The sequence below is a fragment of the Medicago sativa genome, chromosome 2, assembly GCF_051527215.1.
Source record: "Medicago sativa cultivar Bolivia chromosome 2, Bolivia_mono, whole genome shotgun sequence".
NCBI classification, from domain to species: domain Eukaryota; kingdom Viridiplantae; phylum Streptophyta; class Magnoliopsida; order Fabales; family Fabaceae; genus Medicago; species Medicago sativa.
The window spans coordinates 82086397-82157294 of record NC_140750.1 but is presented as its reverse complement, the minus strand read 5'-3'; the positions used below and the strand labels follow the sequence as shown (position 1 = coordinate 82157294).

Here is a 70898-nt window from a genome sequence, read left to right as displayed (position 1 = left end):
ATACAAAAAAAATATTTTTGGAGAAGGGTGTTGTGTTCATCTTAGAATTTTCATCCCACCAATTTTCCCCAGTTCAGTAATTCTTTTGTCCAAGACAATGGAACCTTTTCAGAACAATGTAATCTCTTATGTTCATATGTAATAGATAAATCAAGCATAGGCCCCACAGCACACACTCTTTCAACATAACAGAACCAGAGTCATGCAGAACAGGATGGAGGAAATTTGTAGATGACCAGTGAGCAGAAAATTCCTACCCTCAATTGAAAGACTAATGATTGATCATAGATAATGGATTTACTACCAAGACTTAACCACATGGGAAGAACATGTAGCAGCTAATACAAATCCCTTGGATTCACTTCCATGTATAGGGTATCTTAGCAAAATTATGCCTTGTGTATTAACCATCAATCTCCATGATCATCGTCATTAACATTAAGTCGTTTCTATTTAACATTATTTCCTCTATTTCTCTACCATTTCACAAGGGAAAGGAATTCAAAGTATGTATAAAAACTAGATAGCAGCTAAATTTCCAGATCAAACCAAATATGTGAATAATTGAAGTGCTTTTGATCAAATACAGAAGAGGAATAAAGTTGATCGCTAACCTCAAGTGTTCTGATCTGTTCCTGGTATTGAGACACCAACTGCTTCAACTGTTGCAACTCTCGGTCTTTCTCCTCATAATCAGAAAGGCGTTCAAGCTGGATTCTAAAAGCACTTTTAAAACAATTTCTCTCCTTAGTCAAGACTTCAATCTGATATTTCAACATCAAATTTTCCTGAAAATAAAAACCATTATACAAGTTCAACAATTATAATCCATAATCATTTTTCGCAACAAACAAGTCCACTCCATAATTGTATTCCAAACTCCCAATGTCAAATTATAGCAAGACAATTATTGTACCGTTAAGAAAGGCAATTACATCCCAAACACATACCTTTTGAAGATCAGTTATTTCCCCAGAACTCGCACGTGCGCTGATCGATTTATCCAAAACCTCGAGCAGTTTAGCAGCACGGGCTCTAGCATCATCAACACTAGTGGCACACGACATTTCACTAACAAACAAGTCGATCCATCCAGGTCCATCAGCAGGAAGATTGTTTTCAGCAGGCTGATTCCCATAAGCAGAAGCATCCCCATTGTTTTCAAAACCACCTACAAGTTATTCCAAAACTAATCCATTAAAAACCCCTTTTAAATTGTTATCGAAACACAGAATGCCATTAGAGAAATTGTATTGCACAACAAAAACACTGTCACTACATGAACATCCAATTGAAATATTGCCACAGATAAAACATCCTATTAGAGAATATGTTTCAGCTATAAATCAAGAGTTTGTGACAGCTTTTTCCTGTGAAAAAAAAATCACTTTTTTAAACAAAACAATCACTTATAGAGGTTTTCATTGTCTGTTACAAATTTTAAAAAAAAAATGAGAATCTGGACAATAACAACAACAACCAAGCCTTGTCATATACAAAGCAGAAATGCTCTATCATATACCATATTTCTAAAAACCTGGTTCAAATGAGAAAGCTGTTTTGAGTAGCTTCTCCATAAAATCATTTTTATATAATCGGCAATTTTAAAGAAATAATGATTTTTACAATGATAAACAAACACAACACAACTTCTGCTTTTTCAAAAATCTCTAAAAAATCTCTGAATCATGGAATATCAAAACCACTTTTACATAATCAATAACAAACAGGCTCTAAAATTGATGATCTCTAATTCATTGACGAACATTTAAAACAATCCTATCAAAATCCAACCTGTTTCAACTGCAGCATCAGGTTCTGGAACAATTACAGAATTTTCATCAGCCGATCCTAAGCAAAGCCCGTGCAAGCTCTTAATAGCAGCATCTAAATCATTGCCACATTCCTGCAACGCTCTTTCAATGATCTAAAACAAAAAAGCAACATTCCATTAATCAATTTATCATTGAGAAATAAATAAATAGTTGAAAAAATCTAGAAAAATTGAAAAAACATACCTGATCATCCATGTTGGGAAAGAGATTACGAAGATGATCAATTAAGGTAGGAAGAGAGAGACGAACTGGAGAAGAGGAACAACGAAGCCTCTTGGTTGAAACTGGTGGTGAAGGAGGAAGGTCTTCAAAGAAAGATCTCTTGCTTCCACACACCGCAGCAGACATCGTTCAAAACTGCGTCCTCGTCTTTTCTATTTTCTTATTCTTCTTCTTTTTCTGTATTTCCTTGTTCTGCAACAAAATAACAATTCAATCGAAAAAATTGAGAGACAGGGTTCTGAGATAGTTTTTATTTGAAAACTCTGAATCCGGTCCAAGAACGATCGCGGAATTAGATTCGTCTCTTCAGAGGATGATGGAATGTTAGAAAATCATCAATCCAGGCTTATCTATCGTCTGCCCTACGTTCAAAGCTTCCTTCTCTATTGTTTATGTCGCCACATTCTCTTATTTAATATACAAGAATTTTCATGTCTTTTCATTCAAGCCACACTATTTAAATTTTAAAGATTTTATTTGTTTATTTATTTTGCCAATTTTAAATTCCAAATATTCTTTCTTTCTTTCTTTTACTTTTTTTACAAGAGAAAAATGAAATTCCATTCATTTCATATTGGTATGGTATATTGAATATAATTATACAATTAAAAATTCAATATTGTTAAAAAAATTCAAATGTTGAATTTGCTAACAAACTCGTAACATCAAATATGATGAAATTAAAGTGTGTTTGAAATATCATGTTTTTGGGTATGTAATTTTGAGGGCGTTAAAGTCATTGATTGAATCGACATTAGATCGGTTATAGTTTCTCATTTTTAATCGAAAGAACATTGCAACAAGATGGAAAAGCAAAATAATGTTGCACTGTAACGACGAAACAAGACAACCTCGCACTAATACGATGAAATAATGAAAGAGACACCTAAAAATAAGTGAAAATCAATATTTTAAGTGAACGTGAAAAAAAAACAGCTTATGTGGATGATTTCAAATCAAAAGTTGACTATAAATCATTCCTCCTTTGTGAATGAAAGAGAGGAAGAAACTAAGATTAAAGAACTGATGGTGACTGTTGATTGGGAGGGAGGTAGGTTGATATAGAAGCATTCTTATTTAATATTCAATTTTAAATTTGATCATGGTGTGAGGTTTAAAAAAGGGGGGAGAAAAGTTACAACGCATAAGAAAATAATTTTGTCAACGAACATATCATTTTGTAGAGATTTGACTATAATGATCATCATATGGCTCGTATGTATCTAATCGAGTTACATTTTTCCCCCTCAATATCTAGTCTTAATTATATAAGAATTGAATAAGTTTTTGGTTCTTGTAGATATAACAAATTTCGATTCTAGTTCCTGTCAAATTTATCAACAAACAATGGTCTTTCAAATATTTTATATCAACATTTTTTGTTTATGTCTTTAAGTGAACTCGTGTGTGCCCTTTAAAATTTTGAATTATTTTTTGTAGTCATGTGTAATACATTATTGAAATATCTCTTGCAAGAGTTTATAATTTTTCAATAATAAACTAATTAAATATAAATTTTTACGTTTTTAGTGTTTAACGACTAAATTTAAAATAAAATAGTCGTTTATGAACTAAATTGATGATTTATTGCTGCATAATCCAAATGAAAACAAGGAATACTCTTATGCAAAATACAAACCAAAGAAAGTATCCAAGAGCGAGGAATATTATCTTTGTGTAGTGTCTTGTGAATATTACAATAAGATATGTATTTAAATTATAAACATGGTCGGCGTAAATAATTTTTGCCCTACGAGTTAATCGTAATCACCAAATCATTATGTTTAATTTTTTATCACAGTCTCCTTTAAAGTCACGCGTGTAATTGATTGAAACGCGTCCGTAATGTAAAATATTTTACACTAAAAGGAATGAAAATTAAACTCGCGTCGGTAATTGATTAAGGTTTCAGATCCTTCAAAGTTGGATCCTTCAAAATCTTATTCAGTTAAAGAGATTAAGAAACTGAAATTAATTATTAACGAGGAAGTTAACTTGGTGATCAAATTTTTCTCATAACCAACAATATGAAAAGTTTTTTGGAAGTTGTAAGATCATAAAAGAATGTCTTTTGTGAGGAAGGTTATAAGAGTGTGACCGATGATTAGAATTTGAAAATGATATTTAAATAAGTTATTAGACACTTCATATTTATAATTTATGTTTCAATTAAGTTTAATTTTGAATCCCGTCGATATTAGACTTCAATAACTTATATATTTGTCCTATATTTCGGATTTTCATTTTTATGCATTTGAGATGATTTGGTTTTAATTATTTTAAATATTATGAATATATGTAGTTTTTTGTCTGACATATATACAATACAATGTATATTAACATATATAAATATGATCAATAAATTTAAATTTCTTAAATAATATTCAAGTGTGTTAATAATATTGGAATAACAAATAAAATAGTATAAAAGTTTAACAATTTTTTCATGTGTGTTTACATGGTGCAAAATCAAACATTGTACGTCACAAAGAAATTATAGAATATTTTATATTATTTTATCTAGTACATTAACATATCAAACAAGGTGCATTACAAAATTGTTTGTCTTGTGCACTGAACATCAAAAAATACAATAAGTTGTCATTTAACTCAATCGCTTGTCCAGTATTGTTTTGTATGGTTTCCATCCTTTTGCAGATCAAACACATCCTTAACTCAAATACTCACGTGATTACCTGCACAATAACAACTTTTTGGTTTGGTTACTTATGATAATGTGACCTTGCTTACAGCTGAACCTCGTTAACATAAGTCTTATTGTTCAATTTACTCCTAAGGTTCATACCACTGTTTTTGTTGCTGATAGTGGTAAATTTGCTCTGTTTAGTGTTCTTGAGGAACAAATGGTGTGTAGCTCTATCACACATCATATGGTTTCATACAAAATCTCTGTAATTATATATCTCAATGAGCTTGAAAAAACAAGGGTTTGTCCCTGAGAGGTGTGTTTAAGATTAATCAGGTTTTAAACACTTTTAGTTTAGATTTAGAATGTAACTTTCAATTAAGTCAATTCCATTATTGTAATGTTTAACGTTGTATATTTTTGTATAAGTTATACTATCCGGAAATCCTTCATGTCCACTTGTTGCTCTGGCTTTAACTGAGGAAATAAATTATGGCAAACCATCTTTCACATTATTATACTATTTGTGTATGGATTGTTCTTAATTCAGGATGATGTGGTTAGTTTTTAGATTTTTAGTGGATCTCCTTTGAAGTTATTTGTTTTAGTGTTTGCGATATATTGTATAAATTTTATTATCTATATTGGAGTGTAAAGGAATGCATACTTATATTTAAAAAAATATGTAATATTATCATTTGATTGTAACTCGTATTAAGACAACATGGACAATAATTATATATTTTCTGTTATAATGATGATTTAAAGCATGTTTGTCACGTAATTTCATCGGTTAAACACACTTTCTATCAAACGTTTCTCTTGATGTTTTTTTTTTAATTATTTGTGTTTAATTGTTATATTTTTTAAAGGAATTTATTAGTTTTTGATTTAGTTTTTTTTGGGTTAAAGAACACAATAAATAAATAAATAAAAACACAACTATAAAGAACAAAAAAGATGAGTAATGATATCTAATATTGCATATGGTGGAAAAGGAATCCATCTTTGCTCCATTTGCTCAAAATTCGAAGGAGCAAAGATCTGTGTATTAAAAAGGAGTAAATGGAGTTAAGACAAATGGAGCAAAGACGGACTCGTAGAAAGGAGGTGTGAGTTAATGTTGATTGTAAGCTATGCATATTAGAGTCCATCACCTGTTGTAACGATTATCATAACTAAGTTTACAACATCCCTTTGTGGAATTAAAGGCTTGTTCATTAAAAACTTTAATAAACTAACATATAGGAAAACTTCTAAACACTTCTTCAGATTTACTCTCTCCTAAGGACAACTCCTCTGAGACCATGAATGTGATGAAACAAATCCTTGGCAATGTAGCCATAGCCTTCATCGCACCATCTGGTGCCATAGGAATTCTGGATCTGTAGGAATGGTATCCCATCATCCAAACATCCCACACCAGTTATCAGTACCTTACCCAATGAAGCTCTATGACATATTGACTTTCTACAATGTAATATACTTTGGGCGGTCTAGGATAATCTTCAAAAGTATCACCGTATTAAAAGCCTCAAACTAAACATCCATAATCTTCCATGGCTGCTCTAATAACATATACCGACGAATCCACATCAATAAAAAATTGATCTTCTTGGATGTCTACAATCCTTAAAAATGGTGTGTCATCTGCGACAAAAGGAATATTAGCCTTTAAATCACATCCCCTTTTTTGAACAAATTTCAGTGCAACACATTGACTTGCTTCATAGGCCCAACAGAACGACAATGTTAATTGGCTTATGACATCCGGAAGCCATGGAAATCCCCAGTAAGTGAAAGCTTAACCATCTAGAATCATATCATTCTCATCCGCAACGCTTAGAGGTATGAGAATCTGCTTACAAAACCTATATCAGCTGACAAGAAAAAGGGGTTAGCAAAAATTGGAAGTGGGGCTTGTAGCTGCACCTTGTCTTAAAGTCAATTATCAACGTAATCACACACATCTAAGACCTAATTACTCTCAATTACTTCAGGTTAAAGGGTCTCATTTTAGCAAAATCATAAATTAATATTACCAACTAAGATTTTCAACTCATTCAAAACAATAATATCTTCTAACTAGGATCGAAAACAATAATAGTGTGTGATTGAGAGAAAAGATACATAATAAATATAAATGTGACACTATAATTATCCTTTGATTTAATAAAATAAACGATTGAGATTTGGTGTCAACGGATCCTAACTCTCCCTTTGATTTAATAGTAAATGATTCATAAAAAAAGTGGATTAATTTGTTATATGTATAACATAAAAATTGTATGATTAAAGTAAAACAAAAAACCTATAAAAGTGGATGCGTGGATAACCGGTATTATTAAAAAAAAAAGTTTAATTAAGTAAATGGTTCCCTCAAAAAAAAAAGTAAATGGTTCCTATAAATATTCAAACTTTATTTTTTAGTCCCTACAAAATAAAATCGCACTTTTTAGTGAGAGTTTGATATGTTCGCCGAAAGTGAATGGTAAATGTTTACGATTTATTTATTTTTAAGAGACATATTCATTTGAAGTGAGTTCAAAAACTTTTACATGTTTGATTAAGTTTAGTAACATGTGAAATACTCAATTTGTATGCAAATTCAAAATGTGTTACAATGTGTTTTAATACCTCTGTAACCTCAATCATAAGGTTATAAGTTGAAAATATTTATGGGGACCAACTTATATCGGAATTTACTGTAACAACTTTCGATAGGCGAAGTTGATCGTAATTTCACACATTGTTTGGTTGATGGACTTACGAACTTACCGTTCAACTCTAATTGTTGTGGTTTTTGACGATGAAACTTAATGAATTGATTATAAGATGCATCTACTATTGGGTTTGATTATCGGTGAACAGTTGGTCAAATCTAGTATTTATTGACCTGTTCAAATCTAGTACAAGAAAGTAAAAATCATTTGTGAAAATGGAAAGTGAAACATGATATAATTCTTTTAATAAAAACACCACATTAATGTTGATATTTTATATGTAGTTATGAGTTTTCAGAATTTATCATATCGGTACATAATTTTTTTGCTTCCAAAATATAAACATATAAAATCCGCAATGAGTGCATTGCATGTATTTAAGAGCATCTTGCACAATAAAGTAAATGAAATATATTTAATAGAAACTTTACATCAATATTGATATTTTAAAAATAGTCATGAGTTTTCAAAAATTTATCATACCAATTTTTTATGTCAGTACCTATAAATATATTTCATTGATGTAAACACGTAAATCTACAACGAGTGGATGCAACTATTCAATGATGGTCTACAAAAAAAACAAAATTTGAGTCGAATATTTGGTTGTTAGTATAGTCACGAGTATGTTTGAAAATATTATCTCAATAGTAATAATTTAATATTGATTCATAATTCTTAAATGTTAAACTTTATATATCATTGAAATATACATCATAATTTACATGATGGTTAATTGTAATGTACCAATTTCTTAGATAATTTTGTAAAATAATTCATTTAAATGTTTATAAGGTTATTTAAAAGTAAGAAATCGTAGGTTTTATCGACATTTTAGTGAACTTGAACAGTCACATAAACGTTGATCCAACCATTAGTAACATCTTAAAATAATATTTAAATCAATAATTTAGTAATAACGACTCAATTGTTTGCAAATTGTTTGAAAAAAATATATTTTTCAAATTTTGTGTTGTTCGTTGTGAAAATCAAAGTGTGGTTGTCATGCCCACTACAATATGAATCAATGAATCACCTCTCATCGTAATTCTCACCATTTCATTCAATTTATTTAACACATCTATGACTATGTGTGATGGAATAAAATGATACTAAAATCAAAACAAATATTTGACAAGATTGTTACATTTGTCTCCAGATTAAACCAATAACAGTCCCAAAAAACTTTTTTAAATAGAAAACAATCTTATAACATATTAAACAAAACATTATTAGATGATTTGTCAGAGGGTGGAAAAAGTAATAGTCTTTTTATTTTTGGTGGGCTTACCCATAAACCCACTAACCCAACTTGGGGAGAAAATTAGGGTTAGTGGGGTTGCTTTAAGTGAGGATAGGGGAAAGTTAAAACATATCACAGCCGAAAAAGAAGAAAAGTGTAAGATTAGGAAAGATGATGATTCGTCAGTTGGCACAGAAATTAGCAAAATGCTGCTCAGTGGAAATCAAAAAGGAGGTTGATTCCATCTACCAAACAATGATCTATAAAAGCGAAAACCAAAAACATACTCTATTCATGGGTATAGACTCTTCCTCAAGTCCTTATGCTGCATACAAGTATTACCCTGAATGGATGGGTGAGGTCTTCCACACTATTAAGCAAAACATCATCCATGTTCATTATATGCATAAGCTATTATAAACAACAATACATGATGAGTTACTGTAAGAGTTGTTCAACAGACAACTGAATTTTGTTCACAACAATACGTGAGTATTTTTGGATATCATAACCTGACAGAATCTCACCATCTTTCTCACTTTCCACTCCACACTCCTCCAAAAACACACTTATTCTAGCGAAAACATGGTTTCATACCACAATCCAAACATCGATGGACTTTACACACACTCTTTTCATCTGAATGCAACTGTAATGTGACTATAAAACATTCATAATTCGTTTTTAAGCATTTTTCATTTGATTCACATCACCAAAATTGTATTGCGGTGTTCATATTATATGATTTGAAAATTTGAAAAATTCAGTTCAGATTATACAATTTGAACCCTGCTAACACATAAACATAATAGCTTTTCTAACTATATTTTACCCTATTTCATATATGGATGCTCCCAATTATACCCCATCTAGTTTGACACCTCGCATTATAACTAACACGGTTGAAACCTTTAATTGATAGTCATATCAAAAATGCCAAGGATGAGGTTCCTATACCTTTTGTTAATAATCATTATATTGACCATTAAATACAATTTATTACTGACAAAAAAGTTTACTCAATGAGACGAGTTGTTGATGCGGGTTGAGATAAAGCAATAATGTCATGCTTTTCTATTCTCATTGAAAAACCATGTAATGGAGGAAATAACATAAAACAATTTGTTACGTTGAGAGGTGAAATATAAGGTTCATATACTGAGTACAATAAGTTTTCCAAACGTTAACTTTTTTTTCCTATTTTTTAGTTTACATTTAACGTTATCGTTGCTTACGTGTAGCTGTCACAAATTATATTATAGGTATATCTAAACCATGAGTGACCGATTCCTCCAACGTTTATACCTTGAGCACAACGTCGTCAAGACTATGCAAAGTCATGAGATCCTAAACACATTCATAAGATGATAAGTTATAATAGTTATGATGAACTCAGTTGTGTGGCGGGTAATGAGATAATTGAAGATGATAATGCGGTGATTGTTAAAAATATTGAGAAAAAAGATAATGTTGTTGATGATAATAAGATTGAAGATGGAGAAAAGGTTAAATGCGATAGTCTTGGAATCGATGACTGTAGCACAAACATTGGCGCGAATTGGTTCAAATGTATATCATTAATGATCTAAACACATTTATGTACATATTGATTTATATATTTTTTTATATAACTATATATGTTTATGTTAGCAAGCCTGCCAATAATGACGTTACTTCTTTGGATTTTTTTTTTTTTTGACATTCTGAAGGAGTTGTAAGTTCTATATGTTGAAGAGGTTTTGGTTGATGAGGAGTTTGACAGTTTGGCTAAGGGGGTGGATGGCATCGTTGCTTAAGCTTTGGTTGCAAGCCCTATCACAACTAGACTCGTCTAGGAGGCGGTCATTCCCCAAAGCCTATGTGGTTTCTCCATCCATTATTGTGGACCCACCTGATCATGTCCCGTTGAGTTCTTTGACGAAGCTTCCCCAACCTGTTACCACCCATGCAACTGATTTGACTATGGACAAGCTACCTATGTTGCTTATATTAGAACCCCACATTGCGCCGTCTAAGGCAGCACTACGTTGCTTATATTAGAACCCCACATTGCGCCGTCTAAGGCAGCACAAAAGAGTGTTAAGATACTCCAGAAGTTTTGGGGCGATGCAATAGATGAGGATTATGATCCTGAGGGGCTACCCGATACTTCCCATAGCCCATTAGGAAACAAATCCGTTTCTACCAAAGCTCATAAGAAGAATACCAAGCAGCAATATCTAAAGGGGCCCCCTCCCAAGGCATCAATACACGCTCCAAAAAGGGGAAAACTCAAAACATTCAATCTTGCTCAGCTTGTAAATAAGGGCGTTGCTATGAGCGTGACACTTATAATAGTTTCTGATTCCCATTTATGAATGGACTCTAAAAGGAGGAAGTGCATTTGATACTGTTCAGGTCCCTAAAGTTGGCTATTGTGTTTCTTCTTGTAGTTGAGTATTTAGAGGACTTGATTTTTGCTTTGTTTACTAGGCGTGGTTACTACTCTTTGTAATGTTCTATCTTTTCTTATGATTGTCCACTTGTTTGATTGGGTTTTGGTCTAGCCATGGGGGGCTTGCCTTTTTTTTTTTTTTTATTTTTTTATATATATACATTTCCTTGCCTCTATAAAAAAATGTTTATGTTGGTCAAGTCTTTTGGTTTACGAAAGTTTCTTAAATCTGCAAATGTACAAATGCATTTTACGTGACTCGTTGGATTCTCGATGGTTTCAAGTTGTACAATCAATGATAAAACTTTCTTCGATTATATAATTCAACTGGGGTAAAAACGATATTTTGAAGGGGTGTGAAAAGCCCAAATAATGGGAAAAGAAAATCCGAAAATGACTTGACTATTACTTTTTCCACCCTATTTATTTATTGCACGCCCTAATTTTTATTTTTATTTTTTACAAAAAATGCCCATGAGGTTTTCGGATTCTATAATCCGAAATGAGTTTCCCCCTGATTTGGGTTAAAAAAGAGTTGTTGACCAATTTGGATTATAAAATTTGAACACTCCTAAGTAGAGTGCATTTTTTTCTTTTCGGATTACAAAATCCGAACACCCCTTAAACATCCCTCTTGTGTCAAGAATTAAGGGGAAAACCGTTTGAAATATATGATTCAAATCGTAACAGCACAAAGACTGCGCGTGTTTGCAACAACAATAGTCGGTTTAAGAACCAAACTAATCATCCTAACCCCATCCTTATGTTTTAGGTCATTGTTAGCTATTTCCGTCGTGTTCCAGTAAAAAATCCGGTTTACGGGCTACTTGATCATATTACTCCAAAACTTTTCCAGAAAATTAAAAAGTAATGATAAAGGATTAGAACTTTCTTATAAGGGAGTTCATACATGACTCCACTCCTCTATATCCAAAATTTTATATTTTAGATCCATTGTTTATTTTAATTTTTTCATATTCTCAGAAAAATCCGAAAAAATTTGCATTAGTTTTATTTGATTCTTAATTTTTTTTATTTGTATATTTTTTTGATTTTATGTAACAAGTTTTTATAATTTTTTATTGTTTTTAAAAGCGAAATTCACGACTGCTAAATTATGACAAATATTGATTGTTGCTTATATATAAACATATTTTAGATCCTATAATTCAAACACATCCAAAAAGCGTTCAAATTATACAATCTAAAACTCACAAAAAAAAAAAACAAAGCGCGTTAGAAATTGACGGGTTAACAAAATAATAGTCCAATGATTTTAAGAGAATTGGGCTTAACCACAACAGCCCAATTTTGAAAGGCGGCAAGTGCGTTACCGTCATTTCCTTCGTTTCGATATATCTAAATAAGCGATTCTCCAAACGCTATTTCTATTTCTCAATTTTCGTCTTTTTTTTCCCTTTCTCTTTCTCTTCTCTCACTCACTCATAAACCCTAGAACCTGCTATTACTGAGTGAGACCTTCAAAATCTCTCTGCTCAATTGCGAAAACGAAGAACATGCTCTGAAACCGTTTCAAAATCACAATCACAATCACTTACACCTAATTAGTTAATCGATTTTTCAAACCTTGAAGCTTCGATAAGAGTGTTTCAAGATGTGGAACAACGGTCAGATTGCGCCACCTGGAACTACAGTTCCGTCGATTCCACCGCCTCAAGCTTCACAACCGTCATACACGGTGCTTCCACCGCCTCCTCCTCCGCCGGTTGAGACTGAAGCCGATGCGGAAGCAAGGCTTGAAGAGAAGGCGAGGAAATGGCAGCAGCTTAACTCAAAGCGGTATAGCGATAAGAGGAAGTTTGGATTTGTTGAAACTCAGAAAGAGGATATGCCTCCTGAACATGTCAGGAAAATCATCAGGCAAGTGATTTTCCTCAGTTTCTGATTATTTGCTGATTCGATTAATGTGAAAACCTAATCGTGTAGATTTATACTTTCCGAGAGTGAAATTGTTTGATTGTAACAATTTCTGAACCTAATTGTGTAGTTTTAGAAGTTGGTAGTAGGAGTAAAATTGTTTGATTGTGTTGTGCTGGTATATTGCACTTTTTAGGGTTAAATTTGCAACTTACATCATAAGAGTTTGTCATGATAAGCACTTATGTATAAGCTATTTCTACAATTAAAGATAAAATTAAGTTAAACTGTTGTTGTATATGCTACAAACTATTCTAAAAGCAATTTCGGTGAGCTTATGAGCATGTCAGAAGCTATTTTCGTAAATTCTCCGAAACAGTCTCACAAGTGTTTATGCTGGTTGATAAGCTTGAGTTAGCCGATTCAAAAAGATCTTATGTTGCTAATTTGAAAAGAATAATTGTTATCTTGAGAGCTATGCACTTGATTTTTATTACCTTTATAAAAGAGTTATTTTTTCTGGGTTTTATGCGAGTTAAAATTGTAGTATGCTCACGGTTAGGATAAACATAGGTGCAGGGGGCACACCAGGGACAAGGTATTTATTTGTATATAAGTTATGTTGCTATGCATGAGATTGTTGTTTTTTGGTTAAGAAATGAAAGATGTTGATATTCCGTGTTGTGTTACTATCACTATCACTGTATTCGTGACCTTTCTTCTTAGTAATGGATGAATTTGTATCTTAATGTGAAAATAATTGATATTGTTGTTGCAAGTCATGTTTATTTGCTGTTCTATATTCAGGGATCATGGCGATATGTCCTCTAAGAAATTTCGTCACGACAAGCGTGTGTATCTTGGAGCACTTAAGTTTATACCGCATGCTGTTTATAAGCTCCTGGAAAATATGCCTATGCCTTGGGAGCAGGTTCGAGATGTGAGGGTCTTGTACCATATTTCTGGTGCGATCACTTTTGTCAACGAAATACCGTGGGTTGTTGAGCCCATTTATCTTGCTCAGGTTTGTTGATCTCTTTTTGCCTTTTTGAAACATCTTGTAGCTCATAAAAGTTACGTGTTCCTATTTGTTGTGTATGATTATGATACATAATTTTTATCATGATGATTCTTAACCAAACAAATTATTATGCAGTGGGGTACAATGTGGATAATGATGAGAAGGGAGAAAAGGGATCGTCGTCATTTTAAGAGGATGAGGTTTCCTCCATTTGATGATGAGGAGCCTCCACTTGACTATGCTGATAATCTCTTAGATGTTGATCCTCTAGAGCCGATTCAGCTGGAGCTTGACGAAGAGGAAGATTCTGCCGTGTATACTTGGTTTTATGATCATAAGCCTCTTGTGAAAACAAAGCTTATAAATGGTCCTAGTTACCGAAAATGGCATCTTTCTCTTCCTATAATGGCAACTTTGCATCGGCTTGCTGGGCAGCTTCTGTCTGATCTAAGTGACAGAAATTATTTCTACTTGTTTGACATGGAGTCCTTTTTTACAGCAAAGGCTTTGAACATGTGCATACCTGGTAATGGGATTTCTTTCTTTTACATAAATATGTTAAAGCATTGAATATTTACTGTGTTACATATTACGTTCACATCATGCTAGATATCAGTGATTATAAAACTAGATAGCAATGTATATTGTCATTAAAAGGTATATGAAGTTATGTTTCATTTATTAGTCTAAATATTACAATAACATAGGAAATCAAAATCATGCATTGATTTTTTTTCTATTACCTTTGCTCTCTAGGCGGGCCTAAATTTGAGCCTCTCTACCGTGATATGGAGAAAGGAGATGAAGACTGGAACGAGTTTAATGACATCAACAAACTCATTATAAGGTCTCCACTTCGGACAGAATATAGAATCGCCTTTCCCCATCTTTATAACAACAGGCCTCGTAAAGTAAGGCTTTGTATTTACCATACACCCATGGTTATGTACATAAAAACTGAAGATCCCGATCTACCTGCATTTTATTATGATCCCTTGATACACCCAATAACCAGTGCAAACAAAGAGCGGTGGGAGAAGAAAATCTATGATGAGGATGATGATGATGACTGGGTCCTTCCAGATGGTGTTGAGCCTTTTCTTAAAGATACACAACTTTATACCGACACCACAGCTGCTGGAATTTCCTTGCTTTTTGCTCCTCGTCCTTTTAACATGAGATCTGGCCGCATGAGGCGTGCAGAAGACATTCCTCTTGTGTCGGAATGGTACAAGGAGCATTGGTAAGTTTATTCTCCCTCTACGCTTTAGAGATTGTCTTTTATTTGTCAATCATGCCTACATTATTGTTTTTTTTTGTCTCTAATAGTGATACTAGTAGACTGACAATTAACCATTTCTTTCTAATTGTCCAACAGTCCTCCTTCATATCCAGTTAAAGTCCGAGTTAGTTATCAAAAATTGCTTAAGTGTTTTGTGTTGAATGAGCTGCATCACAGACCTCCAAAGGCTCAAAAAAAGAAACACCTATTCAGATCACTTCAAGCAACAAAGTTTTTCCAGACCACAGAACTTGATTGGGTTGAAGCAGGTCTTCAAGTCTGTCGGCAGGGGTACAATATGTTGAATCTGTTAATTCACAGGAAAAATTTGAACTATCTTCACCTTGATTATAATTTCAATTTAAAGCCTGTCAAAACCTTGACTACAAAAGAGCGTAAGAAATCACGATTTGGTAATGCTTTTCATCTTTGCCGTGAGATCCTTCGTTTGACAAAACTTGTGGTGGATGCCAATGTTCAGTTCCGTTTGGGTAACGTTGATGCTTTCCAGCTGGCAGATGGCCTCCAATATACTTTCTCTCATGTTGGTCAATTGACCGGTATGTATCGTTACAAATATAGGCTTATGCGGCAAATTAGGATGTGTAAAGATTTGAAGCACTTGATTTACTACCGTTTCAACACTGGTCCTGTCGGGAAAGGACCAGGTTGTGGGTTTTGGGCACCAATGTGGAGGGTTTGGTTATTCTTTCTTCGTGGTATTGTGCCCCTTCTTGAGCGATGGCTTGGAAATTTACTTGCACGGCAGTTTGAGGGACGTCATTCTAAAGGAGTGGCCAAGACCGTTACTAAGCAGCGTGTTGAGAGTCATTTTGACTTAGAGCTTCGGGCAGCTGTTATGCATGATGTGCTTGATGCTATGCCAGGTAATCACTTTACACTTTCATTATTTACTTTAATTCTTTTCATTCTGAGTGCTTTTGCATCTCTCTCTCTCTCTCTCTCTCTCTCTCTGATTTTACTCAAGTTATGGTGTGTTTTCCTCCCCTGAATGACAGAGGGTATAAAGCAGAATAAGGCAAGAACTATATTGCAGCATTTGAGTGAAGCTTGGCGATGCTGGAAGGCAAATATTCCTTGGAAGGTAATTTGATTGTAATTTGCATGTACCAATTTATTTATTATTCACTTATTTATTTTATTTTTATTTATTATTCACTTATTTATTTTATTTCTTGTGAATTAGTAACTCTATGAACACATGGATGGTTTTTTGGGTTTAAAGAGCATGCACACATGGGTGGTTGTTTGGGTTTAAAGAGCACTTAGATGTCTAGATTTTTGTTTACTGTTATAGGTTAGGTACATGTTAAGGATCAGTTACAAATGAAATGCTTGTTTCCATATAGGTTGGGTACATGTTAAGGATCAATTAGAAATGAAATGCTTGTTTCCATATAGGTTAGGTACATATCAATGATCAATTATGAATGAAATGTTTGTTTCCAAAATGTTTCTAAAATTTGATTCTGTTATTGTAGCCAGAAGTTGTTCATGTCTTCATGGATGTATTGTTGATTTACTTACTTTGGCAACATGTAGGTTCCTGGTCTGCCTGTTCCCATAGAAAACATGATCCTTCGATATGTGAAGTCAAAAGCAGATTGGTGGACAAATGTTGCTCATTATAATCGTGAACGTATAAGAAGAGGTGCAACTGTTGATAAGACGGTTTGTCGCAAGAATCTTGGAAGATTGACACGTCTTTGGCTGAAGGCAGAACAGGTGTGTTCAGTGTTCTATAGGATTCAATATCAACTATGACCCATCAATTTTTTTGGTCGGAAAAAAAACTATCACACAAACAATTTTTAAAGCATTGTTCTTATAGAAATTATTGTTTTCCCGAAATTACACCTTACTGATAATTTACCCGTTTGCAGGAGCGCCAACACAATTATTTGAAAGATGGCCCATATGTTACTCCTGAAGAAGCTGTTGCTATCTATACAACTACAGTCCATTGGTTGGAATCTAGGAAGTTCTCCCCTATTCCATTTCCACCTCTATCATACAAGCATGATACAAAGTTGCTTATCCTTGCACTTGAGAGGTTGAAGGAATCCTACAGCGTTGCAGTAAGATTAAATCAACTGCAAAGAGAGGAGTTAGGGCTGATTGAACAAGCTTATGATAATCCACACGAGGCATTATCGCGAATCAAGCGGCACCTCCTCACCCAACGCGCCTTCAAAGAGGTATGCGAATAAAATGAAAATTAGATGTATATTTTTAAGGATGTTCATCCCCATCACATGACCCATATAATTTTTTGTTTTGCAGGTTGGAATAGAGTTTATGGATTTATATAGCTACTTGATTCCGGTTTATGAGATAGAGCCTCTTGAGAAAATTACAGATGCATATCTTGATCAATATCTGTGGTATGAAGGCGACAAACGTCATCTCTTTCCCAACTGGATCAAGCCTGCAGATTCTGAGCCACCGCCTCTTCTGGTTTACAAATGGTGTCAAGGTATCAATAATCTGCAAAGTGTCTGGGACACCAGCGATGGTCAGTGCGTTGTGATGCTGCAGACCAAGTTTGAGAAATTTTTCGAGAAGATTGATTTAACAATGTTAAATAGGTGTGCATTTGTTAACCACTTTTGAATTTTTGACTGAAACTAGTGCTATCTTCTATTCTAAATGTATTTGTTATATTACAGGCTTCTCCGTTTGGTTCTAGACCATAACATTGCTGATTATGTCACGGCAAAAAACAATGTTGTGCTGTCATATAAGGACATGAGCCACACAAATTCATATGGTCTTATACGTGGACTGCAGTTTGCATCTTTCGTTGTTCAATATTACGGCCTAGTATTGGATCTTTTGCTTCTTGGATTGACTCGAGCAAGTGAGATTGCTGGTCCACCGCAGATGCCTAACGAGTTCATTACTTATTGGGACACCAAAGTGGAGACCAGGCATCCAATTAGGCTGTATTCTCGGTACATAGACCGAGTTCACATCTTATTCCGCTTCACACATGAGGAGGCCCGGGATCTCATTCAGCGATATCTCACCGAGCATCCTGATCCTAACAATGAGAACATGGTGGGGTACAATAATAAGAAGTGTTGGCCAAGAGATGCAAGAATGAGGCTCATGAAGCATGATGGTATGTGCTTTCCTTTTATTTTGTGTGGATTTTTGACTATTTTGACCTTTGCTTTTCATTATGTTTATCGATTCACTTTTTGTGATTTCAGTGAATCTTGGGAGAAGTGTCTTTTGGGATATGAAGAATCGTCTTCCTAGAAGCATCACAACTCTGGAATGGGAAAACAGCTTTGTTTCTGTTTATAGCAAGGATAATCCAAACTTGCTTTTTAGCATGTAAGTATCAATTGATTTAAGCTTTTTTCTTACTTCCCCTTGGTTTTTTAACATGTAGAAGGATACGTTTGTGAACTTTTTCTTTCAAGTCTTTTAGAATTTTAAATTAGTGTTAGGTGTTCAACTTGTCATGGTATACAAAAAAATTTAGTTTTCTAGCTGTCAATTTCTATCAGTGTATTGTTCTTGTACCCATGCAAAACTCTGCATTTCTATTTGTTTATGTCCTTGGCTGTTATCATCATTAACAATTTGTCTATCAGTATATTGTTATTTTACCCATACAAAACTCTCTGTATTTCTATTTGTTAATATCCTTGGCTGTTACCATCATTAACAACTCCAGATTATCAGTCCTTTGTTTTTTTGGGATTTGGTTCATCCTTTAACCTATGTGTATGAATCAATGGATCTCTCTTTGATAACACCTCTTAATATCCTACAGGTGTGGATTTGAAGTGAGGATACTTCCTAAAATTAGAATGACTCAAGAAGCATTCAGTAACACGAGAGATGGTGTCTGGAATCTCCAGAATGAACAGACAAAAGAAAGAACAGCTGTTGCCTTCTTAAGAGTTGACGATGAACACATGAAGGTGTTTGAGAATCGTGTGAGACAGATTCTTATGTCTTCGGGTTCTACTACATTCACAAAAATTGTCAATAAGTGGAATACAGCTTTAATAGGTAATGGAAGTTGAGTTCTAGGAGTTTTTATGCAGAGGTTTTTGTCAATTTTTTCCCTGACTTTGGTTCTTTTCAGGACTCATGACTTATTTCCGAGAGGCAACTGTACACACTCAAGAGCTGTTGGATTTGCTTGTTAAATGTGAAAATAAAATTCAGACTCGTATCAAGATTGGACTCAACTCAAAGATGCCTAGCAGGTAACAATCATACAATTATTTAGTAGTTCATTTGGAGCTTTGAGTTCAAATGTTCAAATCTGTGTTTCTGTCTCTTTTACCAGGTTTCCACCTGTCATTTTCTACACCCCAAAGGAAATTGGAGGACTTGGAATGTTGTCTATGGGTCACATTTTGATTCCACAAAGTGATCTACGGTACAGTCAGCAGACAGATGTTGGTGTAACCCACTTTAGAAGTGGTATGAGTCACGAGGAGGACCAGTTGATTCCCAATCTTTATCGCTATATACAGGTTAACCATTTCTTTCTCTGTTACATAACTTGGTATTCATACTTACATTTGATAGATTTATATAAATAGTTTTTTTTTATATTTTCTTTGATGATGCAGCCTTGGGAAAGTGAGTTTGTTGATTCACAGCGTGTCTGGGCTGAATATGCATTGAAAAGGCAGGAAGCACAAGCACAAAATAGACGCTTGACCCTTGAGGATTTGGAAGTGAGTGCTCTGAAATTTTTGGGGTTTTGGTGTGTTTGAACTGTGTAGTTACAATAAGTCTGTTTTTATCAATAGTAGGGAATCTATTTATTTACTTTATTAATAGTAGGGAATCTATTTATTTACTTACTCTTGATTGTCTTGGCAGGACTCATGGGACAGAGGAATACCACGTATCAACACTTTGTTTCAGAAGGATAGACACACTTTGGCTTATGATAAAGGATGGAGGGTGCGTACAGACTTCAAGCAATATCAAGTTCTAAAACAAAATCCCTTCTGGTGGACACACCAGAGGCACGATGGGAAGTTGTGGAACTTGAATAATTACCGAACTGATGTTATTCAAGCCCTTGGAGGAGTTGAAGGAATTCTTGAACACACATTATTCAAAGGAACATAGTAAGTGATATTTTTCCGTTGAATTAGTCTTTTGGTTGGGTTAGTAAATGAATCTTGACGAGTCTATCAAGTTGTTATACACCACTTATTTTTAGCTGTATGCATTTTATCTTGTAAATCTGACAGACACGGTAACGAGACACAAAATACACATAGAATGATAGCAACACAAGTTCTAAAAAATATAGGTCACTTGCATGGTACACCATACAGAATTTAAAATGTAAGAATGAGATTCCCAATTCATAATTAGTAATTGCGACACAAAACTATAGGACACTTGCAGGGTAACAACTTACATAATTTAAAATGTAAGTGTGAAGATTCCGTTCACAATTCATAACTTGTAATTGCCATACATAAGTTAAATATCAAGTTTTACTACTGGTTGATATATAGTGAACAACTAAAATACAAGCTTTGGGAAATGTATCTAGTCTGAGAAAAGCACACCTGCTTTACTATTTTACGAATTAAAATTGGTTAGAATTTGAAGACAGAGCATACTACGACTTGTTATCTCTTTCAAATCTTGAATAGCTCCCCAATATGAGTCGATGTTGTGTGTTAATTTTGTAGCCATGTAGGAGTCAAAATATTTTTATCATGTGAGGATGCTAGTTGACATGTCTTGTTGGACAAAATTCAAACACAGAACACAGCCCTAAAATGGTCCGTCTGTCTTAAGTCACCGGCCAGACTTTTCCCTAACATCATATTTGGCACAAGGTCTAGGAATTGTAAATATACTTGCAGCATGTCCAATATTTACTTGTTAATTTATCTCCACTTCGGAAGAAGAGTAATCCTCCTCTTATTTTTATTTTTCACAGTTTTCCAACTTGGGAAGGTCTCTTCTGGGAAAAGGCATCAGGTTTTGAGGAATCTATGAAGTATAAGAAGCTCACCAATGCACAGAGATCTGGTCTCAACCAGATACCCAACCGTAGATTTACACTGTGGTGGTCACCAACCATTAACCGAGCCAATGTTTATGTTGGTTTCCAAGTGCAGCTAGATCTGACTGGTATTTTCATGCATGGGAAAATTCCAACTTTGAAGATATCTCTTATCCAGATATTCAGAGCTCACTTGTGGCAGAAGATCCATGAGAGTGTTGTCATGGATCTTTGTCAGGTTTTGGATCAAGAGTTGGACGCTTTGGAGATTGAGACTGTCCAGAAGGAAACAATCCATCCTAGGAAGAGTTACAAAATGAACAGTTCTTGTGCGGACATCCTTCTCTTTGCTGCCCACAGATGGCCAATGTCAAAGCCTAGTCTTGTAGCTGAATCTAAGGATGTTTTTGATCAGAAAGCAAGCAATAAGTACTGGATTGATGTTCAGCTAAGATGGGGTGATTATGATTCTCACGACATTGAGCGTTATACCCGGGCCAAATTTATGGATTACACAACAGATAATATGTCTATATACCCATCTCCTACTGGTCTGTCTCTGTCATTTCGCTATATTTCTTATATGATTTTTATATCTAGTGTTGCTTTATCATTGTTTTTCTTCTTCTCCATGCAGGGGTTATGATTGGCCTTGATTTGGCATATAACTTGCATTCTGCATTTGGGAATTGGTTCCCTGGATCAAAGCCACTACTTCAGCAGGCCATGAATAAGATTATGAAGGTAAATAAGAATCTTACATAAGAAGTTACATTTGAGTGAACTTTCGTATTTTTGTTTTGTTTTGATAAGCTCTTGTGCCTGTACTATGTAATTTTTTTACTATCTAACACAATTGTTGCACTAATGTTTTGTGTATTACAGTCAAATCCTGCATTGTATGTTTTGAGGGAACGTATCAGGAAAGGTTTGCAGTTGTATTCTTCTGAGCCCACTGAACCATATTTGTCTTCCCAAAACTATGGAGAGATATTCAGCAACCAAATCATATGGTTTGTTGATGACACTAATGTGTATCGGGTTACAATTCATAAGACTTTTGAAGGAAATCTTACAACAAAACCCATCAATGGTGCCATTTTTATTTTCAATCCAAGGACTGGACAGTTGTTTCTTAAGGTTTGTTTTAGGGTTCCCGTTTTTACTGAGCTGTTTCTAAGGTTAGTTGTCTAGGTATTCATGTCTTACATCATTCCTTGCAGGTTATTCATACGAGTGTATGGGCTGGTCAAAAGCGTCTTGGTCAACTGGCTAAGTGGAAAACAGCAGAAGAAGTTGCAGCTCTAGTAAGGTCTTTGCCTGTGGAAGAGCAGCCCAAGCAGATTATTGTTACTCGTAAAGGAATGTTGGACCCATTGGAGGTTCACTTACTGGATTTCCCCAATATTGTTATCAAAGGAAGTGAGCTGCAGCTTCCTTTCCAAGCTTGTTTGAAAATTGAGAAATTTGGGGATCTCATTTTGAAGGCCACAGAACCACAAATGGTCTTATTCAACATTTATGATGACTGGCTGAAGAGCATTTCCTCATACACTGCATTCTCCAGGCTGATTCTGATTTTGCGTGCACTTCATGTGAATAATGAAAAGGCGAAGATGTTACTGAAGCCTGACAAAACTATCGTCACTGAACCTCATCACATCTGGCCTTCTCTAAGTGATGACCAGTGGATGAAGGTAAATTTAATTTGCGATTTCTTATTTTTTAAATCTGTTAGTTGCAAGTTCAATCCTTAGATTCTTAAGTATTGGTTGTTACAGGGCCATTGACATTGATTTTTAATATGAAGCACAGAGCGTGTCCGACACTGACATGACACCGACATATATGATTACACTGAATTATGTCATTTTCATAAATCATTATCGGTGTCCGTGTCGTGTCTGTGTCCGTGCTTGTAGTAGTTTGTTGAGGTCTTATTTTGCAGCTTTTCTTTCCTCTCGTTATTCATAGCCTTAACATAATGCCTTGGCAGGTGGAGGTTGCATTAAGAGATCTCATACTTTCTGATTATGCAAAGAAAAACAATGTGAATACTTCTGCTTTGACCCAGTCTGAGATTCGTGATATTATACTCGGGGCTGAGATTACTCCACCTTCACAACAGCGGCAACAGATTGCAGAGATTGAAAAACAGGTTATATTCTTTTTGCTGCTTGTTGGAAATATTATACAACTCTACTTTTCTCTTATGACCTCTATTGATTTTGTTACCTGAAATTGATTTATCCTGCCATCTCAATCTAGAATATTTACTCTAGCTGTTCTGTTTTCACTATTTTACAGTCACATGAAGCAAACCAGGTGACAGCTGTAACAACGAGGACCACAAATGTTCACGGTGAAGAACTTATTGTGACCACCACTAGTCCCTACGAGCAAGGTGCTTTTGCTTCGAAGACTGATTGGCGTGTCAGAGCAATATCAGCCACAAATTTATACCTTCGAGTAAACCACATATATGTGAACTCCGAGGATATAAAGGTTGGCATTATTTTTCTTCGTTTCTTTAAATCTTATTATACTCAACTCCTATCATATTTTAACATTGAATTTTGTGCAGGAAACGGGCTATACCTATATCATGCCAAAGAACATTTTGAAAAAGTTTATATGCATAGCAGATCTTCGAACACAGATTTCTGGGTACTTGTATGGTATAAGTCCTCCTGATAATCCTCAGGTTAAGGAAATCCGGTGCATTGTGATGCCACCACAATGGGGGACTCATCAACAAGTCCATCTCCCATCAGCTCTCCCAGAGCATGATTTCTTGAATGATTTGGAACCTTTGGGATGGATGCATACTCAACCAAATGAACTTCCGCAGCTGGCGCCTCAGGTTTGCTTCCTTTAGTTTAAATCATTCATTTTTTTGTTGTTGTTTGTAAGGGAAATATATTTATGATTCGTCACAACATTATCTTACCGGAGAAATTATCATTGCAGGATCTCACTTCACATGCCAAGGTTCTAGAGAACAATAAACAATGGGATGGGGAGAAGTGTATTATCTTGACTTGCAGTTTTACTCCGGGTTCATGTTCTTTAACTGCATATAAACTGACTCCATCTGGTTATGAATGGGGACGTATTAACAAGGATACCGGAAGCAACCCGCATGGTTACCTTCCCACTCATTATGAGAAGGTTCAGATGCTCCTCAGTGATCGCTTCCTTGGTTTCTACATGGTAAACTTCACTATTTCCTTGAGTTTTCCAATTATTTTTTTACCTATGATTGAGTGATGGTAATTTAACTACATTAAAGGGATTAAATATAAACCAATCTAATTACGCATTTGTTTTTATCATGATTTATATATTATTTTATTTGTTTCTGATTGTTTTGATGGTTGTCACAATTTCCTAGATTCCTGATAATGGTCCATGGAATTACAACTTCATGGGAGTGAGGCATGCTTCTGGGATGAAGTATGGAGTGAAGCTTGGGACCCCTAGGGAGTATTACCACGAAGATCATAGACCAACTCATTTCTTAGAGTTCAGCAATATGGAGGAAGGGGAGACAATTGCCGAGGGAGATCGAGAAGATACATTCTCTTAAGATATAAAATGTTCATTTTATCTTGAGATACAAGTGGCAGATCCTTTAATTTATGAAACTTGTCATAAGATGTTGCATTGTCTATTGTAATGTACGCTCTGATGATTTTGTAGCAAAAGTTTCTTAGTTCTGTAAATAACTACAGTCAGTCAGGATATACCAAGTTGCTGTTGCCTGTTTCCGTGATTTGAGCTATTTACCCCAACGTTTGCCTAGTCATTTTGTTCAAGCAAGTGTTAAATTCGTCTTTACGGAATTGAAGTTTGGTTTGGTCACAAGCCGAAAAAAAAATTCATGTAAAAAGTAATCCTAGCGGTTAAGTATAACAAGGTCAATTATTTCGATGGAAATATTGATTGAAAGTTGAAAACTTAATTGTGATAAAGTTATTTAGGATTTGTTGATAATCAAATCAATCTGCTGTTGACAAAAAAGCACAAAGTCGTTCTCTCCCGATAGTCATATGAACCTTGTCACATTGTTTCTCCATTCAGTGCTTCTGTTTCTGTTTGAAAATGATCTTTGAATTAAGAATAATATTACAATTTAAATTTCAAAAAGTAATAAAATTACCTTATTTTCCAGTTTTGTTTCTGAATCTGAACTATTATTTTCATGAAGTCCTCGATTGTTGGAAACGAATCCAGTTACTTTGGCTTGATTCACATCCTTTTGTTTTGTACATGACTGTGATATAACTGTTGAAGGTGCACATAGGCCTTATTATTTTCCCAAAAGGTGTTGTTCCTTCCTTTCCACAAACTCCATAGAGTTATAACAAACATTTCTCTTTTCTCATGAGACAACTGGTGCAAAACATAAAAGATAAGTTCCCTGCAATTTCCAAACATAATTCTCGCCTATTCCACTAGTTCAAACATGCATAAGTTCCTCCAAACATACACATATTTGTTGCAAATCGCAAATAAAGATGGAGATAATGGAAATGATTCAAATGAAGATGAAGACAGATACGATGGAAATGAAGATCCCTCAGATGATTCTGACCTTCTCTAACATGAATTGTTTAGGAATTGAGTGACTTTAGATTAAGATTTCATGTTCTATTATTAATTGTTACTGTTTTCATGTTTATTATTTTTTATGACTGGTTTCCATCAGGTTTGGAATTTCTTTAGGTTGTTTATAAATTTGCTACCGTCCATTGTTTTGCTCCTTTACTCGTGAATTTGCTATTCTTTTTACTCATGTTCTTGGTCATTTTATGAATCTAATAATCCCAAATTTGAGTTTCTTTAAGTATTTTTGGGTGTGAGTTTCTTTAATATGTATGTAATTCCAAATTTGGTAGGATCTTACAATTCATGTTACGATCGCACAATTTACAATGATGTGAACCTTCCCCGATCTCTCTTAGGATCTAGACTCTTGCTACCTTAACTTGTAGCATATTATGAGAGAAGAATTTGAGAGAGAAATTCTCTAATCACGAATGAAAGTGTGTGACAATTCCCTTGAGTCATTTACTGAAGCATATCAGATGTATTTATATAAGTGTGTAATTTCCCTATAAGCTAAGCTAAGCTATACATAAAGTACCATTACTTACATAGCAAGAAACTGCTTTTCTAACTACCCCTGCATTTAACCAATACCAGTCTTTGATTTTATGCTCACCTTGTGCACCTTGCCCCCATTCCCTCAACCACATCAATGTCTTTGAGAATACATTTCATTAATTCTATTCAATGAATGTGCGCAGCTACGATTTGTACATGTTTGTTTACTCTTCAATGGAACGAAACATCAAGACAGAAATCGAGACCTCCTCTCATAACTCAGTTTCAATTCTTAGTTATGATATTCATCCACAATACAAATAAAATATTTGTCTTTCATCGTTTCATTCTTATACGAATTACACACTAACATACATCATTCTTATACGAATTCTTAGTTTTGACAAACAAATCAGTATCAAAAATGTATGAAATATATTTACATATAATATTGAAAGCTAATATATATAATATATATATATATATATATATATATATATATGTATGTATGTATGTACAAGCAAACTAGCAATAATCACACTGATAATAGCATACACATACACACAAATAAATTATATAATCACCACACATACTTTAGTAATCTTGATAATACTGATCATCCGGACTGTCTGATCCGACTGTGATAATTTTCTCCTTGATACTCAGCACGATAAAATTGCACGAACTTTAAACATCTCATTTTTGCCTGCAATCACAATATATATTATTAAAGATAAAAAATTCACGATTATCTATATATGTTTTTTAAATGAAATTAAATGCGGAAATGTTAATAACCTTCTCGTCTTTCGATTTCAAGGGAAAGTGGAGCCCAATTGAGCAATTTTGCAAATGTTCCTCTGGATTCTTGGTCCATTCATTCTTTGCATGCAGTATCTTTGATTTCACTATGGACATCTATAGTAAATGAAAAATATTCATTAGCATTCAACATAGAATTTTGCACTACTACCTTAAACACAAAAAAACTCCATTGATAAATGAATAATGTAGATAATCAGTGACAGTAAACGAAAACTCTGAAGATATTATGGAGGATAGGAAACAAACCTGAGACTCGTCATAATATTTTTGTCGATTATTCTTCATATTACACACTGGACAGAAGAGACCATATATCTCCACATCATCAATATTTGTATTAGGTGAATCATTTGTACATTGTTCATACTCATTCCACAGTATCCAATGTATAAGGCAGCTAGTATGAAAAACGTGAAACTCCTGCATTATAGTATATTCAATTAATAATTTCAACATACAATATATAAGGTTTTATGACTAGCCATATTCATTAATATTGTAGCAAATATTTGTACCTTGAGTGCATTCCCTGGCCTTTCCCCTTGAATACCTTGAAAAGCAACATGAGACGGTACTGGATTCTGCGAGAGATATTTATTTACCTTCTCTTCATACCTTGCGCTAAAGTTTCGCCAAGAGCAGCACAATATATGTCCAATATTTGAAGGGTAACCTGGATGCAGAATGGAAGCCACATCTTTGCCAACAATCATCTTTTGATTACATATGGCACATTCGTCTGCCCTCATTCCAAATTCCGGTCGATCCCTACCCAAATCACTCCGATATTTCAAGATTATGACTCTAAAAACATTGTGATTCTCAACCCTGGCATTAGGGTCATTTGAATTTCTACCTAGCCACTCACACCATATTTTTTCAACCACATTATTGGTAGTACCATACCTAACAGAAATCTTTTCTTTGCCAATCTTCTCGGGATATCCATGTAAATGAATAAAATTAAGACAATCATAATCTCCAACAGGAGGAACCACTTCATATGCAAACTCTTGAATAGCAAGGGCCTTATCCTTGTCAATTGGTTTCAAACTTTTTTGAAGAATTCTTAATTCTTCCGAGTCGGGCATATCTTCTTCTTTGATTGAAGCATCAAACAACAGAATGCCATCACTGAAAGGCCATCTATTGTTTCTTTTGAGGAGGGTCAGTTTAGCCAAATTCAGTTTGCGCTTGTGAGCAGCACCCTTCAAATGATCCAGTATATCATTTGCAGTGTTGCATGATTCAGCACACAAAACACAATGGTACATCATTTGTTGTCCCCTTCGACTATGACCAGCAGTAGCCTCTCGTAGCTCAACATAGTAGTGACCACGATGCTTGAGACATTTGATCAAGTTTTCCGGTGAACCAGCCATTTCTAAAGTTTTTTTTTTGTGAAAAGGCTAAAAACCATTTCTAAAGCTTTAGTGTTAATTAATGCAGGAAGAAATGATTTCAGATAGAGAGAAAAAGAGAAATGAGCAATGGTATTACAAGTATTGAAGTGCAATGTAGTTCAAATAGAATTACACAACAGAAGTGGTTTATCAAACATCAAGTACTACCAACTAAGGATACATTTCATTCCTTTTCTTTTTCTTTCTTTAGCATATATATAGGATAAGCTTCATTTCGTCCATGTGCCATATTCTTTTCTAAAACAAATTATATGGGACAAAATTAGTCTTCAATAATTAATGTATTATTTCTTGTCAAAAAATATAATTAGTGTATTACTTGTGTTACTTAGTATGTTATCACCTGAGCTTAATATAGGAAGATAATATTATGGTAATCAACATAATTGTCCTAAACATTGTATGGATATATTTTTAAACCTAAAAATTATGATTAGCAGTTAAAACATGATGGTATAAGTTTAAGCTTTAGAAATTATTTCACACTTACTCACAAAATCATAAGAAACAAAGACTTGGACGTTTCCCATGTGATAGCCCCTAGCACACGGCATTCCCCATCCAAATATTTACCTCATTCAAATATTTACACTATTCTAGTTCTATTTCTAACTGCTTTCTTTTCTTGGCAAATATGTCTTTTTCTTTTCTCTTTAGGTATTTCTTTTCTTACAGGATAAAACAATTAATTTATTCTTTTTACTAATCCTTGATCGATCTTTGAAATACTTGGAATATTCCTCCCAATTTCTTTTTAATAAAATTACAGGTCTCCAATTTTAAACTCAAGAAAATATGTTTACATAGTAGGACTATATGTACCAAGTTTTCTCCTAAAAAATAAATAAATTAATTCTACCAAGTTTTGTCTTAAGTAATAAACCTCTCATTGTGAGAGTCGTTTCATACTTAGGAAAACAACGTTCATGTAAAATAATACCATCAATCTAATAGTTTGGGATTTAAGCTCAATTTCTTCCATATGCTATATTATTTTCTAGAACAAATTGTATGCTTAACTGGGACAACTTATATTCAAACTCAATGTTTGATCGATTTTTTTTAATTGAAGTTTCTTAACAACTTAAGTCTAATATAATCCCTAAAAAAAAAACTTAAGTCTAATATAAGAAGATAATATTATGAAGAAAAAAAGGAATAAAATAATATTAAGATAATCAACAAAATTTCATAAACAATTAAGGGATATATAATTTTAAACCTAAAAGTATATTTCTAGGGATCACTTTTACCTTTTTATTGAAGAGATCACTTTTTTCACGCATATACAACTTGTACAAGCAATTACTATATTTATTCTATGATCAAAATGAGTGTATTTGAAAGGAAAAAAAAATAAGAGTTAATTTGTATCCGATCATATGAAACAATCAGAATTACTTTGAATTGGGGTGGCCCTGAGGGTGGGCTAGAGGGGCAGTAGCCCAGTGCACCATTTTTTAGGGTGGGCTAGATATATTTCTTTTTAATTTTCATTGATTAATTCTATTGACAAAATATTTTTAAAGAACTTTGATTATAAACGAATCTTGTGCAACCAAAAATGTAAGAAGAAAAATATTGAAATAATTAAAAGGACACAATTTTATTATTTCGCTCAAGGCACCAAAATATTAGGACTGGCCCTGACTCTGAACCCAAAAAATCAGAATTTTGTCCAAAGACACGACATGTCATTGCCTCATTCAACTGATACAAGCAATTGCAATTCTAACCGCTTTCTTTATAAGGCAAATATGTCTTTTTCATTTCTTTTAATTAGTTATTGCTTTTTATTCTTTTTTCTTCCAAATCAAGTATTTATTTTATTCTTAAATACTAGAAACCCTCTCTTCATGAAAGACTACAACCCTTGAACCTTGATTAATTATATGACTATGTGATTAATTTAATAATATTGTTCTTTTTTGGGGTAAATAATAATTCATTCTATACCTACCTTGAGAAAATATAATACTAGTATTTCTTGCTCTTTTAAGAAATATGTCTATGTAGGATTATATCTATCTAATAAGTCCCCGTGAGCTTAGCTCAGTTGGTAAGGACAATGTATAATATATGCAAGGTCTGAGGTTCGAACCCCGAACACCATCCAGAGTAATTTAAATCCGGAGTAATGAATTTAATTTTATAATAAAAACTATATTGATTTTTGTTTTATTACAAAGTGTTGTGACAAGTGTGAGTAGAAAGTTTCACATTATTTGAAAAAGAGGTGACTAGCTGAGCTTATTTTGAGTATATTATTTCGCTTCCGGTATTGTGATGGATCTTCAAACAAGTTGCATGATCCCTCAAAAAAAAAAAAAGTTGCATGAATCATGAAATAAACGTAAGAGTTTTGTGGCAAACATGATGGGGGTTTTGTTTGTTAACTCAATTTCGTCAATGGGGGACTATAATTTGCCAACAAATAGTAGTAGCAAAAGTGGCATTGATCCGTCAAAAACGTCTTCAATCATTTTGAAAAAAATAAATGAATGAAGTATAATAGATCACGTAGAAAGGATAATAGTGACTATGACTTCATGGCCAATGTAGACTAGTCGACAACACGGCAACCTGAAGAATTTGGTGGCGATGGTGGTATGTTGGAGGAAGAAGAAATGAGTCTTGATATTCTTTTCCAAAGGAGCATGAAGAAAAATAAATAAAATGAAAGAGTCTAATTCTTTTAACTCGTGAACTAAGAAATACAACATCATTTTAAAATGTCCGGCTAAGCATATAATTTGTTACATCAGAATGTCACATCGTCATTATTTGAAGGTTGGTTTCCATGAATGATTTAAAATAGAAGCATAAATGATAGAATAAAGAAAATTGTTGAGACTAAAACCAGATTGATCCAATATTATGAAGAGCAAATACACTATTAACCCTATTTTCAAATTTCAAGTATATGTTATATTTTGAAGTAACAAAAATATATTGTTATTTTGCGATAATTAAAGATTTATATGATAATTTTATGCACTCCTAAATAAAACACATGTGTAAATATATAATTGAGCATATGAAAAATTGAAAACGTGTCCCTTAAAAAAAAAGTTGAAAATGTAAGAAAATTTCTAGAGAAAAATTCCTCAAACAAAGACAAAGAGTTAGCTTTATCAATTTGATTTAGCAATGTTAGCTTACTTATTATTGGCCTAAATATGTAATTTAAAATGGAGATTTCAGACCTCTCTCTATGACCAAACTCAAAAATCAGTTACTAGAATCTAACAAACAATAACATGTTGAAATTTGAGTGTGTCAATCCGAGCTTATAGTTTATCTATGATTTTGACCTTAAAACTAACGATGATTCAAGTTTTACTAAAAAACATGTAATCTAAAATATCATGATGTAGAAGAAAAATAAACTACCCTATAGCATTGATTATATTTACAAGAATCAATTTCAGGTTAACAAACTCTTCATTAAGAAGATGCCCAAACAACCAATAGCCACTGCCACCATTATATGACGACCACCCGAATTTGAAGAAGAATCTACACTTTTCGAGTTGGTTTTTGTTTGATGAGGCTTTTCTTCCAAATTTGCACAAAAAAGATTGTTCAACTTATCTAACTGATTCATTATATGGCGCTGGCACCATGCAATACCTGATATCTGATGATCAATAAAACCAATGAAGAACTAATGCAGCATCAACATGCAATCCAGTGATTCACAAAGGTTATATAAATGTATTGGGTGGACAAGCACATTTTATATAAGGCTAAGAACAAATTCTTATTTGATAGAACAATGTACAAAGAAATCTATCCCACATAGGCTCGGATTTTTTATTTTTAGGAAAAGAATTCGCATGCGGAGGCATAACAATGACCCCTGACATCCCAACTATGTTAACACCCTAGTAGCCAAAAGTCATCGACAACACGCAAAAAGGCTCAGTCTAAGTTGTACATCATTAAAAAGTACACCCCATTTTTGGACAGTTGATTTATTTATCTTATTGTTTAATCATAATATTAAGATACTTATGGCACAGCCAATATTATAGATCTTAGTAATTGAGAGAAAGTTGACATAGCACACACATGGTGGAAAAACCATCTGTATTATAGAATCTGAAAAGATACATACCTCATCACTTAAATGTGATTCCTTGGCTAATTGTGATGAAAGTCCGTCCATTTAGGGAACCATTACTCAAACCAGTGATGAAATAAGAGGTGGAAACAGAACCATCATAGGACTCAGCTTGCATGGCCATATTTTGTTGGCTTGGGCAATCTTTCTTGACTCACAAAGCTATTTATTGAGATATTGAGGGCCAAGTGCATGCCATATATAGGTGAAGAAGAAGTACTTTAATCCTTATCTTCAAGAATGAGGGTGACATACAAACGTATGCAAATTATATGGTGATTAAACCAATGAGTCATATTTTTGGTTTCATTGATTTGAGAAAAGACATCTGATAGAGTTCCTAGAGAGATTTTGTACAAGACTTTCAAGAAAAAAGGACTCTGCATTGCCAACATTTGACATATCAAATATATCTATGAGTGGCCAAGACTAGTTTGAGATCGACATTGGTTAACATACAATCTTGGGTCTATCATACAAAATGACGATGAGATAGATGAGAATGTCAACAATAAAAGTGAAACAAGATAGATGAAATAGAAGAATGTTTGTAATGCAATACACAATGGAAAAAGCACCATTCAAGCTTAAAGGACAATTTAAGTGCACAATTATAATAGTTGCAATATTGTATATGATTGATTGTCGTAAAGAGTCGGTAGAAAAGAGGTTCTAAAAAATGCTGCTTTGGGGTTTGACACCAAATCCTCGTTAAGGTTGAGTTTTGTCCTTAAATCATCTGGCATGACCTGTGTGGAATAGTTAGAAAGCAAATGATGATGTGCTAATAGGTACTAGCAGACAAAAATAAAATATTTCATACCATTACAAGCTTTTCAAGTTGAATCTGCTCAATGTAGGTACGGGGAACGTACGAATCTGCTCTGCTCAATCGATTTGTTCCCTGTACCTATTTATTATTATGTAATGTTCTATCAATCAAATTAAAGAAATATACAAATCAAAGAATAAATAAAAGCACAAAATGTGAAGCCTGAAAGATAATAAAAATGGTTTCAAATTGCAAATCACATCATGTAATGCGGAAATTTTCGTAGCCGCATCACATCACAAAGGTTTTTTGTACTAGTAAAATTTCTAAGCTTATGAATTTGGGGTAATCGACCTTTGTAATAATTTTCAATGGATCTTAACTCATAATACTTGATCAGAAGTTATTCATGCATCAGTAAGTACTCTATGGCGGCCAATGGTTAACGAGTGTTACAGCTGTGTAATTAGTTTCTCGACATTGTAAGGAGTTGATAATTAAGTTTTTCTCCAAAATATTATCAAAATTAACAGAAGACTTACATAATGGTCTTTTGCTTTTTCTTTGGTTGCAAAAATAGTCTCTTGCCTTAGAAGACTAAATTATCGTTTGAAATTCTAGCAGCTAGTTTACAGAATTTAACAATTTCAAAGATTAGAATGCTTACGGCAAGCATGGTAACAATATGGCAACAAGTCAGATTCTAGCAGTTCGGGTATGAAGGATGGATGAATGAGTTTTCGACTTAGCGTTGTTGGAAAGCAGGGGTCGCACATTATGAGCGAGTTAAACTCTTGCGACCCTTGTTTTCAAAGCACGATATTTTCCTTGAAATAGTTTCATTGATGTTAAGATAGGAAACAATGCAAGTTATGTTTAGAGGAGTATCTTCCTTTTTTAAGATAAGGGTTCCGATGGTTGATTGGGATATGTCAGAATATCTTCAAAATATTTATAAAATTTGTTCCCTAAAAAAAAAAGAAAGAGAATTTGTAAAACAGTTAATCATACAATTGAACTACCACAAGCGTTATCTTATAGTTTCTGCAAACTTCACACAATCTGTACTCAACCATATCAATCTCTAGTTCCACATCAGTAAATTTGCTTGGTTCATAGCTTCATTCATAGATAGGCAAACACGCAGCAATTGGCCGCTATAATAAACAGGCGCCCAATATATCCGCGCAAAAATAAAATAATAATAATTTATAAAAAAAAAAAAAATCCTGAAAACTTCACAAACCATATCAAATTCATAGTTCCATGTTTTTTGCACTAATAATCATGGTTCTGCATTCTCTTCCATCTCATGTTTAGATTCATTCTCCGCTGATATGAAGTCAGAACTCCCTTCAGCAGCTGATATTTCATCATTATTGTTTCCTACAGCAAGGGGGTTCTTAAACAGTTCATTATTCTCCAACTGCGAAACCTTCTCTTTAGACTCTCCCTTCAGTAGTTCTACCACCTCGACCATCGTAGGTCTCTTCTCAGGCTGATTCTGAGCACATATTAGAGCAACTAATACAACCCTTTTAAGCTCTTCTTCCACATAGTCACCATTAAGTCTTGGATCTGCAAGTTCACTAAATTTCTTTTCACAGGCTAATGGTAGTGCCCAATCATTTATCGCCCGTTTCACTGAAGAACTTAGTTTTTCAAGCGGTTTTTTGCCGCTGGCAAGTTCGAGAAGGAGAATTCCAAAACTGTAGACATCACAACTCTCATTGGCTTTACCTAACATAGCATATTCTGGTGCAAGATAGCCAAGGGTGCCCTTAACTCGAGTGGTCACATGCGTTGCTCCATCAGGGATCAACTTGGCGAAGCCAAAATCAGCAACACGCGCTTGAAAATCTGAATCCAGCAACACGTTGCTTGCTTTAACATCCCTATGGATGATATGCGGTGTTGCTTGAACGTGAAGATATCTGAAAGCGGGTTATATGTTAGTATTTACAAAAACGACAGATGCATAAGTTAATATTGAAGGCGGGATAGTACTCACACAATTCCCTCAGCAGATCCGATTGCAATATTCATTCGTCGATTCCAATCAAGGAGGCTTTCTGTCGAGTGCTGTCCGTGAAGATGAGAGAGTAGGCTCAAATTCGGCATATAGTCATATACAATTAGCCGTTCCTGGCCTTCAGCACAATAGCCACGTAGACTAAGAAGATTCTTGTGTCGTACTCTTGCCAATATCTCAACTTCAACAGCAAATTCCATGTCTGCTTTGTTGCTCCAAACTTTCAATCTTTTGACTGCAATCTGTATGAATAAATGGATCAAAATAAACACGTTTGAAAGCAGCCATCATGAATATTTATGAGAAAAGTGCTACACAGTTATGCTACAGTGTTGTTTGTTCAAATCCAAACATTTTAAAACAGGTTCGTTATACAGGAGCAAGATAAGATCTTTTTTGCAGCATAAGAACCTGAAGTTTTTTCTGAAAGGGATATAGAAATAGCATTATAAAGTATAAAGTCAAATAAAAAATTTAGACTATACATTATGGTACATAAGTCACAATTGTTCTAATTTATAAGGTTCAAGCAATAACATTCCTTGCTCAATAGCAGAAATACGAAGAAATATAAAACTAAATGACGGTCTTTAAGAAGAAAGCCAAGGCATCAAGATTTTTTAAGTTCACTGGGAAATCACTATATGATATATTTTGTACTAGGATACCAGCATTGAAGGATTCATTGAACAGAAAAAGAATCCTGTCGATGTTTGGTAAGGTAAGAAAATTCCATTAGGAGATAAAAATTCCCCATATCCAATTCATCAGTTCCTTCCAGGAGCTTACAAGCTAGTGGAAAATGGACTTAACATTTCTTTCATTGGAATAAATTCCACCCTCATAATCTGATCCTTTTCGGTGTTATATGGTAAAATCAGCATAACTAAAGATTGAGAAAGCTAAAGGAAAACTTGTGAGATGTTTCATCAGTCTGCCAATCAGACCCAGTGATGCTATTAAAATATCAAATGGTCATAGTAATAGTATCACTAATGTGTTAACGGCTTAACGCGAGTAAACTAACCATAACAAAAGCCAATGCAAAACAGTAATTAAAACTAGAATGACAAAGAATACAAGAGCTGATTTGTGATAAAATAAAAAATAAAATAAAGTCTTACTTGTGATCCATCCCAAAGCTGGCCCCAGTAAACACTTCCAAATCCCCCCTCGCCAAGCTTGTTATCATAATTGAAGTTATTTGTAGCAGAGTGTAATTCCTTCAAAGAAAACACTCGCCATGGAGGTTGTTTCTTCCCACGTCCTTTTCTGCATAGGCAAAGACTCTAATATCAATTATGCCATTCAAAAAACAAATGTTCAAATACATGGCGTGTTTGACAAAATCACTGTGCCACCGTGATTTTGTTAAAGCTCAAGAGCTTAGCTTTCACCAAAACCAAGGCAGCACATCACGATTCTGCCAAATTCACTGCCAATCCAAAATTTCTAACATCTCCACTCCATGTCTAAAATCAATAGAACAGGCACCTTGGTATGCTCTATTATTAAGTCATTAAAAAAAACCCAATTTTCCCTTGAGAGTTTACATACCAAACAAACCCTTAATAATCTTCTTGCAAAAATAAGTTTGACTAAAGCCTGCAACCTGAGCTAACCCCAAAATCTAAAACCCTATTAACTCTAAATCTATGAAACACGGATACGGACACGGACACCAGACACCGCTAATAATTTGAGAAAATCACTTTTTTTATTTGAACAGCGAAAATCACATAATTCAGTGTAAATATATGTTTCGGTGTCGTGTAGCTGTCCGGAACACGCCTAATTCGAGGAGTGTCCGTGCTTGATAGCTCTAAATAAATTTTCCTCAAAAATAACAGAGAAAAACTGAAACTGAATTATCAGAAAATTTTCACATACGATCCAAAACAATAATAGTGATTCTCAAGTAAAAATAAGATATTATATAAAAGTAGAGAGAAATGAAGCAATTTCATACCGATCCGAAGCATTTAAGCAACAAAAAATTGGGCAAAAAGCCATAACCTTCCCCACCAATCAGCAGCTAGCTACCACGGTCTCTTTCTCTCTCTCTCTCTCTATGTACTTCTTGTGAATAGATAGATCAAAGAAACGTGAACAAAATGAAAACTTGAAACTGACCCACCAAACGAAATCAGGAGTTACACTTGAAAAGCTGTTACTTTTGTGTTTTTGTTTTGGTAGTTGATTTGAGGTAGAAAGAGTTATTATGACAGAAACCGAAGACAGCAACGTTGTAGTCTTCGAAACTGAAAATTTTGAAACAAGAACAACAACAAAAGGGTAAAATTATTATTTGTTGTTTTGAGATGAGATGCTGTCTGTGGAAGTTAAGTCTTGTTTGTTTAAGCCAAGTAGAACTAGTACAGCTGTTTGCACATTTTCAAAAACGAAAAGAAAGCACAAGAAGAAACAACACACCGTGGGCTCCATCATTCTTATATTTCTTTGATTTTATATTTACGATAATATCAGATAACACTTTCATCATTTATTTATTTTTTCTTAAATTAGTCCTTTTATGTTATAAAATGAAAACATTTTATCATTTTTTAATAAGATTTTTTTCAATGAAATATGAGTTTTTGGTTTGTATTATGAAAATTTGGGGTTGTTTATGAATTTGATGGGTTTTTGATTATTTTTTGATAAAAAATGATAACTTTGTTTATATTATATAACATAAATGACTATATCGATACAAAAAAAAAAAGATTAAACAAAAATGTTACCTAAAATTAAGTTAAGAGATTTTTTTTTAATTTTAATTTTGCCTATGTTTATTGATTTGAAGCTTGGGTCTTAATAATAGTATCAAACACTCTTTAAGGATTCCTAATAAAAAAATATTTTTTAAGAAAGTCAAAGATTTTAATTTTCAATGTAATAAATGCAAATATTGAAAACAAGACATTTTTCCCTTGAAGACTACCCTAGAGGCACTCATTAGTATTTCCTTTGAAGTTTTCATCGGTTTTTAACAAGAAAATTGTTCTTTAAACATTTATAAAACTCACAATCATCTCAAATTTTTTAAACAAGTTAAACAACTTTAAATAAAATTTAAAAATAAACGTTATATTGAAAATATAGCTTTTGAAACTTTTAAGACATTAAGTGCACAATTTTTAAGAAAAAAACTTTTACATTTAGTTTATTAGTTTATGCTCCAAAGTCACACGTTAACATTTTTCTTTTTAAAATACCTTAATGATATGTTTTTTTTTTTGAAGAAGCTAAAATGATATATATAAACTCAACAAAGGCTTTCGTAGCACAAGGTGTGCCAAGGAATAATAACCTCAAAGGTGATACAATGTAAGAAATTTACAAACAAGACAAGAGTCCGCACCATAGAACCACCAGAAAGCAGACACAACAATTAGCCTATGCCTAGTAAAGTAAACGGACTAAGCCACCAACCATGATAATTAAAGGGAAGAGTGACAAACTTCACCTTCAACCACTTGAAAGTTAATAACTTAATCCTGTCCACCATTTGCAAAATAGAGCTTTCCTTTGCATTAAAAATTCTATTGTTCCTTTCCTTCCAAATTTCCCACATTGTTGCAAACCAAATCACCTAAAGAATAGATTGCCTCGATTTAGAGACTCCACATAACGCGCTAAACTGATTAAAATGCCCTTTAACATCATAAGGCAAAACCGAAACTACACCTAACCATTGAAAAATGACATTCCAAACCGAACCAAAAAGATTACAATGTACAAAAAGATTAAAATACCTTAATGATAGTTAACCATCCTTTACCCTTAAACCGTTCCAAAGAGTTGGATGGCAAATAGATGGTAGTTGAGTTGACAAAACTTTGAAAAGTTTACTAGTTAACAGTTTGTAACTACTGTTCAACATGAACATTCGTTGTCATTGAAGGTATGTCTGGAAGTTCATGCTTGCGAGCAATCTAGGTACATAAAGAGCAATTTTCATTTAACAATTACTAATCACCGTCGAAATTTAGGGACCAATTTTTTTTCAAATGAAAGACCGTTGTTTAATGATAATGATAATTATTCCCTGTCTAAAATTTATAGGATATATAAGATGAGTTCTTCTCTCTTACATACAAGGATCAAATCACTAACCATACATGTCTTACCACTTGAACCGTTGGCTAAATAAATATGTATATTTATAAAAAAAAAAGGGTATTAAAATACTATAACTTCATTTAATTTATTCTCTCCCATTTTTTTTCTTTCTTTTGACTACATTTTTTCTCTTTCATAAATCATAAAAATCGTGTTTATTTTATACAAATTAATAAGATACTATTAATAAAAAATAAAAAATTTTATTTTATTTTATACCAAAAGAAAATAATTTTATTAAATTATATTTGACTTTTTGAAAATAAATTATATTTGTTTTCGTGTACGCCGCAATGAAGATGATGAAAATTTGGTTGAGAGAGGAGAATCTATCTTATATCCAATATGTTCTTCAATTGAGAATCTATCTTATAATATGATAAGAAAAAAATGACAGATCAAATACTTACTAGTATTATGATGATTGTATAATAAAAAAAGTCTGGCTAACGAGTACACTGAGATCATTGGTTGAAAAATCTATTTAAAATAATAGTCTTGAAATTATAAGTTTTATTTTGCCAAAGCATTTTTTAGACAAACTTACTTATATGAGATTCTTGCGAGACAAATATAATGAATTATTAAACAATCATGAAACCGCTTATCAAATTAAAATGTCTTTTAACTAACACAATATAGGAAGAGTTGACAACACGACTCTTCCTTGATAAAATAATTGGGTTCGACTTTTGGAGTTGTAAAATTAGGAGATAGTCAAACCTTGACAAAAAAGAAACAAATGTTACACTGTTGCTTTGAAGATTAGTCTCCATTAAGGGTCTAAAGGATTAGGGTTGATCGGTAAAAAAAAGCCTTTTGCAAATTTAATGTTGAAACAAGCAATGGTTAGGATTCTTCCAGGAACAAGAATCTAGCGGATTATCAACATCTTTAGAAAGATGTAATGACAAATTCTATGCTACACCCAAAGATTTGAGTGTATTGGTACACCAAATTAATAAATTAATAGTTAAATGTGTTATTTTTTTTTTGAAGAGAAACATTGTTTTCTACCACATATAATGTTAATAGTTAAATCTTATTAACCAAAACCGTCAACGAAATAAAATTTAATTTTTCTGAATTTTTAGTACTCATAATAGAGAATTTTGATTATTTTTTACAATAAAATGTAAAAAAATTAGTATGATTTTTATCAACAAATAGCTTTTTATTCCATAAAAATAATAGTTAATTTAAACATTTTTGAAGTAGGAGTACCGGTACACCTTAATTTACAGGTGTACCGTAGAAGTTCCCAATTTTTATACACAGGTGGAGTGTGTAATTTTTATAGCACAGACAGTAACGTGATTTTAATATGACCGTTAGAAAGATGTCAGCATCCTTTGTGTTTCTTAATCACGTTTTTTTCTTCTTCTTAATCACGTTCTTTATTTCATCAAATACCCCCTCTTTCTTTCCTATATGTGAATTTTAGTTATTCTTTGTTCACTTTTTGGTTAATAAAAGTAATATTCATTCAAATCGGTAGAAATTGCATCGTTCGATCGAGAACAATACAAGTGTTAAAGTCGTTAAAATAAAAAAGATGAAATTATAACAAACTCACAAACAACCCTCAAGTTTTTAGTCCCTAAAAAAAATACACTCAAGTTTATAGTAAAAAGTGACTAAACACTTACAAATGTAAATAAAGGAGTTTGGAATACCATATATCCGGTTTTGTAATTTGAACGAAACATAGCAATAAGATGAGAAATCAAAACTTCTCACCAAGACAACGAATAACACAACATTGTCCCACTTAAAAGACGAAATCACAAACAAAACATAATAAAAAACCGAATCTATGTACTAAAATATCACTTATTTGAAAAGGAGAAGAAAAAAAATGGTTTAGATGAGTGATCTTGGACAAAACTAATGATTGAACATCAATTATCAAACCACTAAACGATAACTTTTTCCCTTGAATAATTTCATGCAATAATCTTGTTTCCAATCTTTTCAATTTGCATTGCTTAAATGTTGATTATACATTTATACTCTTTTAATTGTTTGTTGGATTTGGAGCGGCTTTTCTAAGGTAAAGCTACTAAAACTCTCTCCTTATTTTTCCGAGAAAAACAACCTCATGTTAAAACTAATGAGTGAGACCACTTGCTTTGACTTCACATATCTTGTGCTAGTTTGCTCTATAAAGAAAAATTTGCTTATAATAAAAATTAATTATCACCGGAGTTAACCCAGTTGGGTTGACCTATTGTATTGGTTTGGGACTTGGAAGGATGCTCCTCCTCAATTGGGTAACTAATTTAGCATCACCAGAGTTGGACAGTACTTATCCTCACTTCACTATTGATTGGTACCGTCAAATAGTCCAGAATTATCTTTGTTTAACACTTTCGTTTAGATGCGTAAGCATAAAGAGACAGAAAGTTTTGGCAGTGAATAGAAAAAAAATTAACAAACATATTTTTTGGCCTAACAGATAGAGGTTGAATAACTTATATATATTTAAAAAAAGAATAACACTTGTGAACTTTTTCTATCACAAGCTACAAGGACCTCAACTTTTTCTAACGGTTGCTTAGTTTAACTTTCTTAAAGGTAATTAATATTTAATAAGCCAGTGGTAGGCCTTCCTCATACCAAAAATAAAATTGAAGATAGCTAACAAATCAGTTGCTATCAAGGCAATGACTTGCAGATAGGTAATGGGGCAAAAAAATGACATATTTTAAGTTATCTTCCAAACAGCAAAATGCATGTGTTCAGTCTTAGGAGTTTATTCCTTTTAATTATTTGATATTTTATATTTATATCAAACAAGTGTGGGAAGATGGAATTTCTGTTTGCTTGATCTATAAAGAAAGGGTGAAAATTAACTGAAAAAAGATGGTAATATGTTCCTTTTTCCCCTTAATTAAATTGATAAAAGAGATGCATAATTTTTTTTCTTAATATTTAGAAATTTAGCTGGGTTTCATGAGATTGGGAAAATAATTAGACTTGTTTTTGTGGGTTTTGTTGAATGGCAGGTGTGAATGTATCATCAAATATATATATGAGAAAACAAATGCCTACCAAAATTATATAACTGTCCCTACTTACAATTTTTTCACTTCACTGTAATTTCCCTTTATTGGAGGGTAACATGGTCATACATTTTGAAATGGGATGCTGCTGAGTTTTTTGCCACACTGTCACGTTTTTACCCTTTTCCTTACATTGTTTATTCAATTAAGTGAAGGATACATATGTAACAACACCAATCTATTATATAAGATTCAATCCTTCTACAATAATTTGGCTCTCATATTTGAAATTCAAATTCAAATTTCACTAACTTTTCTTCAATCTATTATATAAGATTCAATACTCTCTTAGTTTTCAACAAAAAAAAGATTCATTACTCTCACAACTTTCTTCTTCTTCCTCTCTCTTTTTTTATCTTTATTCATCATCTTCTCCATTTTTCTAATCTTCATTTTCTACTGCCATTTTTTGCAGGAAGTGTTCACATTTTCCATTGATTAAGAAGATTGATAAAGGAAGAACATAAGTAAGGTAACAAGAACAACTCTTTTTCCTTTGCAAAATTTTCTTCTTCATTTTTTTTGTCCTTCCTTCATCATATTAAACCGACTTCACTTTTTCCCTTCACCTGCATAACATTACAAATTCTAATACTTATGTATAGTAATAAATTGCTTATTTCAGATCTATAACAAAGTTTTACACCATACTCAATATTCTTCAAATACTTATGTATAGTCTTACACAACTTTTCATTTTTTTGGGCAGACAGAAAAATAGACAAGAAATAAGGACAAGTAAGAATGGAAGAAGCACGAGAAAATAAAGGCGAGTACAAAGTTGGGGTAGAGAGAGTAACAGTAATTAATTCTTTTTTGGCTTTTAGGAAAAGTGAAGAAAATTCGTCATTTTCTTTTTTATCATAAATGCAATCAAAACTTCTAATACTTATGTATGTTCTTGCAAAGCTTTCCCTTGGTTTATTGGACAGAAAAACAGACAACAATTATATATTGTGCAAAAAAAAATATATTAAATAATATATATACAGAAAGTTGATGAATTTTTTTATGCGAGATATGTTCTGCAAATTTATTGGTCAATTAAATAATATAAGCCTGTATTACTATTGTATATTGTGCAAAAAATATATATTTTATGTATAAAACAATGGTCAGTGCCTTTAAAAAAAATCTTTATGTATTGAGGTGGTTGAGTTTTAATCTTTTAAATATTTCTATTATTATGCTAAACAAAATTCTTAAAAACCAATTTTTTAAGATCTAATATAGATATAACAAACTGTATTTAACATAAGCTTCATCAAGAGTATTTGTTCACTTTCATTTGTAAACTTTCATGATAGAAAAAAGATTATAATTAGGTCCGCACATGAAAAAAAATATTCGTTCAAAACAACATTACCAATTATGTTTCCTCACAAGAACAACAGATACAAATCAATGCCTTTTTTCCTTTGATAAATGTGATTTTGTTGGCTGTATCAAATAAGAGTTGATGAAGATATGAATATATAATCTGACCTTAAAACCATTTGATTTGTTGATGCATGTTTGAAAGAATTAGGTCCAAAAGAGAGCTTACATGATATGTAGGTTCAAGATCTGCTGTAGTACTCCATGAATGAGGTCGAAAATGGTGATTTAAATGTCAATTTGACGATTTTGAAAAAAAATCTGCACAACAGAAGAAAATAAATGATGATGTCATAAAATTTGTAGTGTTTTCAACTAGGTTTACTTTTTCTTCAACATATTTCTAACTTTCATTTTATTTTCATCTCTCTTTTGCAGAAAAATTGATGTCTTTGAACAACAAGTGCAGGTAAATGATACTCCTTTTATCTTCACAAAGGTATGAATATGTAATGAACTCATTTTTTTGTTGTGCATTCTCTTTATTATTTGTTATCTCTATCAAACTTATAACATGTTAAATGGAGCTCCTTCATATGTACATATCCTAAATAACTGCATAATAACATATCCTAAGTACATATCCATCAACTGCTATTTTTTTTTAAGATAGTAACATATCCTAAGGACGGGAAGGAACATTTGGAGATGGTCATTGTTGATGCTAAGGTCTAATTATATACTGATTCCTACAACTGATTATTTCCTTGACTAATTTATGACATCTTAATTGTGTGTTTGTTTGCTTATTAGGGTGATGATATACAAGTTGCTGTTCTATACTAGCAGCATGCACCACAAGATGACAATGCTATGATTTAGGACACAAATGTGGAGAGTGATGATGTTACTATCTCAGTTGTAAGTTGATTAATTATTCAATTAAGATGATCTACATTGGTTATTTATCTGCGGTAACCTTGATATGTTTAAACATATGTGCCAGTGTGCTGCATCTGCAACTTCTGAATAAGAACATGATCTGTCACTTGGTCAGATGCAAACCCCTTCCACCATGTTGCAGAATGTTGAAGGAGGCAAGAACTGGGACTCACTCAGCCAACTTACCCCTGCTGCCATCACACCTCTTGCTCATACTACCTCTGCTAAGATTGGTTCAAGTGCTACCCCTATCCACCCTATCATCCTGGATGAGATCACTCCTGCAAAAAACTCTTACTCTAAGATGGTTAACCTCTTCCTATCATGATGATTTTATAAGATTTACCATGTTTTGTAACACCTTAATACTTTTATGAGCTTTGGTAGACCACTGCTCCCAAGTTCATCCAGACATATTTATATTCCTATGACTTATATGCAAGTTTATTATACTACTATCATGAATTCAAAAATATGGCTAACTATCATTTGAGTTAATTTGGTTGTATTTCATATGATCAATTCAGAAATATGGCTACCTACTATCATGAATAGTATCATTTCCTTCCTTTCATTAATAACAAAGAAAATTAGTATTTTGGGAGTGAGGAATAAAAAAAGAGTATGTATAAAATGAAGATGTGGAAGCAAAAATTACCAAACACAAATCCAATATCATAACTGCATTCACAGAATTTTCTCCTCACCAACCATTTTGTTTTGTTTACTATGAAATATTCTCACCAGAATAATAATAAAAAATCCCAATTCAAAGTATTCCAACACCAATACAAATGAGATAGAAAAATTCATTTTTTTTAAATCAGAAAAAGAAAAAAAAATTACCAGTCAAAGCACAAACATTGAAACCCAAAGCCAAAACTATAGAAAGATATACATACTTAACATGAAAAGTGAAAACAACAACAGGGAGATTGATGTACAGATCTTCAAAAGACTTAAATATAAAATAATGTTGAAATCCAAAATCAAAACTTTGACCTGTTGTCGTAGCACGTGAGAGGGAGGTGGACGAGTAGAAGTCACGCTGTTTGCTGCACAGATTGTAAATTAAAGTGAGGAAAGGAAAGCTTACATGATGAAAGTTATAGATTTGTTGCTAAACCTTGAAAGCCACCTGAAATAAAGCGTTTTACGATGAAACTACGACGTCAACTTCACGATTTTGAAAAAAATAAACGATTGGATGGAAAAGATTGAAAGGGTTGGTATGGTTATTGAAGGTCGGACGGTGCGTTGCTGCACAAGAGGGAGGCGGCTAAGGTTGTGTTGAGAGAAGAGGAAACCTGATGGGTTTCTCAATAAGTGAAGAGAGATAAACAAAAATCCAAATGATACTAATAGTGTGTGTGTTGTACGTGAGGAATGCAATAGTTTTTTTTTTTTTTTTAGAAATTGATATAAATAATGGGACCATAAGAGAGTTCAATCATTACAATTTATAATTTTTTTTATTTACAATAATTTATAATGTTAAAGTGAAACAAAAAAAATTACAATATTAAAAATTATTTTATTGATGGAAGGGATAATTTATTGATGTTAAAGTAAAACACATGCGCACCAAGATGTGTGAGACAATACATAAAGCAAAACAGAACATTGCCACACACGCTACCTTTATCTTTAAAAATATCTTGGAAGAGACATGTAGTCATGGTAGTGTTATGTTTTTTTTTTTTTTAAAGAGGGGTAGTGTTATGTTGGTAGGTGAGACATGTTTTATATCAGCTAATGTCTATAAAAAAACCCGTTGGAGTGTACAATTGTAACACGAGACCTATTTTATTAACTACAACGATTGATCAGTTTTAATTAGTACTTTTTCATATCTCTAATTAAACACTACGATTGTCTAAGTTTTATTAATATATTAATTAAATTTATGTGGGTGTATTGACTGTATATTATTAAAAATATAATTTTTATTAATATATTAATAAAATTTATGTGGGTGTATTGACTATATAATATTAAAAATATAAGTTTTATTAACTATATATTAACAAAAATATATCTCACTATAATTTTTTTCGGAAATATTTTAGTATATATGTATTTATGAAATGTATTTTACGATAACAATATTATATAATACATTAATTATGATTTTTCACGAGATGCTTATTAATATTTTTGACACTAAAACATATTAGTAAATAAAAACTATGATTATTTTTATTTATTAGGTTTTTAATATCGTCAATACTAAAATTTAATTATTTTATAATATTTTATTAATACCGATCAATATATACATTATTAATTGACATAATTTACATATTTTCACTATTGAAAAAAACACTATACCAAACACATTCGATACACGACACGCGGCGGAGCCGCGGCCATACAGCGCGGCGAAGCCGCGCCACCCGTGCTTAGCACGGGTATATCGACTAGTATCATACTATAATATAATATTAGTACAATATAATATAATTTTCCTTATTAGGTAAGGCTATGATGATTGCATGATTGATGTCAGGGTAGGAAGTGGTTGTCCTCTAAGACATGCTGAAATAAATTATGAGTTGTTTTATAGTAATTGAGTAGTTATATACGTACATCTATTTTAAGATAACTTTGATGACAACTTTATTTTCTTTCTTTTTATTGATCAAAAATAATGGAGAGAGAAAAATGAAGGGAGAGGAAAAGAACATAATGTGAAAAGTTGTCCAAAAATTATCACAAAATGATCGTACAAATATCATTTCTCTTTATAATTATAGGCTTATAGCCAAGGATTCAGTCTTGCTTATAGTACTATACACCCTCCGGTCACAAATATAAACAAGAATTTACTTTTTAGGTTTATTCAATAAATGATGTATGTGGTTTATTTAATAGTCCACATACATCATTTATTGAATGAACCTAAAAAGTGAATTTTTGCTTATATTTGTGACTGGATGGTGTATACTATAAACACTGTCGATAAACCAATTATTTCATTAATATTGAAGCGATTCAAAAATAATCTTAGTTAAAAAGAAGATGCTTTAAAAAATATATTATGGATCATATTATTAACAATTGCTCTAAGGAAATTGTTTAGAGAACCTTAAAAAGAAAATGGTGTCTTGAAAATGCAAATCAAATATCTATTAAACTTATAAATACATATTTTTCTATGTAATTAAAAATTATCTTTTATTTGGAAAGCGAGAAACGAGACTCTACCATCAAATCAATTTGATAGTTTAGGAAAATATTAGCAGGGGCAAATTTCCCCATTGATCTCCATGTACACGTCTATGCAATTTGCATAGACTTTAAAAACTAGTCATTGTATTTATATATCTTAAGAATTATATACGAGAAAAAGTTTAAATTTAGAGACTAAATTGACGGTCTATTCCATCTTATTATACGAACCCAATTTGCCTGACTCAACTTAGGTGTAGTTAAATAAGCTTTCAATCTAACAAGGATTTTGGTTTATTATATTTGATAAAAACTTGTTGATTGGTATAGCACTATCCAAATGTATGACGCAGAATCAAATTACATAAGTATATACACTTGAATAACATTACACCGTTCAATAATTTTTTTTATGAGACAACAAGTGACTATTGCCTGGATTTCTGTCACTTTTAAAGATGGTGTTCAAAAGATTTGCAGTATAATTCAAGATTACAAACACTTGGAGCCCCAAAAAGAAGAAAAAGGAGCATAAATTATTAATTTTTCAAGGAAGATTGAAGTTTGTTGAGAATGAATTTTTTCTAAGGATTTTTTTTCTAATTACAATGCAGTATGAAAATTCAAACATCATTCGTCATATCTTTCTAATCTTTCTAAGCATGTGCACCCTTAAATAATACACAAACTATGATTGATACATAATTGTGATGCATGGTGCAATGAAAGGACAGCTATCAGTAATTAACATTCTTATTCTTCGAAAGAAAATATCTATATCACCCATGATAGTATAGATACTAGTAGGTAAGTTTTGTCTTTTCTAAGAACAAAATATACTCACAATCTGTTTTTCATGAAAATCAGGATGAAAGTTCAAATTTAAATACATTTATGCAATAATTAATTATGGACATGTTTAGTGAAAAATTATGGACATGCAATAATTAGTTTTTTTTTTTTTCAAAAAAAATACTACCTTTTTTTTAAGAGGGCCAAATTATATTGAAATTAGAAATTTAATTGGCACAAGAGATGTCAAAATTAGCAGAACAACAAGAAGAATAAAAGATGCCAAAATTTAGAACAAGTAATCTAATCCCTGCACATAATTATATCAAAGAGTACAACTAGTAATCATCTTATTTATGAGACATTGTATCTAAAACACTGATATTGCTAATAACATTACAAGGTCTTTCTTAGATTCTTTTCCTATGCTATGATAAATGAATATACTTTACTTACAAGAAAATCAAAGTAAAGAGTACAAAAGTAGCTAGTCTTAATGACCTTGTAAGTGTAGCATCCGATGAGATTGGAACATCATCCATTAATGTAGGTTTTTCCCTATCTGAAACATGTTGCACTGTCCTAACCGAACCTGGACTTGAACTCTCACACAAACCAATACCAAGATCAGAGTCCACACTATCTCCAAGACCACTACTTGCATCATAACAAAGCCCTGAATTGTTATTAAGCTTTAACTTTCTTTTCATCCTCCAAACCATCTCCCTTTCAAATGGGACAGGTCCAGTTAGCCCATTATCATTCAGCCTCAGTTCACTCAAGCTTCTCAAATCTCGAAAGCTTTTCGGGATCGACCCATTGAAGTGGTTCCCATCGAGGTGAAGCACGCGAAGGTTAGGTAATTTACCTAATGATTCCGGTATTGGGCCGAGCAAATTCGTATTCGACATAACTAAAATCGTTAAATCCTTCATGCCGTCGAACCCATCGTTGGGTACTATTGTTGAGCCCATTGGGTTTCCTTTGAGCATCAAGGCCTGAAGAGAACTCAAGCTTTTTAGTGACTTTGGAAATGGGCCTTGAATACAGTTGAAACTCAAGTCCATAAGCATAAGGTCTTTTAGGCCCATTAATTTATCTGGAATTGGGCCTGAGAGCCTGTTTCGACTCAAGTCCAATTTAATCAGAGAATGACATTCCCAAAGAGTAGAGGGGATTGGACCTGATAGACGATTCTGGTTTACGTCCACTACATTTAAGTCCGAGAAAGTCAAGTTGGGTATGGAACCAGTTAACTTGTTAACACTCAAGTCCAACGACCTTAGACCGGTTATCCTGTTCAGTGAAACCGGTATGGAACCGTTGAGATTGTTTTTATGAAGATCAAGGACCTTAAGACGAGTGAGATTACCCAATTCATTAGGAATTGGGCCTATATGGCCATTTTCTCTAAGAACAAGCGTTTGCAACGATGGGCCCAACCGGCCCAAGAAAGATGGTATAGGATGAGGATTGTAACTAAAACAACGGTAAAAGAAGAGGGTTTTGAGATGAGGGAGGTTTAGGATGGAGGGTGAAATGGTGGAACTCGTGGGATCGCACGTGGGAAAAGCCGTGTCGTCTGAGAGAGCACCGAAGGAGAGGGAGACAATGTGGTACACATTGTCTTTATCGGGCATGCATTCGATGCCATGCCACCGACCGCGACAAACGTCAGGGATATCGGTGGCCCAGTCGTTGCCCGTGGCTTTCATGATGTCGTAAACTGCATGTTGTTCGCGGGGATCGGTTCTTGCATTATCTTGTTTGGTTGAAATGCCATCTATTAGTGGTGTGGAACCTGAAGGCACGGCGGAGCTATTGGAATCAGAAATTTCAACCGTGAAAGGCATTACTAAATCCGACAAAAACAACAATATAGTGAAACATACTACTAGTAGTTGTTGATGTTGATTCAGATATAGAGTAAGGGGACAATTGCGACGAGTCATATTTTGAATTTTTAAGTTTGTGTTGTGAGTGTGTGATTTGATCATGTGACAATATTGTTAGTATTTTATAGAGGGTGTTGTAATAAATGAATGGGGTGAGTGAGTTGGTGTTGTGCATTGGGTTGGAGTAACTGTGCTCACGAGAAATGATGGAATAGTCATAAATGAGGCAGAATTTGCACATTAATGTATTTCACGGGATTTACACTTTCAAAGGTTAATTGGGTGAAGACAAAGACAACGGCTCTTATTGTACTAGTAGTAGTAATAAGTAGATAAGCAAAGTTTGATAGGAGATGTTCTTGTAGTAGATAGTAGATAAATTAATAATGGATAGTAGATAAATTAGTTAATTGAATTTAAAGTGTTTGGTAAAGTATGATGAATGAAAGATTGATAAAGAAAATAATGTGAAAACAAGAGAAAAATAAAATAAAAAATAAGATCATTATTTAGTAGTTTGGTATAAGAGAAAATTATTTAGTAGTTTGGTTTAAGAGAAAATGAAAGAAAATGATAATAGGAAAGATATGTCATATGTGTATTTATAAATGACATAAGTAGCCTTATTTTATATTGCTTTAATTTTTTAGGGTCTAAATTGAGTTCCATAGTTTTTCACAGGGTGTAAAATATTTCTTCTCACTTTTTCTAATGTTACTATTTTTTTCATTTTAAAATATATATCAATATATATACACAAAAAAGTTTTTGGAGAAAATTTGGTGTCAACATGAAACACATGGATATGGTTTCTACACCAGTTATTTAAGAAAATAAAAATTATTAAATATAATCACATTTGTCGGTGTCTTAAAATAGACACGTCTTCAATATGAAGTAATACTAGATAGATTATATGTTAGTAATAATGAAGAGGTATTGAAAAAGGGTAAAAATGAGATTAAGAGTGAGGTTCCATAAATGACATTCTGTACATTCGATAGGTCCAATGATTTGTAGGTGATATGTAAGGTTGAAATTATAATGCTGGTAAAGTCATTTATTGGAATTCAACTATTTTTTACTTAATGATGGTACTCTAATAAAAAATTAACAATGTGCAATTTTCTCTCAAATTGAATTAAAACATCAATTTATTATATTAAGATATACCATTTTTTTTGAGGGATATTAAAATATACCATACAAATTAAAATATTAAGAAGTTTGTTATTAAATATTAATTTATAAGTGAAACTATTAAAATATAATGCATTAATTTTTTTTTTTGGGAAAAATATAATGTATTATTGTGCACTTTTATGTATAACTTATTTAATCCTAGGAAATTTGCAATCACTATTTGTTAGGAGGGGTAATAGTCAATTTTGTATTTGTATGTATAACGAATAGCCACGATAATATCTCAATGTATCGAAATTTTAAGATAGTCTTTGATTGTACATTATTTTGGTCAAAATAGTCACTTACGTTAAAATGTTTCGTTAATATTGTCATATTAGCTTGTTAAAAAAAAATATTGTCATATTAGTCCTTAAATATACTTACTTACTATATTAGTCCTTATAAATCATTACTTACTATCATATAAGTCAATATATAAAAAAAGAATTAATGTTAGTATTTTTTTTTGAATGTTGAATTAATGTTAGTATTAAATGCCTATTTTAATGTCAGAGACTATTTTGACTAAAGAAGTGTATAATGACATACTATTTTAGAATTTCGATTTATTAAAAAGCTACTGTGACTATTCGTTACACATTCAACGACCAAAATAATTATTTCTTTGTTATAGTATAAAGGAGTTCTATATATTGGGCCTCTATAGACTGGACTCTAAGTGGGCCTGTATATTTTCTATCCCTCTTCCCTATTTCTATATATGCACCCCTTCATATGTACTTATTCTATTAAGGAAATCATAGTTGACTCAGTTCCATTTGAGCTGCAATTTAGTTAGGATTCGGTTACATAACTGTTATAGATTCTATCTAATCTTCACATGGTATCAGAAGAGCCTTCTTGCCTAGCTTTCTTATAGCAGAAGAGTAGTATGCATTTTACTATGTGTGTATCTTAGATAAAAGTAAAATGAAAATTATACTATACTAAATGTAATTACCAGCTTAAATGGTTAATAAGTTTCATTAATTGTTTAAACGAACCTAAATTTTATTTTTAGGAGGAAAGTTTTTTGATCATATGTTACTTACTTCCGATTGAATATTATTTGGTTTGGGAGTACTTGTTGAACGTGTGTATCAGCAGTTGTACTGCCAGCTGCACTGATTGACCAAGTCTTTAGGAGAATTTGTTTTAATATTTCAGTTTTTAATTAGCTAATAAAGTAGTGGCTAAAGATTAGGAGTTAGTTACTCAGTATTTGTTTTTATTTAAGTTACAGCTTTGTATTTTGACTGAAGTTTTTCAATTCAATAAAGCTCTAGTTTTTCCCTTCCTATTTTATGAGTTACGTATAAACACCAACAAATTGGTATCTAGAGCCTTCTTCTTAGAGGGACTTGTGAGTGAAGTGAGTGAAACCCACCATAAAAGCTTAAACACTATCTTTCAATTCATCGAACAGATGGATTCTAAAACATCCTACAAAGCCCTACCATTACCTGTGTTTGATGGTGAAAACTATCATATATGGGCAGCAAGAATGGAGGCGTATTTAGAGGCAAATGACCTTTGGGAAGCTGTTGAGGAGGACTACGAAGTTCTTCCTTTGTCAGACAATCCAACAATGGCTCAGATAAAAAATCACAAGGAAAGGAAAACAAGAAAGTCAAAAGCAAGAGCTACTTTGTTTGCTGCTGTCTCAGAAGAAATCTTCACCAGAATTATGACCATCAAATCAGCATATGAAATATGGAATTTCCTCAAAACTGAATATGAAGGAGATGAACGAATTAGGGGAATGCAAGCGCTTAATTTGATTCGAGAATTTGAGATGCAAAAGATGAAGGAGTCTGAAACAATTAAAGAGTATGCAAATAAACTTATTAGCATTGCTAACAAAGTTAGATTGCTTGGTTCTGAATTGTCTGATTCAAGAATAGTTCAGAAAATACTCGTGACTGTCCCTGAAAGATTTGAAGCAACTATCACTTCCTTGGAAAATACCAAGGACATGTAAAAGCTTACCGTGGCGGAGCTTGTAAATGCTATGCAGGCCCAAGAACAAAGAAGAATAATAAGGTCTGAAGGTTCAGTGGAAGGAGCATTACAAGCTAAATTAAAAATCAACAAAGGAGAAAAGAGCATGGGAAATAAGTATAAGAAGAGTTTCAACAAACAAGAGGCAGTTGGAAGCACCAGCTACAAAAATGAAGAAAAAAATAGAGAATTTCCTCCTTGCAAGCATTGTGGAAAATTCGGTCATCTTCCTTTCAAATGTTGGAGAAGACCTGATGTGAAGTGTGACAAGTGCAACAAACTTGGGCATCATGAGAGAATTTGCAGAAGCAATTTTCAACAAAGTAATGAGGCTCAAGCTGAAGATCAACAATAGGAAGAAGAGGAAGAGGAAGAGCGGTTGTTTGTAGCTACATGTTTTACAACCAGTAGCTCAAGTGAATGTTGGCTAGTGGATAGTGGTTGTACCCATCACATGACCCGTGATAAAGAAATATTCAGAGAGCTGGACAGATCACAGATATCAAAAGTCAGAATCGGTAATGGTAAACTGATCGCTGTCGAAGGAAAAGGAACTGTGGCCATTGAAAGTTGCACAGGTACAAAGCTAATTTCTGATGTTTTATATGTACCTGAGATTGATCAAAACTTGCTGAGTGTGGGTCAATTACTTGATAAAGGATTTAAAGTCATCTTTGAAAATAAGCAATGTTTGATCAAAGATGCCGATGATAAGGTAATTTTCAGCATTAAAATGAGAAGCAAAAGTTTTTCATTTGATCCAATGAAGGAGGAGCAGATAGCTTATCTAGCTACTATTAATAGTACAGAGATATGGCACAAAAGATTAGGCCATTTTCTTCATGCAGCAGTATTGAATTTGCAAAGAAAGGATCTGGCTCAAGGCTTGCCTCACTTAGATGCTGAATTACCAAGCTGCAAGGCATGTCAGTATGGTAAGCAAGTAAGATTACCGTTCAAGCAAGCAACCTGGAGAGCAACAGAGAAGCTGCAACTGATTCACACAGATCTGGCTGGACCGCAAAGAACAGCTTCGCTTAATGAGAGCAAATACTACATTGTCTTTATAGATGATTACACCAGAATGTGCTGGATTTATTTTCTCAAGTCCAAGTCAGAGGTTGCAGGGGTATTTTGGAGATTTAAGAATTGGATTGAAAAGCAAAGTGGTTGTGTGATTCAAGTTTTGAGGTCTGACAATGGCACTGAGTACACTTCAACACAATTTACTATGTTCTGTGAGGAGGCAGGCATTGAGCATCAACTTACAGCCCCTTACACCCCTCAACAAAATGGAGTGAGCAAAAGGAAGAACAGGACAATAATGGAAATGGTCAGATGCATGCTTCATGAGAAAGGTTTGCCTAAAGAATATTGGGCAGAGGATGCAAATACAGCTGTATTTTTACTTAATAGACTTCCCACCAAAGCAGTAGACGGGAAGACTCCTTTTGAAGCTTGGTATGGTTACAAGCCTCTCTTGAAAAATTTTAAAATATTTGGATGCTTGTGTTTTACTTATGTGCCACAGATTAAAAGAGACAAGTTAGATAAGAAAGCTGAACCCGGTATATTTGTGGGTTATAGCTCAACATCTAAAGCTTATAGAGTTTTCCAACCTAACACAAGGAAATTTTTGATAAGCAGGGATGTGCAGTTCATGGAGAATGAGCAGTGGAACTGGAATGATACAGAAAATAAGTCAATAGTTGATCCTTTTCAAAATCAAGATGAGTTAGTTGATGATCCTCCTGTAAGAGGTACTAGATTGCTTTCTGATGTTTATGAAAGATGCAATGTTGCAGTCCTTGAACCTGCAGGATATTGGGATGCAAAAGAAGATCCCAAATGGAGGGCTGCAATGCAGGAGGAGCTTACCATGATTGATAAAAACCAGACTTGGAAACTTATTAAAAGGCCTGAGCATAAAAGAGTCATAGGGGTGAAGTGGGTGTTTAGAGCAAAGCTAAACGCAGATGGATCAATCAACAAGCATAAAGCCAGGTTAGTGGTTAAAGGGTATGCTCAAATTTTTGGAGTAGATTTCTTTGATACATTTGCTCCAGTTGCAAGGCAAGATACTATTAGAATGTTGTTAGCTATTGCAGCACAAAAGGGATGGAAAATATGTCATCTTGATGTCAAGTCAGCATTTTTAAATGGATTTCTAGAGGAAGAAATATATGTTGAGCAACCTGAAGGTTTTGTTGTGAAAGGTCATGAAGATAAGGTCTATCTATTAAAGAAGGCCTTGTATGGTTTGAAACAAGCTCCAAGAGCTTGGTACAACAGGATTGATGAGTACTTAGTGCAGTTAGGCTTTGTTAAAAGTCTAAGTGAATCCACTTTATATGTCAAAGGTGATCAAGCTAATTTTTTGGTGATCTCTTTATATGTTGATGATCTCCTAGTTACTGGCAGCAGTGTTGAACTGATTCAGCAGTTCAAGGATGATATGATGCAAGTGTTTGAGATGTCAGACTTGGGAGAAATGTCTTATTTCCTTGGCATGGAAGTTGAGCAGAAAAGTGGAGATATATTCATCTGTCAAAGGAAGTATGCAAAGGAGATGTTAAAGAAATTCAATATGGAGAACTGTAAAAGCATGAGCACACCTATGTGTCCAAAGGAGAAACTATGCAAGGATGTTGAAGGAGAACAAGTGGATGAAACACTCTACCGAAGTTTAATTGGCTGCTTAATGTATCTTACAACTACAAGACCAGATATTTTGTATGCTGTAAATGTTCTTTCAAGATTCATGAATTGTGCTAAAGAATCTCATTTCAAAGGAGCAAAAAGAGTGTTGAGGTATGTTAAGGGAACCATAAATTTTGGCATTAAGTTCTGTCGATCAGAAAATTTCAAGTTACAAGGTTACTCAGATAGTGATTGGGCAGGATCTTTAGATGACATGAAAAGCACTTCAGGCTACTGTTTTAGTTATGGAACAGGGATATTCTCTTGGAGTTCAAAAAAACAAGATATTGTTGCACAATCAACAGCTGAAGCAGAGTTTATTGCAGCCACAGCAGTTGTTAATCAGGCCTTGTGGCTAAGAAAAGTACTAGCTGATTTGCACTTAGAGCAAAGGGAAACTACTGAGGTAATGGTGGACAACCAGGCAGCCATTGCCATCTCCAAAAATCCCGTCTTTCATGGTAAAACAAAGCATTTTAGCATCAAATTATTTTTTCTCCGAGATGTCCAAAAGAATGGAGATGTGTGTTTGAAGTACTGCAAGACTGAAGACCAGCTGTCAGATATCTTTACAAAAGCTCTTCCAACAGGCAGGTTTGAGTTACTAAGGGAGAAACTTGGAATATCCAACTACTGATACAAGGAGGAGTGTTGAACGTGTGTATCAGCAGTTGTACTGCCAGCTGCACTGATTGACCAAGTCTTTAGGAGAATTTGTTTTAATATTTCAGTTTTTAATTAGCTAATAAAGTAGTGGCTAAAGATTAGGAGTTAGTTACTCAGTATTTGTTTTTATTTAAGTTACAGCTTTGTATTTTGACTGAAGTTTTTCAATTCAATAAAGCTCTAGTTTTTCCCTTCCTATTTTATGAGTTACGTATAAACACCAACAGTACTGACAAAACTTTAGGTTATTATGATTTTTATTTTATTTTGTAAAAAAAGAGTGATGTAAATGTTGGTATTCGATGGGTGCCTTAATCTAACAAATAGACAGCTCTTCATATGTAACACTAAAATAAAAGGTGTCACTATATTGCATGAACCTTTGATGTGTCATCTGGCAAACAAATGTAGGTGGCAAGAGCAGAACATGCACACTCAATGTTTCTATACTCACAAGACTACACGTATAAATATAATAACTTACTATAATATTTTCTCAACAAAAGAAAAAGAGGAGCAACAACATATCCTTTCCTATCATATCCTATTTTTCGTATATATTATATCTTTGATGCCTCATGCTAGCTAGCTCTATATTTTCCCACAATAGTAACAACATTTCTATTTTTATCAAGACCAATCTATTAGTTTTACGTAATAAGCCAAGAAAAATCGTAAACATGCAGAATCAAATGCAACACAGCGAGAGTATGAATCTAAAGGAGAAGAAAGTGAAGGATTTAATGGTGAATAAGAAGAGACTAGTGGAAGTACCATACACAGCTTCACTTGCACAAACAATGAACACACTTGTAGCAAACAAGGTAGTGGCGGTTCCGGTGGCTGCACCGCCAGGTCAGTGGATAGGAGCAGGAGGGTCTATGATTGTGGAGTCAGATAAACAAACAGGAGCTGTAAGGAAGCATTATATAGGGATGGTTACTATGCTTGATATTGTTGCTCATATAGCTGGTGATGATCATTTGAGTGGTGGTGATGATGTTGAAGAAGATCTTGATCAAAGGATGTCTGTTCCTGTTTCTTCTATCATTGGTCACTCCTTTGAAGGCCTTAGCTTGTGGACTCTTAATCCAAATACCAGGTTCTTAGCAATCTATATATGCAATTGCATCACAACTGTATTTTTCATCACATGTGTAGTACTTTTTTTAGGGTAGCTATGAAGTTATTATTAATTTTTCTTGATTATGTCAATATGTAATAATTTTTAATTGGTTTATACATAAGACCGAAGGGAGTATATATAAAAATCATGTAGCACATAGAAGGCTATATAGAGTACTACATAGTATGTTGTTAATATTAATTTTGTTATGTAGTAGTTTGTAGGAGGGACATAGATTTTGCTTTCAAAATCCCGACTTAAATCCTACAATCCTGAATTTTGTGACTTTCTTCACCTTCAACGACTCAAATTCATAGCAGAGTCTTAAAATAGGCAAAATCCATCGATTTTGATTGCGATTTTACGATTTCTTATAAACTAAGTCATTTATGACTATATACCATTTATAACATATATTTAGTATTATTTTTTTTTTGGTAAAATCCATCAATTTTGATTGTGATTTTATGATTTCTTATATCGATTCAACAAAAGTAGTTGAGTAAAATCCTTCGATTTTGGTTGTGATTTTACGATTGTTGATTTTGCTCTTCTCTTTCGACTTGAAGTAAAATCCTGATTTTGACAACCTTGGACATAGAGCATAATGTACTGAATATGTTAGAATCCAACTTGTTTTTAGTAATAAAATAACATCATTGGCATAAACCAGTCAAAGTAAGAAAAGTACACAATTTTATTTTTGCTGAACAATTTACAATATTTCACTAATAATTCTGACTATATCATAGTGTTCATCATATGCATATTTGAAACAATATCAGTAGATCAAATATAACTATTTACCTTAACATGACAAAATCATTTGTTTTTTCTAAATGCATTCGATTTTTTTATTAGTACTACTGCAGCAAATAATTTGTATTATATGACAAATATGTTGTGATTATGTGGCTGCTTGTATGTGTGTTAGTCTGTTAGATTGCATGGAAGTGTTGAGCAAAGGCGTACATCGCGCTATGATACCTACTGACAGCCAAATAGAGAACGTCTCAGCTGGTGTTGAACTCATTGAATCTTCTTCAAGCTACCAAATGCTGACTCAAATGGATGTGCTTAGGTTCTTGAAAGATCATGGCAATGAACTACAGAGCACTCTGCATTCACATTCTGTTCAAGATTTGGGAGCAATAACAGAAAGGATTTACGCAATCACCGAACGCACAAAACTCATCGATGCCATTAAGTGCTTGAAAGCTGCTATGTTAAATGCTCTTCCAATTGTTAGAGCCTCTGATATTGGTGATGATGATCACAAGCAACATATCAATGCAAGTCTTCTCATTCTCATTAACTCTTTTCCTTACGCTTTTCATATTTTTTACGATATTTGTATATAATACAAACATAATGCAATGATATGGTTGCAGGGGAGATGCAGGAAACTTATTGGCACATTTTCTGCAACTGATTTAAGGGGATGCTACATAAACACATTGAAATCATGGTTGGGAATAAGTGCACTTGCATTCACTGAACAAATTGCAACTAGTCCTTTGTACACAACATCAGATACACAGAATGATATTGGTACTCCTAGAAGGGAGCTTGTGACATGCCATGCTGAATCCACTTTGTCCGAGGTAATCGATAAGGCAGTCGCTAACCATGTTCATCGAGTTTGGGTGGTTGATCAAGAGGGTTTGCTTGTAGGTGTTGTGTCTTTGACCGATGTGATTAGAGTTATAAGGCAATCTATGTTATCAGATGCAGATGCATGAATATGATACAATCAACAATTTGTGTCATCTTGGAGAAAATATTACATCTATATGATCAATGTTTTGCTTAGTCAATATGTACAGTCTATAATAATGTTTTAATACTTGACTAAATATGAAATGCTAGCAGGCTTTTGTTAATACAATTATCAGTTTTTCTTTACTGGAGCATTCACATATATTTGAAACTTGTTGGTTTCTTTATTTCCTTTTGCCGGATATGCTTCTTTGTAATTGTCCCACAAAAACTAAAACACAACTGAAGCTATATCTCATAATCAAACACTGATTTAATTTGTTTAGTATGGAATAAGCTTGATACCAAGCTACTCCATTAATAGCACAATCAGATACAATGAGAGCCCTTCATTTCATCACACATGCAAGGTTTTGGTTTCATATTAAAGTGTTCATTGAAATTAGTTTCGCATTGAAAAAAAGTAAGGTAAATGAACCACATGATTTGCATTCATGAATTGATTTCACATTAAATAAAGCATGGAAGAATATTGATAAATTAAAATGGTGAATTAAAGGGAATGTTTGTAGTTATTATACGGTAAATGTTTAATCAGAAATGCTAATTGTTAAAAATGATGGAAGAAATTGATTTCGCATTGAATGTTTAATACATAGATGAAATGCTAATTTTCAAGAACAGTGTAGTTGAATTGTTGGAAAACTGAGTCTTGTGCAGCTACTATTCAAGTCTTATGTTGCATGTATTTTTAGTAAGGGTTTTGTAGTTTCTGTTATGGAATTATCTGTCTACTGTTGTATTTTGGATTTTAGCATACCTTATGCCAATGTTAATACATCATTTTTGCTTTTTTCAAAAAAATACTAGTCCGGTTTCGAATATAAGCCGTACAAATTTCAAAGTTGACGGTCTAAAATATAATTAATCAAAACTTAATAAATTCTAATCTATTTAGTTAATTACTTAATTTGGATTTTATTTTCCAGTAAGCTCTCTTTTATTCGTATGAAACAAGTATCCATGAACAACATTTTAGTTAGATATTGAATTAAGGCTTGACAGAACAATTGTTAATGCAGATATTTTCTTCTCTTGGTCCACCAGGGCCTGCTCACTTTGCCAAGACATCATTTGGATCACTATCCTCTTTTGTTTTTGCTGCAGAATTCTTTCAAGTTTTCTGATCCTCTGCTTCAAATGCCTCGGCGAGGAAGGACCCTAAAAGTGAAGTCGAATATGTCCCCGACTGCTTTTGATGTTGTTTCTTTACTTTGAACTGCAGAATAGATATATCAAAAACTAAAACCTACAAGCAAAGTGCCATAGAGTACAATGAAGCTCGGACTCCCACACCACCAGTTCTCCTACAAACCTGGTGGGAGTCTGAGCTTCATTGTACTCTATGCCACTTTGCTTGTAGCTAGGCTTTAGTTTTTGATGCATCTATTCTGCAGTTAAAGTTATAAGGCAATCTCTGCTATCATATTCAGATGCATGTTGGCCAAAATAGCGAATGATGAATATGTTAATTGCTTCATTGTTTTAGTCGTTGTAATTCTCATGGAAATGACAATTCCAAGTTGTTCTCATGAATCTCATGGAAATGGCAGCTCCATAGAGGGATGCTGGGTCATGAGGAATCTACAAACCTGGAATTCTCATTGCCATGAATAGGGCTGGAAATGAGCCGAGTCGAGTCGAACCTGTCTAAGCTCGACTCGATAAGAATTGGTTCAGCTCGAAACTCGACTCGAGTTCGAAACGAACCTTTTTTTTAGCTCGAGTTCGGCTCGTTTAAAATTCACGAACAGTTCGATTCAGCTCGTTAGGTTCAACTGGTTTGCTCGAATTGCATATCTTACAAGCTTTTTTTTGTCAAAAATATATGCTTTGACATATTTTAAAAAATAATAATAAAGTATAACTAATAAAACTATGAAGCGTACATAGCTTTTGCTAGTGTAGCACAATCCATATACTACATATATATACACTGCTCTCTCTAATATTTTGTAAACTCCCCGATGTGGGACTATTTTAGAGCATATGCTTGCTTAAAAAGCCTGCATAAACTATTAGCTTCATTTTTCCTCTCTCTCTCTGTTATTATAATGTTCCTTAATTTTTAATCAAATTTGTAATAATTCTTATGAAAAAGTAAATAATTATTAGAAGAAGCTTGTAATAAATTACATATTATATAAACACACATGCATAGACATATATATTTTTTAGAGAACGAACACACACGCACATATATATATCGGACTGGTTCATGAACCAAACGAGTCGAACCATACATAGCTCAAGTTCAAACTCATTTATTTAACGAGCTTAATTTTAAACTCAAGTTCGACTCATTAGGTTCATGAACCAAGTTCAACGAATCAATAATCGAATCGAATCTCGAACTATTTTCGAGTTGGTTTGGTTCATTGCCAGCCCTAGCCATGAATATTGAAGCAATTTTCTCTTAACTTTGATATAATTTGGTTTGTATATATGATTCAAACAAAAAGTTACACCAATTTATAGAACCAAAGCATTTGGTTACACATTTAAGAGTTTGGCATCACATTAAAGCATTGAAAGAAACGAACCACATGATTTGCATTCAATATTAATTGGTTTCACATATAAAAGTTTTGGTAAAAATGGTGAATCAAAGGAAATGTGTGTAGTTATTGTAAGGTACTCCCTCCGTTCCTTTTTAATTGTCATTTTTAGAGAAAATTTTTGTTCCTATTTAACTGTCACTTTCAAAGTTCAATGCAACATTGAATGTTGTTTTACCAATATTATCCTTAGATATTTATTACGGAGAGAGAAACATATGAAATGAAATAGTATTAAATTAATAAGGTCATTATAGTAAAAGTAAAAACAATTGTATCAAAAGTAGTAACATTTATTGATTAAAAAGGAACGGAGGTAGTAAATGTTTAACCAGAAATGCTAATTGTTTGGATTTAGGAATGGTAAATGTTAGGATCACATTAAAAAAAAGTAATTTAAATGAACCGCTCATGTTTAATGTAACCCTCAATTAATACAAATTTACTTCTTTTATCGTTTTTATTTTAAAATTAAAATACTCATACATAATATCGAGTTCAAACCCCTTTTCAAGGATAAATGATATATTTTTCCATAAATTATTTAATTTTTGAATTAAAAAATCGGATAAATCACATTGCAATAGAAACAATTTAACCGCAAAAATAACAATATATCAAACACTACAAATGAAACTTCTTTTCATCTTATTATTTCTTAAAATTATTTAATTATGATATATGTTAAAAAAAATTATAATTAACTAGATACAATAAAATAAATATACATTCTTTGGTTACAAAATATGCATTCAAACACATTAATATGCCCATTTTTTCACTAGTAAAGAAGAAAAGAAATTGTGTTTGAGTTTTGTTAAAAAACATGTGCCCCAGGAAAATTGTTATCTCTTGGCCATTTCATTGGTGAGCCAATGAGCTAGCTATATCATAATTTCTTTTTTCCCTTTCTTTCTTTCTTTCTTCACCATCTCTAGCTCCTAAATCACTCATTCCAAACACACTCGTAACTTAAATTACTTAATCCCCCCATAACCTAACAAACTCATACTCCCTCCGTTTCAAAATGAATGTCGTTTTAGCCAAAAAAAATTGTTTCAAAATGAACTCACTTTCGGTTTCCAATGCACTATTAATTACTTTTTCCCAATAGTACCCCTAAATTATTACTATGCACACTACTTCTAAAGTACCATATTTTACTTTAATTTATAATTATGGGAAATGCACCAATAGTTAACAAGGCTATTTTAGTAAAAGTGTCATGTCTATATACATCATTATTGTCTTTCTTAATATGTGTGTAACAACCTAAAACGACACTCATACGGAGGGAGTACTAGCTGTTGTTAATTATTTGAAAATGATCAGAGTAAAATTAAGGGTGTGTCTTTTAACTTTAAGGTCCAATAAGACAAGAACTGATGATTTGCAATTTCGAAACAAAAACTAGAATGAAACAATAATCATAAGCAGACAGACAAAAGGCATTGGTTGTTGGAATGGAATAATGGTCACTGTAAATAGGCACGGGAGAGTGGAGATTAAAAAGCATGGTTAACAAGTTTATGGACTATGCTATTTTATTTTACCTATGATATTGGTATTGGTATGGTCGCCTCAAAAAGTTCATCCCACTAGATTAAATAAAAAACAATTTTTTGTCATTTCTTTTTTATAAATTTCGTAGTATACCAAATTCATATGTTGAATTGTACCATTTCAATTGAATTGGATAAGTATGTTTTAAACTTCACCTTTGGTAATTTTCTGTGTTGCTTTAATCAGCCGTGTGCTTAGTGCTTACGTCAATGTAAAGCACGCTGCTACCGGCCATTTATATGCGTACATTAAAATAAGGAAAATGCTTTTGTACACCATAAGTATGCACTAACTACTAGTAACAACAATGATATATGTATGGCTTCAAAAATAAAATGATATATGTATGATGTATATCCTTTCTTCATATGACCTAGATTGCCCGCAGTAAAAACCACAAAAGCTGTTGATTATAAATCAGACAGTTCATATTACATACTACTAACAAAAACAACTCTAAACAATCTCACAATCTCAGCTACTATCAGAGTCAAATGACTAATACGAGTAACTGTGTGACATAGTTACAACGTCTAATCCAATTCCATCCTCATATTTTTTTACACTCATTTAACATTTTATTATTTTTTTGTTACTTTTTATCACATTATCAATCTATCATATAATTTTTTTTCTCTTTCTCTCTCATAATATATACACTAAAATCTCAACGAAGTCTTAATCAAACATTTTTAATACTCTAACTAGGACTACTCCATATAGCATGGCACCATGGCCTTCTAATTTAATTTCTCAGCGTGTGAAGTTGGGTCCAGTAATTTACGGTTTATGGCATCATAATTGAAAAGTATACTCGTCATGCTTTGCAAGTTTACCGTTTAAAAATGTTGAAAGAGACAAAAATGCATTGTCTCATATATCTCCACGTGACAACCTTTGGTTAAACTTTTCACTACACCACCTAGCCTGTCTGAGGAACCTTTTACCCTACTGAGCCACCAGACTCAGACTTCAAAGCAGCATCGCATATATTCCACTACTGGACTGGAACAAGCAAGTTTTTTCATACCTTTGTCATTCTTTTTCTCGGGAAAGACGATAAATGGTGACACAAGAAAAAGTGTGAAGGAAGACAGCTTAAGCACGTAGTCGTATACCATTAATCTAAAGAAAAACCCTACAGAAGGAGTGTGAAGTATTTTTTGTTTGTTTATTTCAACATGTATTACTATTACTACTTCAATTCTAAATATTCATCATTCTAACTTCTGCCGCAAGTTAAAAAAGATAAAATTAGAATTTTTGTATTAGTATATGGTTGGTTAGTTATGTGGTGAGAATAATAGATTTTAAGTTAATTGATTTCGTATAAAAGTAAATTGAAGGTAAAATAATTTATAGTTAGATACATTCATTTAACATTTAGTTAAACAATAAATCTAAGTTTAAAGTTCCACTATAAAATCAAAATCAACAAACTTTAAATAAAATAAATTTTTGAGACAAAATAAATTTTAAAGTATTCAAACATTTCAAGATAAATTCTGCATTTCTATAATAAAATGTGGCTTCTCTAAGAGTAGTATCAATGTTTTAACAAATCTAAACTAAAAAAAAAGTTGAATGTACAGTTCCCAACACACAAATTTTCTATATTTGATTCACTATTTTATTTACTTAAAACACATATATTAGCATTTTCTTTTAAATATAAAAAGAATCATAAAATATAAACAAACAATTGTAGATTCCGACCTAAAACTATCGTCGAAGTGTTTGCTGATTCACTTTGTAGAGAATCGTCTCCAATGTAGATTCCGACCTAAAACCACCGATTTAGGAAATCTCTTCCGTAGATCCGCCATCATTGTTGTGAACTTGAGTTTTAAACCGGAACACATTAATTCCATAAATTATATATTTGTAATGAAACTTTTTATCATCATTTTGAGAAAATAAGTAAATAAAATTTAAAAATTACTACTCCTTGTTGAAGGATAGAATAAACAAAGAAAGTGAGCATGATCAATATTTCAAAATGTTATGGAAATGGATAGAATAAAGTAAGTAAGGATGTGGAATGGGTGTGGGGTGACTGACAAGTAACCGGGTACAGGCAGTTGTCGTGTGGGAATGAGGGCTGAAGGCCGCACAGCAGCGCACCATGACATGTTGTAAAGGTGAGGCGCACGCCATGCGGAAGGGACGGTAGAAGAGAAAGAAGCTCAGAGTTAGGGCAGCTCCAACACACATTTTTGTCTCCTAGATACCCCACATTCACCTCGATTAACCCCCTCTTCATATGCACGCTTTCATTTCATTCACCATTTTTACCATTTCTTTCCATCCCCTCAATCCATTCAATTCCCTCCTTATCAACTCTTATCCTTCTTTCAAAAAAAATAAAAAAAACTCTTATCCTATATTTTAGTCCAAAAACAAACTCTTAAATTTTAGGGTAGTGTTAGCTTGTTCCCTTAGGGCACATGTTAAGAAATCTAAAAGAAGAAATATTGTCTAAAATTGTGTGCATTCAACTTATTAAAAAGTTAAAAATTAAATACAATGCACACCTTCCAATAAACCATTTACATATTTGATTCATTAACTTGTGCCTTAAGAGCACAAGTTAACATTTCCCTAAATTTTAACCTATAGTCCAACTAATACTTATAGTTATAGGTATACTACTAGTAGTAGTACCTATCACCTACTCCCAACCTAAACTAATTAGCCAAAATATAGCATTATAAGTTGCTCCATCCTACCATAAATATAACATAAAGTTTATCAATAAAATTTATGTATTTGGTTTAAATTATTGTAGATGAAATACATCAAATTGTGTTGACACAATTTTCTTTTATATTTAAGATCGGAAAGAGTAGTTTATAGTGGAGATATGATAAACTATTTGAGACTTAGCTCACAAACTAGTTGATAACTTATAGCATCTCCAATGGGGTTCCTTACCTAATAAGGACCAAGCAACAGACAACTATATAAAGATTCCCTCTCTCATGGGCAACTAACGGGCCCTACGTGTAAAAGAAGTAATAAATTACGTATAATGATGTAAAGTTAGTGGGACCTATTTAAATATTTTATATAGGAGTCCTTATTAGTGTATTGTCATTGGAGTCATTGAGTCCTTAATAAGTACTTTCATTAAAAAATTATAAATAATTGATGTGTACACGTGGATTCAATTTAAGGAATTCCTATTAGTGAACTACCATTGCGGATTCTCTTGTAGCAAATGAACTAATTGATTAATTCACAGTGTTTTGTAATATTAGCCGTTGAACTAGGTTATAAAATGACATAAAAGATACATTTAATAATATTTAATTTTTTACAATTAAGATAACAAAAGTAAAACTATAAGAGAAGTAAGCTATTATAAGATAGTATTTGAATTAGCTTATCAAAAGAGTTAAAAGTTAATTAAAATACGCTATAAGATCGTGAGAAAATAATGGTTACCAACCAATTTTTTTTAGTTATATGAACTTATAATTAGCTACTCTTTCGTCACTTATTATATGAATCTCTAACAAGTATATTAAGAAAAAATGTTGGAATAACAACAATAACCTCAAAAATGTCAAATTGAGCCATAAAAAAATTAAAGAGTCATGACTCGTTTTAATCTTTGAAAAAAAATTGCAATATCCAATTTAGTTTCTAATAAAGATATAAGTAAATTTCAGTTCATGAGAAAAATAATTGGGACAACTTAGTCCTTATACCTAAACTATTGTCAAAAAATGGACAATTAGACCACTAACAATAATCAACATGGAACAAATTGGTTGCTAGTAAAAAGATTATTTGGTCCCTACAAAAGAAAATATCCGAAATAATATCTTCTTCAACAAATTGCTCATTTTTATTTTATTTCTATTATAGAATTCAAACAATCAATGTCTATATAGATGTATCATTGTAACTATGAACTAATTAATATCTATTTTGTTTATGGATCATTCTTAGAGTTTTTTTTTTTTTGAAAGAGGATCATTCTTAGAATTGTCAAGTATTGTTGAACTTTAGTTGAATAAGTATTGCCATTAATATAGATTAAATGTATTTTTTATCCCTATAAATACTCTAACTTTTCATTTTAGGTCATCTAAAATTTGTCTTCGAATTTTAGTCCCTCAATTTTTTTTTTCTGTTCACACATTTGGTCTCTGCTTTTAAGTTAGAATATATAGATGAAACTTTTATTCCTATGTACATTAAAAAAAAAAAAACAAAGATGTTTGGTTAACCTTTATTGGTAGTTACACTTGCAAGGATTTATTCCCCCCTTTAAGGAAACAATTCCCACTCTTTTACTTGGAAATTAAACAACTTTCTTGAGAATATTTTATACCCAAGAATATTTAACAAAAATTGCAACAAAGGTACAAATCATACAAAATTTGAAGGAAAAAAAAACACCATTTAGGAATAAAATAGATCCCTCTCAATGTAAATGTGTTAAAAGGATAGAAAGAAAGAATATGCTAGGTGGGGTCATTACTCATTAGTCCTTTTTTCTTTTTGTGTGAAAAGGGTCCTTAAGTCGTTTGTGAAGGCTTTAAATAGCAGTGTCATTCCCGCGACAACAACAGAACCTTGAACACAAAAACCAAAAGAAAGAGAAAAAAGAACCAAATTAACCTTGTTGTGTCAGTTGAGTTTTCAAGTGTTTTAACTAACTTAGTTTGTTTTGATCATTAATTAGCCAAAACGGGTCTTCCACTCTGGATGCTTGGTTTGGGTGCGGACCTCTTGTGGGCCGACATGCATCGTCTCCTTGCATTTCTCTTCCATCAGGGGGTGTTGGATGAGCAATTTTTGCAGCTTCAACAGCTTCAAGATCATACCTCCCCTAACTTTGTCTCTGAAGTTGTCAACATTTATTTTCATGAGTCTGAAAAACTACTCACCAATCTCAGATCATTGCTGTAATAACTCATTAATGTCTCCTTATATTTCTATACTATGATCATAAATATTATGTAACACTGACACTACTTCTGATACAAGACGTCTGGTGGCCGACAAGACACCTACAGATATAGTTACTAGTTATATTCGATTGTTCTATTTTTTTCACATTATTACCAATATCAATGTTAGTGTAGTGTCATGTCATGTATGTCTGTGTGTCTGTCTCGGTGCTTCATAGGAGAAATATATTCGTGTTATTATCGTGACATTAACATATATGTGTGTGTGATCATCATTGTAGAATGGAGAGGGAGTTTTCAGACTACAAGAAAATTGAAATACATTTGAATCAATTCATTGGTAGTAGCTCAAGCATTGGTGCTAAAAGAGTGACAAGCATTTGCATTGCATTTCGTGCAGCTTCTGAGCAAGACAACCGTGCTGGGTTCGTTCCATTTTTCATTCCCTCTTAAAATTCGTGCACTACTCTTTTTGTTAAATTTAGCTAATTTTTTATCAATAAAATAAGGATAATAGTTGCACTTGCTTTTAGTACTCCGCAACCCTCCACTGTCACACTTTCCTTTTCCCACTTAAAAATGCACGCACTTTATAGTTTAATACATTAATTAATTTATCATTATAGTTAATTATGATACTCTCAAATTCATTCATTCATAATACAGCAATGATACAAAATGCATAATAATGGCTATATCATATTATCCAGTGATGAGTTCTAACTTGTAAGTATGTGCCTAATTGTAGATGTTTGCGAGCGTTGGAAATGCTGGAGCATGAATATTGCTATCTTAAAAACAAATTGCACGAACTCTTCCAAGTAAAGTTCTATTGCATCTAATTTAATCATGTTAATTTTATCATACATTACCATAATAATAATAATATAATATAGTAGTAGTGTACTAATTTACGATAAATTATATGGTTTTGTTCAGATAGAACAGCAACGTGCTTTGGCAGCTGGAGTGAGATACCCTATGCAGCAGCATCAATAAATTGAGCAAATAAAAGGGTGGAAAAAATATCTCCAAGATTTTGTTTTCTTTCTTCGTCTTCTTTTGTAGCTATATTTGTAAGGCTAATGGCATGCCATTCTAATTTTAGACACAAATCAAGTTCTTCTTGGTTGTTTAGGGTGATCAAAGCCTCTCTTATTTTAAATTTCTCATGTAAATAGTGCCACTTTGATCTTCTTGCAGGTTGTTTAACTTTTGAATGAAAAGTGATTAATCAGTAGAAGTGTGTTGATAGTTTTTGTTCACTGTTCATACCTACGGCAATTTGAATTTGAAAAGGGAATGGAATTAGAAAAACTGATAAAATAAATTTAGTTCTAAAAGTAACGCGGATAATTTCTAGTCAAGGAAATAAATTTGCAAGTGATTAAACTCGTGTTTATACTATTAAAAAAAAGAAAGTAATGTTGACACGACTTTCATGAATTATAAAATGGGTGTCACTATGTGTTGAAATTGGCTCA

General features: G+C 32.9%; 8 protein-coding genes and 2 long non-coding RNA genes across 15 annotated transcripts in view; 5 read left to right on the top strand and 5 right to left on the bottom strand.

Moving 5' to 3' along the window:
* Positions 1-2452, bottom strand: part of LOC146951488 (uncharacterized) — a 2823-nt gene extending 371 nt beyond the window's left edge. Inside the window, exons 1-4 of the mRNA XM_085747464.1 lie at positions 2019-2452; positions 1795-1927; positions 951-1171; positions 615-788 (exon numbers count right to left, since the gene is read on the bottom strand). Of these exons, the coding sequence (XP_085603590.1) occupies positions 615-788; positions 951-1171; positions 1795-1927; positions 2019-2183 (693 nt within the window). The 5' untranslated portion in view covers positions 2184-2452. The remainder of the gene's footprint in view (positions 1-614; positions 789-950; positions 1172-1794; positions 1928-2018) is intronic.
* Positions 2453-12494: 10042 nt separating this feature from the next.
* On the top strand, positions 12495-25086 carry SUS2 (Pre-mRNA-processing-splicing factor). Its single transcript, XM_085747463.1, has 25 exons — positions 12495-12985; positions 13790-14006; positions 14139-14529; positions 14760-15246; positions 15382-16172; positions 16305-16390; positions 16849-17031; positions 17190-17504; positions 17590-17894; positions 17976-18430; positions 18522-18648; positions 19094-19335; positions 19412-19535; positions 19619-19808; positions 19908-20015; positions 20164-20417; positions 21251-21867; positions 21954-22060; positions 22202-22456; positions 22540-23013; positions 23313-23474; positions 23624-23821; positions 23901-24179; positions 24287-24529; positions 24711-25086. The coding sequence occupies exons 1-25, from the start codon at positions 12720-12722 to the stop codon at positions 24903-24905; spliced, it is 7071 nt and encodes a 2356-aa protein (XP_085603589.1). The 5' UTR covers positions 12495-12719; the 3' UTR covers positions 24906-25086.
* Positions 25087-27041: 1955 nt separating this feature from the next.
* Positions 27042-28632, bottom strand: LOC146951486 (uncharacterized). The gene is made up of 4 exons (XM_085748743.1): positions 27766-28632; positions 27497-27670; positions 27224-27343; positions 27042-27131 (listed from the first exon to the last, which is right to left on the bottom strand). The coding sequence occupies exons 1-4, from the start codon at positions 28630-28632 to the stop codon at positions 27042-27044; spliced, it is 1251 nt and encodes a 416-aa protein (XP_085604869.1).
* A 5929-nt stretch (positions 28633-34561) lies between these two features.
* LOC146951485 (PTI1-like tyrosine-protein kinase At3g15890) lies at positions 34562-37995 on the bottom strand. Its single transcript, XM_085747470.1, has 4 exons — positions 37574-37995; positions 36729-36876; positions 35584-35846; positions 34562-35506 (listed from the first exon to the last, which is right to left on the bottom strand). The coding sequence occupies exons 1-4, from the start codon at positions 37615-37617 to the stop codon at positions 34858-34860; spliced, it is 1104 nt and encodes a 367-aa protein (XP_085603596.1). The 5' UTR covers positions 37618-37995; the 3' UTR covers positions 34562-34857.
* Positions 37996-42957: 4962 nt separating this feature from the next.
* Positions 42958-46381, bottom strand: LOC146951483 (uncharacterized). 2 transcript variants are annotated; one of them, XR_015027916.1, is made up of 6 exons: positions 46192-46381; positions 46056-46108; positions 45091-45334; positions 44341-44432; positions 44161-44234; positions 42958-43363 (listed from the first exon to the last, which is right to left on the bottom strand). It is a non-coding gene; the product is annotated as an uncharacterized LOC146951483 (long non-coding RNA). The 2 variants fall into 2 exon arrangements; XR_015027915.1 differs by lacking the exon at positions 44161-44234.
* Positions 43499-45591, top strand: LOC146951484 (uncharacterized). Of its 5 annotated transcripts, none has more exons than XR_015027921.1 (5): positions 43502-43563; positions 44550-44580; positions 44781-44840; positions 44925-45032; positions 45118-45411. It is a non-coding gene; the product is annotated as an uncharacterized LOC146951484 (long non-coding RNA). The 5 variants fall into 5 exon arrangements; XR_015027919.1 differs by having other exon boundaries at positions 44550-44610; XR_015027920.1 differs by lacking the exon at positions 44781-44840 and having other exon boundaries at positions 43499-43563; positions 45118-45591.
* Positions 46382-49336: 2955 nt separating the features above from the next.
* TMM (Leucine-rich repeat (LRR) family protein) lies at positions 49337-51007 on the bottom strand. Its single transcript, XM_085747461.1, has one exon. It carries the CDS (start codon positions 50966-50968, stop codon positions 49469-49471), a length of 1500 nt encoding a protein of 499 aa, XP_085603587.1. The 5' UTR covers positions 50969-51007; the 3' UTR covers positions 49337-49468.
* A 2515-nt stretch (positions 51008-53522) lies between these two features.
* On the top strand, positions 53523-54077 carry LOC146951481 (uncharacterized). The gene has a single exon (XM_085748742.1). The coding sequence runs from the start codon at positions 53523-53525 to the stop codon at positions 54075-54077; it is 555 nt and encodes a 184-aa protein (XP_085604868.1).
* Positions 54078-57690: 3613 nt separating this feature from the next.
* Positions 57691-60494, top strand: CBSX4 (Cystathionine beta-synthase (CBS) family protein). Its single transcript, XM_085747456.1, has 3 exons — positions 57691-58565; positions 59524-59881; positions 59981-60494. Exons 1-3 carry the CDS (start codon positions 58042-58044, stop codon positions 60329-60331), a joined length of 1233 nt encoding a protein of 410 aa, XP_085603582.1. The 5' UTR covers positions 57691-58041; the 3' UTR covers positions 60332-60494.
* Positions 60495-69070: 8576 nt separating this feature from the next.
* Positions 69071-70652, top strand: HP6 (histidine phosphotransfer protein 6). The gene is made up of 4 exons (XM_085747460.1): positions 69071-69408; positions 69696-69839; positions 70163-70235; positions 70354-70652. Exons 1-4 carry the CDS (start codon positions 69209-69211, stop codon positions 70411-70413), a joined length of 477 nt encoding a protein of 158 aa, XP_085603586.1. The 5' UTR covers positions 69071-69208; the 3' UTR covers positions 70414-70652.
* Positions 70653-70898: the final 246 nt, after the last annotated feature.

Bases quoted from the DNA above. Each gene is read 5' to 3' on its own strand.
- HP6 (XM_085747460.1), top strand. From the start codon at position 69,209: ATGCTTGGTTTGGGTGCGGACCTCTTGTGGGCCGACATGCATCGTCTC. The intron at 69,409-69,695 runs GTAATAACTCAT...TCATCATTGTAG, and splicing joins ACCAATCTCAGATCATTGCT to AATGGAGAGGGAGTTTTCAG. The intron at 70,236-70,353 runs GTAAAGTTCTAT...GGTTTTGTTCAG, and splicing joins AATTGCACGAACTCTTCCAA to ATAGAACAGCAACGTGCTTT.
- LOC146951485 (XM_085747470.1), bottom strand. From the start codon at position 37,617: ATGGCTTTTTGCCCAATTTTTTGTTGCTTAAATGCTTCGGATCG. The intron at 35,847-36,728 runs GTAAGACTTTAT...TTATTCATACAG, and splicing joins AGCTTTGGGATGGATCACAA to ATTGCAGTCAAAAGATTGAA. The intron at 35,507-35,583 runs GTGAGTACTATC...ACCCGCTTTCAG, and splicing joins GGATCTGCTGAGGGAATTGT to ATATCTTCACGTTCAAGCAA.
- TMM (XM_085747461.1), bottom strand. From the start codon at position 50,968: ATGACTCGTCGCAATTGTCCCCTTACTCTATATCTGAATCAACATCAA.
- CBSX4 (XM_085747456.1), top strand. From the start codon at position 58,042: ATGCTAGCTAGCTCTATATTTTCCCACAATAGTAACAACATTTCTATT. The intron at 58,566-59,523 runs GTTCTTAGCAAT...TATGTGTGTTAG, and splicing joins ACTCTTAATCCAAATACCAG to TCTGTTAGATTGCATGGAAG. The intron at 59,882-59,980 runs GCAAGTCTTCTC...ATATGGTTGCAG, and splicing joins ATCACAAGCAACATATCAAT to GGGAGATGCAGGAAACTTAT.
- LOC146951481 (XM_085748742.1), top strand. From the start codon at position 53,523: ATGGATTCTAAAACATCCTACAAAGCCCTACCATTACCTGTGTTTGAT.
- LOC146951486 (XM_085748743.1), bottom strand. From the start codon at position 28,632: ATGGCTGGTTCACCGGAAAACTTGATCAAATGTCTCAAGCATCGTGGT. The intron at 27,671-27,765 runs GTACAAATATTT...ACTATAATGCAG, and splicing joins GGCCAGGGAATGCACTCAAG to GAGTTTCACGTTTTTCATAC. The intron at 27,344-27,496 runs GTTTGTTTCCTA...CATTTACTATAG, and splicing joins AATATTATGACGAGTCTCAG to ATGTCCATAGTGAAATCAAA.
- SUS2 (XM_085747463.1), top strand. From the start codon at position 12,720: ATGTGGAACAACGGTCAGATTGCGCCACCTGGAACTACAGTTCCGTCG. The intron at 17,505-17,589 runs GTATGCGAATAA...TTTGTTTTGCAG, and splicing joins CCCAACGCGCCTTCAAAGAG to GTTGGAATAGAGTTTATGGA. The intron at 24,530-24,710 runs GTAAACTTCACT...ACAATTTCCTAG, and splicing joins GCTTCCTTGGTTTCTACATG to ATTCCTGATAATGGTCCATG.